At 38.6% G+C, this 70,726-nt stretch overlaps 7 protein-coding genes across 8 annotated transcripts in view; 4 read left to right on the top strand and 3 right to left on the bottom strand.

Moving 5' to 3' along the window:
- Positions 1-2,970, top strand: part of pdha1a (pyruvate dehydrogenase E1 subunit alpha 1a) — a 6,972-nt gene extending 4,002 nt beyond the window's left edge. Inside the window, exons 8-11 of the mRNA XM_053331636.1 lie at positions 58-129; positions 213-280; positions 821-929; positions 1,344-2,970. Coding sequence (XP_053187611.1) covers positions 58-129; positions 213-280; positions 821-929; positions 1,344-1,508 — 414 coding nt within the window. The 3' untranslated portion in view covers positions 1,509-2,970. The remainder of the gene's footprint in view (positions 1-57; positions 130-212; positions 281-820; positions 930-1,343) is intronic.
- Positions 2,971-11,043: 8,073 nt separating this feature from the next.
- On the top strand, positions 11,044-14,771 carry prdx4 (peroxiredoxin 4). Its single transcript, XM_053331584.1, has 7 exons — positions 11,044-11,346; positions 13,031-13,148; positions 13,266-13,382; positions 13,605-13,727; positions 14,022-14,152; positions 14,257-14,291; positions 14,648-14,771. Exons 1-7 carry the CDS (start codon positions 11,136-11,138, stop codon positions 14,696-14,698), a joined length of 786 nt encoding a protein of 261 aa, XP_053187559.1. The 5' UTR covers positions 11,044-11,135; the 3' UTR covers positions 14,699-14,771.
- Positions 14,772-15,965: 1,194 nt separating this feature from the next.
- LOC128371373 (diamine acetyltransferase 1-like) lies at positions 15,966-18,128 on the top strand. The gene is made up of 6 exons (XM_053331681.1): positions 15,966-16,234; positions 16,351-16,402; positions 16,515-16,598; positions 16,695-16,796; positions 16,918-16,958; positions 17,055-18,128. The coding sequence occupies exons 1-6, from the start codon at positions 16,169-16,171 to the stop codon at positions 17,217-17,219; spliced, it is 510 nt and encodes a 169-aa protein (XP_053187656.1). The 5' UTR covers positions 15,966-16,168; the 3' UTR covers positions 17,220-18,128.
- Positions 18,129-19,236: 1,108 nt separating this feature from the next.
- LOC128371388 (zinc finger Y-chromosomal protein 1) lies at positions 19,237-29,403 on the top strand. 2 transcript variants are annotated; one of them, XM_053331701.1, is made up of 8 exons: positions 19,237-19,614; positions 21,905-22,001; positions 22,343-22,657; positions 23,000-23,149; positions 23,413-23,541; positions 23,634-23,768; positions 23,926-24,069; positions 26,528-29,403. In XM_053331701.1, exons 2-8 carry the CDS (start codon positions 21,935-21,937, stop codon positions 27,826-27,828), a joined length of 2,241 nt encoding a protein of 746 aa, XP_053187676.1. In that variant the 5' UTR covers positions 19,237-19,614; positions 21,905-21,934; the 3' UTR covers positions 27,829-29,403. The 2 variants fall into 2 exon arrangements, with proteins under 2 accessions (XP_053187676.1, XP_053187677.1); XM_053331702.1 differs by lacking the exon at positions 23,634-23,768 and having other exon boundaries at positions 19,238-19,614.
- A 141-nt stretch (positions 29,404-29,544) lies between these two features.
- On the bottom strand, positions 29,545-38,599 carry LOC128371331 (palmitoyltransferase ZDHHC23-A-like). Its single transcript, XM_053331631.1, has 9 exons — positions 38,481-38,599; positions 37,488-38,123; positions 36,569-36,736; positions 36,219-36,456; positions 30,352-30,491; positions 30,189-30,268; positions 29,955-30,068; positions 29,758-29,859; positions 29,545-29,660 (listed from the first exon to the last, which is right to left on the bottom strand). The coding sequence occupies exons 1-9, from the start codon at positions 38,597-38,599 to the stop codon at positions 29,641-29,643; spliced, it is 1,617 nt and encodes a 538-aa protein (XP_053187606.1). The 3' UTR covers positions 29,545-29,640.
- A 5,238-nt stretch (positions 38,600-43,837) lies between these two features.
- LOC128371084 (V-type proton ATPase catalytic subunit A-like) lies at positions 43,838-49,938 on the bottom strand. Its single transcript, XM_053331283.1, has 15 exons — positions 49,874-49,938; positions 49,149-49,257; positions 48,307-48,435; positions 47,904-48,118; positions 47,667-47,804; positions 47,424-47,575; positions 47,123-47,285; positions 46,835-46,943; positions 46,507-46,629; positions 46,295-46,409; positions 45,777-45,840; positions 45,484-45,687; positions 45,207-45,301; positions 44,771-44,942; positions 43,838-44,588 (listed from the first exon to the last, which is right to left on the bottom strand). Exons 2-15 carry the CDS (start codon positions 49,228-49,230, stop codon positions 44,496-44,498), a joined length of 1,854 nt encoding a protein of 617 aa, XP_053187258.1. The 5' UTR covers positions 49,231-49,257; positions 49,874-49,938; the 3' UTR covers positions 43,838-44,495.
- A 1,995-nt stretch (positions 49,939-51,933) lies between these two features.
- On the bottom strand, positions 51,934-55,703 carry LOC128371436 (actin-binding protein WASF3-like). Its single transcript, XM_053331755.1, has 8 exons — positions 55,571-55,703; positions 54,396-54,530; positions 54,090-54,243; positions 53,886-54,003; positions 53,588-53,772; positions 52,670-52,891; positions 52,254-52,558; positions 51,934-52,091 (listed from the first exon to the last, which is right to left on the bottom strand). The coding sequence occupies exons 1-8, from the start codon at positions 55,701-55,703 to the stop codon at positions 51,934-51,936; spliced, it is 1,410 nt and encodes a 469-aa protein (XP_053187730.1).
- Positions 55,704-70,726: the final 15,023 nt, after the last annotated feature.

Below are 70,726 nucleotides of genomic sequence, written 5' to 3'. Positions count from 1 at the left end.
ATGAAAAAGAGGCATACATTAGTTCAATGAGAAATGGGATATTGTTATTGTGTGCAGGTGGATGGGATGGATGTCCTCTGTGTTCGGGAAGCAACCAGGGTTGCAGCTGAGCACTGCCGCGCTGGGAAGGTACGTTAAAAAACATTGAATGTCAGGAAATATGTTTCTCATTTTCTGCTTAACTAAGTTATTTTTGTTATGTCTTTCTTCAGGGTCCTGTTCTCATGGAGCTCCAGACCTACCGCTATCATGGACACAGTATGAGTGACCCTGGTGTCAGGTAAATGCTCACTTCATTTATTTTCTAAATGATCTTTTTTCTTTCCGTTAGAATAATCAGTTACAGCAAAAAAAAAATCTTAATAATCATGTTTAACACAGTCACTATGTGATAAGATATTTTTTATAATAATACTCTAACCTCCAAATATTATCCTCCCTGTGCTGCTGCCCCTTGCCTCTGCCATTGTCCCACAGTAGTCTGTTACTCTCCTTCCTGCTGTAGTGGCCCTGATCACAGTCTAGGGATGGACTGAACACAGACACTAATACTGGTGCTGGCTGTAGCCGACTAATGGCAGGCTTGAATTGATACTGGAGGAATTTCTCAAAGTTCTGATGAGAAACGTAAACACATCAGAAATCATGTTATCTTAATGTTAACAGTGGTTAATAAAACTAATGTGATGTTTGTCATCAAGATTTTCAAATACTTAAATTTACTTGGATTTGATTTCAGCTATTATTATAAATTATTTATATATATAAAAAGTATTAGTGCATCCCTACAACATCCCTGCACCAATCTCTCCCCTGTCAGCTACCGCACACGTGAGGAGATCCAGGAGGTCCGCAGCAAGAGTGATCCCATCTCCCTGCTGAAGGACCGCATGCTCAGCAACAACATGGCCAGCATTGAGGAGCTCAAGGTAAGCCTTCAGCTGTTTGGGAACAGTGTTTGTGATTAGGGACTATTATACAACTTTGTGACATTTCTGCATAAAGAAGCTGGAAAATGTAGATTTGTGCTGAACCCTTCTTTTGTGGTTAAGGGTATTGTTACTAAGTGCACACACAAAAATGCAGTTTTTTAACCACAAGAGAATGCAGGTCTCAGTAATGCAGATGACAATCTATACACAGTGACAAATCTGTTACAGCACAACACTTATTTTATGTATTAATGTTTTGTTAAGTGTCCCCCAAAACTTGCATTTGTCCATTTATTTCCTCTTATTCCTTGCTCTTTATCTATTTTTATTTATTTTCTAATTCTATTCATATATATTACTTTACACTGCTTGATTGGATGTACAAATGTGTTTTATGTGTTGTGTCTGTAGGAGATTGACATTGAGGTGAGGAAGGAAATTGAAGAAGCTACTCAGTTTGCCACCAACGATCCTGAACCCCCACTGGAAGAATTGTGCAACCACCTCTTCTTCAACAGCCCACCGGTGGAGGTGCGCGGCACAAACCCATGGTCCAAGCTGAAGTCTGTTAGCTAAAGTTTTTCATGACCTCACACACTCTTTAAAATATAAACCTCCATTGCCACTACACATACACACACACACACACATCATATATTGTGCCTCAGACCCAGAGCTTAAATTTCAGCACTGTACATTTTAACAGCTGGGGCCATGTTCGCAAAGATGTCCAGAAAATAAAACAATTGACAAGAATATTAAATGGATAAACCTTTTTTAAAATTAGTGCTAATTGTTTTGTTAGTTCCCCCTCTTTACATTACTACTATTGACACCAGACAACACAACTCTTTAATCTACCTTCAGAAAGCACTTAACTTTGAACTTCTGAAGGTTTATAGCAAATCCAGCCCCAGGTGAATATATTTGGTAGATGCTAAATTTGAATGTTTGATAGATTTGATTACCTCGGGTCACTTTTGAGGCTTATCCTTGCTCATCTAAAAACAAAAAATGGCTTTGTACTCTTTATACTTAAGTGTACATGATAAATCATTCAGTTGGGGTAATCAGCTCTTGCCATTTTTAAGTTTTATCCCATTTTACAGGCAACACAAAAAGGCAGCAATTTTAAGAGGAACATTCTTGTTACTATTGTTGCCATCAGTATGTCTCTGCATGTGTTGCTTTCAATATACTGTATGTAAGAAAGAAAGAGAGAGAAAAAAATCAACATTTATCTTGCCAAACCAAACATGTGCCTGGCAGATCTGGTTCTGTTTAGAAAAAAGAGTCGCAGCTAATTCAATGCATCTTGATGTTCGGAGATGCCTTCAGACTGTGTTTACATTCAGTTGGTTATATTGCAGGTGCATTTCTGAGTTTCGTGTCACAAACATCGACAATTCATTTATATTTATTTGGAGAAGCTCTTGAATGGTGTTTTTCATACTTGAGGATATTTATTATCCTAAACAGTTGAAAACATTCAAAATGACCACAAGCTCAACCATCTGTTGCCTGCACTGAACATAAACGCAATGCATTCATCAGCAAAGCTTCACTATTCACATTCATATTCCAATCAATGAAAGATGTTGGGTTATCTATTGTTGGGGCAGTAGCTTTATGTGCTACTTATGTTGTATTGCTAAAAAGCTGTTTTGTGATTGTAACATATCAGCAGTGATACATTAACAGTTCAAATGTATAGAGATACAAGGACACTTTAAATTTCAGTCGTTAAATATCTGTCATTGGTTTTCTTTTTTTGTTATTGGTATTCATAAGAAGTGTAACTATGCTTGTAACTCCTTTAAAGGGTACCAGAAGGGAAGGGTCTTTTCTCTGTATGTGAAAAGTATTTAATCAAATAAGAAGACAGACTTAAATTTAAAATGTCATTACCTGTCTTACCATTGCTGAATATACAGTCTGAGTATTTGTAAACTGTTACATTGAAGCAGGCAGATGATGCAAGGAAACACTCCATGGACTTGTTTTATGTGAGCGCCATTGTAATAAAGTCTGTCAGGTACTGTCTTTGTCCTCTTTGTCTGTACAGATGTTGAGAAAATTGTCCATAACAGGACGGTGTAATTCATTGAATAGTGGCCAATGAACATTACATTTTCAGCAAATGAATAGTGGCTGTATAAATAGTACATGGCTTTCAACTTATTTCTCTTTATTTATAGGTCTTTATTTTTATTTTTGTTTTTTATGCTTATGTCAACCACGGTTCTTCTGGTTCAGAGAGGGTATCGACTCTCATGACTATGACTTCAGGAAGTAGGAGAGGAGTAAAATCATTAGTAAACTATTGAGTCTCGTCTAATTAAGTTCTTACACACCCCTGATCAAGCCAGCATTCTTCTTAAAACTGATATTTGGCTGATTTGTCAACTCAGTGATGGAATAAAAATAACATGCCTTTTCTTTTTTACCCTGTAATAATGGACTTGGACAGCTACAGGAAAGACAGTGGTATGTAGCATGTGTGTTTTAGTTTTATTTGCCTGTTTTGAGATATAGGTCTCTAAGACTTCCTGCATAAGCAACTTAAAATGTGAAATTTACTGAGATAAATCTATTAGATGACAACTACTTATCTGCAAAGTATATGGTGTAACCCAACTTATCACTTTGTACAAATGTTTGTCAAAGGCTGTTGCACAATCAACTTCTTTGGTTTTATTTCAGTCCGTTGCAGTTTGTTCAGAGGGTTTATCAGTCTTGCAACAGGTTCTTTCCACATAATTAGACACCATCAGCTTACTTGCATCAAATGAATTTATGTTCTTAATATACTGCTGAGTGTTTATATAGGATGGCCAGGAATTCAGGTGGTTCTTTGTTTGTAACCTCTGTTAAAAATGTATTAGGTGTACTGTATTATTCCAAATGACATGATATAATTTGGTTTTTACAATTACAGCAGATGAAAATGAACTAGTTGAACTGCTTTTTATTTCAGTCGTCTTATTTCACATCCCATATAAGTCCCATATGCACAAATACATTTCTCAAATTGCATGATCAGGCAATTTAGTGCTTTAACAATATATATATATATTTATATAAATTAATATTTGCATATTGCATATTTGCCTAACTTGTATGTTAGGTGTGGGAGGTAACCAGACCAGAAAGACAGCTTTGCTGTAATCAAAAAAGACTTAATGACAGTGTGACATAATGAGCATTAGTTGCGATGTACTTCCAGATGTCGAACATTGTCTCCAACATATTGAGGACATGCGCTCAAAGTGCTCTTGTTCATATGAAATACCAGTTCACATTCATGTTCCAATTGTGTCAGAAGTGTATATTCAACTTTTATGGTCATTTTTTAAGGCTGTAATTTGTGATGTAAAATATTAGTAGTGACAGAAGCTGAAATGTCTTAATCTGATTGTTTTAGCTTATTTTTTAATGTATCTGTAAATGACTGCTAATAGATAACACACAAAAACACTAAACATAATACAACAAAAACAGAACATGAAACAGTATATGAGTATGGATAACAGCCAGTTAACATACTTAACATACTATATGTTAACATACTTTAAGCAAAGAAGGTAAACATGACCTGCTAAACATTAGCATGATGTCATGTCATTGTGAACACGTTACCATTATGGATGTGATTAGCATGCTGGTGGTGTGTAACAAAGCACTTCCAGTCATGCTGAAAAAAACTAGTAGCTAAATGGATTTTTTTTTTTTTACATGTTGGATATTTCCTTACAAATAATAGCTTTAATTAAGACAAAAAATTAGATGAAAGCAAGTTTCTTGTTGGCTTCTGATAGGAACAGGAGATAATTGATCACCGATCTCTTCTCTGGTGTTTGATGCTTCAAAAGTTTAAATACCTACAGTACTTTGTTTTTACTGATCTTGGAATTGGAGAAGTAAAATACATCTGAATAGTTCAGCTCACAGACAGCAACAGTGCTTATCTGCATCTACACTATTTCATTCTACCATTTAATTTAAAGAAAAATATAAGAATCATATGGTAAATGGTAAAGAAAGTACACAGGAAATTAAAAAGATTTTATTTTGCACAAAGCTCAAAGAGAGTAACAGTACTTCTGATGGCAGAAACAGTAGTAATATGAAACCAATTAAAAGCAAACTAATAGTCATTATTGAAAATCTGTCTATTTCAATTTCCCTAATTTGTGGGTCACGCGACATCTCAACAAAGTTAATTTGTACCACGTTTTACACAGCTAAACACACAAAAACATATGATGTGAACAGGTGAGATTAGATCAAGATGCTGTCTTAAATTTGAACCACTTTTTAGAATTAGATTTTTAGCTTCTCAGTGCATGCATTTTTTGCTGACAATAAACCACTGTATATTCCTCTGATCTTTTCATATAAAATCTATTATACATAAAGTAAATCTGATAATGTTGAATATATATTTATATGACACACACAAACACACACACACACACACACACACACACACACACACCAAAGAGAATGTTCTATCGGGACATCACACCTAGTTATGACATTTCAAAGAACATTCTTCATTCTATAACTGTACAATCACTTGTCAGTCAGTTACTTGTTGATCAAACTGAAAGAAAGTACTCATATTGGTATTGTGTTTTTCTTATTCCAATCAATAATCACAAAACATCAAACATGTTCCGTCACTTCTGTAAGCGGATCCAGAAGAAGAACAATGATGATGATGTAAGTAACCAACTTACCAACTTTTCATGGTTGCATACAGAGCAGTGCTCTAAAAATATTGATGAAAGGTATCATCATCTTGTCCAGAATTGAATCAAGCCAGATTAATTCATTTGATTATTTCCAATTCACTCAATTATATCAATTATTCTTTTTTGGGGTTTTTTGCAGCATACTGGGTGCCAAAGTAGACAGGGGAACTCTGATGGCTTCACCAGTGAGTCTAGGGTCCTGGACATACAGAGAGTGTTGCTTCAACATGCAGAAAGGCTATGCACTCTGGAGAAAGCACAAAATGATGCTGTTCTGGAGAGACTCGGACTGTCCGGGCAAGATCACACCCAGCCCTCACCTCAACCACCAGCTTCTTGTAGGAGGAACCCAACATCCTCTCTACAAGGAAGGAGGAGACTCAGCCCTCTTTTAGATGTACCTCCTCTGGACATGGAGCATCTCAACCAGAACCACAGGAGTCCTAAAGGTATGAATGAAGAGGAAGACTCTTTCTGGGAGGAGGTCCCTCATGGCAGAGACAAAAGCCCACCTGCCTCGATCAGCTCACATTTGAGCCCTACTCCTCCTTCTCCTCGAGCAAAACCCCTAACCAGGACAAGAATGTCTCGTCTCCCTGTGTTTTCCTTTGCAGCAAGTAAGTCCTATCAAGACATATTGTTGAATAAGGAAGGCTTTCTCTTATGGGAACTGTTGTGGGAAACCATATCATATGGACATATATATGATGATTTGAATCCAGTAAATTGGTACAAATTTGAGTGATTTGTTTTTTTGTTTTTGTTTTGTTCATTTCAACAGACAAGGAGGTAGCCAATGGATTCAGACTCCAGTCAGCTAAAAAGAAAGTTAAGGCTATAGAGGAAACTCTAGGGCGCCTCCAAAACAGCTCCATCCTTTCACCTCTTCCCCCAGCGGCTGCGAGGAAGATTCCTGCAAAGGTGCTTTTGGCTCAACCACAAGAGTCATCCACAATGGCACCTTTGGCTACAACTCCTCCAAAAGTTCCCCAAAACAAAAACAGAGGTTCTCAACCTGGGAAATCTCTGCACCCTGAAAAGGCTACCAATGGAGCTGGTAAGTTCCTCTATACACATCTTAAATAATTATGAAGTTCTTGTAAAGAGTTACAGTAACTAGAGGAAGTACAATACTTTGAATAAAAACAAAGTTGAGTAAAGTGCATTTATCTGTTTACCAGGCAAGAAGACCACTAGAGACCGCCTCCCAACTGTGAAGGCTGAAAAAGATGAGCTTGAGCCACCGAGTAATCCTGTGGAGAGCCTGTCTCTCTTCTTCCAGCTGCTCTCGTCAGGCGACTGGTAATATGCTGATACAGCCGTCTGTAGTACCATCTCACAGACCGCTGAATCTTATGTCAGGGTATTCCATTGCAGCTAGTTAGTTTGACATGAAACCTGTCTCTGAAGTCTTAATTTCTGGTTTGATATATCAGTTTACCTTGCCGACAGCCATTTTACTGAACTTTAGTGTGTGCAGCCTATAAACATTGTGAGCTGTAAATTGTATCAGTTGTGTAAACCTTAGCATAAAGCATACAGTTGTACTTAATTGTACTTAACTTTCAAAATGAGTTTGCAGTAATATTTTAAACTGCAGGTGTATTAGGGTTATTTTTGTTCTTCTTGAAGTGCCATGTCATGTAAACATACAGGATAAAGAAAATGGAGGGCTTGAAGACACTTCAAGCTCTGGCCAGGTACCAACCAGAGACCCTGAAGACCAAACTCCACGAAGTGTGTCTTGTCCTCATAGAGGAGGTATTGAAGCCACTTGAATTTTTGTGTCATCTTTGGCTTTTTTGTGTTTCATACAGTTGTCATGTGTCTTTGAATGTGCACAATGCTGATAATTTTTATTCTCACTAGGTGAATAACCTGCGCTCTACAGTGTCCTGTGCAGCAATGAACATCTTAGCTGATCTATATCTTCACCTCCAAAAGACAATGGACCCTGAGGTGGAGGGAACAGGCCGAGCCTTGCTGTTGAAACTGGCACAAACTACAAATGCCTTTATTCATCAGCAGGCCAATCTTGCACTGGATGCCATGGTGGAAAACTGCAGCTATGGCCGAATTGTAAGGGCTTTGTTCAACGCAGGGCTGAGGTAAGAGGAGAGAATAAGTACCATTTATTTTATAAGCAGAAGCATACTGATTAATGAAATTATATGAAACCTAGTCACTTGATGTGTCTCATATTCCCCTCTCTGTGCCCTTCTTCAGCCACCGTTGTGTCGCAGTAAGAGCGAGCATGGCACAACACCTGCATCAGCTGGCTGATAGCCATGGAGCGGCTCACGTCATGACAGCAGGGAAATTCTACATAAAGCGATTTTTCATTGCTGTCTCCAAAATGTCTGTGGATGGTGCACCAGAAGTGAGGTGGGTCATCAAGCTTTATATGTGTACTTTACCAAGTTTACTCTTGTTTTGACTATTGCACTAAATAGGAAATACGTATGTTCCCTACAGGCATCATGGACAAATAATCCTCCAGGAACTGGCTCTCCACAATGATTTTCTGAGGCTCTGGACAAATATCGTCCCAGAAAAGGATCGATTAATCCTGAACAAGATCTTGAAGGCAAAGAGGTAAATATGGAAGATATCTCCAATATCTATCTATCTATTATAGGAATGTCTGTCTGTCCGTCTGTCTGTCTCTTATTCGCATATCTCTCGAACCGTTCATCCAAATGATGTCAAACGTGACAGGCGTCTTGCTACGGGCACGTGTAAGTGCAGTGCCAAATTTGACATTGTTTGGATAAAAAATGTAAAAGATATAGATAAATATATCGGTAAAAGAAGCACACATTTGCTGCTGCTGCTCTAGCTGCTGGCCACTGGTCATACAGCACACTGAGCACAGTGCAGGACCAGAGTTAGAGAGGCTATAAGGCAGCGGAGCTTTGGCAGCTAAAATGGGAAATACACTTCAGACCCTCAAAAAAATGAATGGAACTGAAAACACTTGGAATAGCCCAGTGTAGAGCAAGCAAGAGTACGCTGTAGAGAGTGACTGCGTGTGTGTGTGTGTGTGTGTGTTTGTGTGACTATTAATGCAGCGCGTGTGAGAGCAAAATGTCCTGATAGCTAGGTGTTGCAAGACCAATCACCGAATGAAATGTAGACCAATCGCACCCACCGGACTGACACCCCCCCCCCCCCCCCCCCCCCCCCCCCCGGAATGAAGCTCCCTGAAATGACTTTTTGCAGGTTGGGATGTCTGCACACGCAAAAACAGATTTTGCACGGGCACTGCACTAGTATGTATAATATCTCATGGATATGTATGAGTTATTACAACCCAAGTCCAGCATGGCCTGCAATTTTCTGCCCCAGCTGCTAGTTATGCTGCCATAGGCCTCGACTGTAGAGAGACTACCCAAGATGCACTGAACTCCTCTCTCCTCCTCCCCCTCTCCATTATTAGACAGTTATGTGCCATTAATGCATGTTACTAATTTGACCTCTTTCTCATCTCACAGATTGCTGTGAATCCTCGAGTTGGATGCTGGCTTTCATCAGCTGTGGCTGCAGGGATCCCATGGACCTGCTTTACACCCATGTCTGCTGCTATTATTATTTTTGTTACTGTTATTGTTGTGGCCAACACAACATCAGTACACCTAAGATCATAATCTGACCAGAGTCATCTTTGACCCTGAGATTAATAAATTGAACTAGATATGATATAGAAACTGACACGGCCTCTCTTTTGGACAAACAAAACCTACATTAGCATTCCACAAAGACACTCAAAGTGACAGAACTACATACAAAGTAACACAGGACAGATCTTGGTGTCTCCTTCAGACATCAGGACTGATTGAAGAAATGCACTCTCCTTTTTACCATCAAATTGAACTCACACACAGAGTCTTAAAGACAATCTCTCTCCTACAGACCACTGTCATAAATTATGAGACACCCCAAATTCCTTAAGTCTCTTTCTCTCCCTGTGTGTCTTGAAACAACACCACAGAGTTTATGAATAAAAAAATGAATGTTAAAACTTATACATAGACATCTTGGTCAATAATATGGCTTTAAGCACAATATCCATTACTTGTATCAATATCAATTACTTAAGAAACTTACATTATTACAGCCATCACAGATAAATGGGTATTTGACGAACTGTCATTATACTTTTTTTTTCTTAAGAAAAAATGTTGGCATGATTATCTTTACCTAATGCAAGGAAATATTACATTGATGTCATGTTCACATTATGATGAAAATCAATTATCTAACATGAATGGTAGAATAACAATGTATTATGCGTTATCATATTAATTATTTTCAGGTTTTAATGAATGAAGCTTTCACAGTAAAACTAGTGAGATAAAGTAGCTGGGATGATTGTGATTGGTTGACACACAGTTCTCCCCAGGGAGGAAACCAGCCTGCACTGCACCACTAGACTCTCTTCACTCTTGTTCACTCTTACTCTTTTTTTTAGCCTTTTTTGTTATTCTTCTCCTTAATTATTTTGCGCACCAATCTTTATTCTTACTTAGTTTTTGTAATCTTTTGTCACACAGAGAAAAAAAACCCTGAGAGTAAGCAAGTCACATGAAGTTTTTATTCAACTTGTTTTTGACAATTTTCGAAGTTTGACGTGTGGCCAACGCTGGGTTCTCTGAAAAGTTATTAAACAGTGAACAAGTTGAATTTGACTTTTTTCCTCTATCTGTCATCAACCTACAAGACCTTTTCGACAGATACAAACTCTGTCAAACCTATAACACATCAGAATGGAGAGGGACGAAGTCTGCAGGGTGGCTTAACAAAGCTGAGAAGGCAGTCTGACAGGACCAGCCGACCGGACCATCCTCACTCTTCCACTTGGTGTGCTGTGTGGTTCTGAAGGACGGACAGCTGAGGCCCTCCAACCATCGGTGACAGTAGGGTCCAAATATTGCATCAATCATGGGTTTATGTCAGATTGAGTAATTCAAATTTTCTTTAAAATTAAAAGTCAGTAAAAAGTATATGTTTCATAACTTCAACATAATTGTAGATCCTTCATTAAATTCCCCATTTACCATCATCATGCAGCTAGTAACAATCTGTTGAATTCATATTTTTAGTTATTATTAGTTTATAGTTTTGTTTTATTCATTCATTCATTTTTCCTCCTAAGAAGGTGGTGCCACTGACTATCAAGTGCTTATTAATAAAAATCCATATTTGGCTCCATTGTTTTTAGCCATACTGGTATCATTATTGTCATGGGAGAAGAATCTGTTAAATGAAATAGGTATCATTAGCTAATTAGCTCCAGAAGGTGGCAGTAATGCAACAACATACACACAGCTGCTGTAACACTTGAATAAAGAAGAAGAAGGGGAGGAAGACAGCCCCTCAAATCCCTGGCAGAAAGAGTTAAACACATTGTCAGCCAGTGGCTACGTGCTCTCAAAGGGACGGCACTATGGAGATTTTGGTCCACAGTAATGTAAAGAAGGAGCTTTTCTGCGGGTTGTGCGCTGCTCTCCTGCTCCTCTGCTGGGTCACATCTGCAGAGGAAGGCGCTCAAGTGAAAAACTCCCAGTGTCACAACTACGCGGGAGGACACGTCTATCCAGGAGAGGCTTCCCGTGTGCCTGTGTCCGACCATTCCCTGCACCTCAGCAAAGCCAAAAGTGAGTTCATGACCGGATTTAATCCATAAGTGTCAAATAAGCATTTGCAGAGTGAAAATGCGCAGTGATTTTTCTTGTCTTCCGCCTCCTGAAGACGCACCAGCTGCTGCAGCCTCAGCATGGTGCTCCTACTGTCAGGACAATAGAAACACACTGTCCGGCTCTGTCTGCAGTTTGTAGTATAATCTGAGTGGTTGTTTCTCATGGATTAATTCACGTGTGACAGTTTAAGAGGTTGTGGTGATTTACACATTAGGCCTAACTTTTAAACAGATGTTTTTTGTAGGACACGTCATTCTATGAAATTCATTGGATTGTGTACCTCCCTCCGCCCCTTCAGCACATGACGGTGTGAGGCAATAACACTGGTGAATGCACGCATGTTGTCACCTGGTGGTGATACAAAATAACTGAAACACTTGGAAACTATGAGAGGCATTCATTAAACTCCATATAATACAGGCCGTATAATATACAGTCTTGTAAACAAATTGGGGGCTCTGTTCCTCTGCAGTTTTTTTCTGTTTGTCATGTGTCATCATAAGTTTTGAGACTTTACCCATGCCTTTGTGTGCTAGCAGCCACTGGCCCATACTTACAGTGCATTACCCACTGTGTCTGAGACAAACATAGTGCAAAATGATACAAGAGTATCAGACCCAGGAAAACTGCACTGGTGTAGAGGACAATTGAAAATATATCTATTTATCACAATCATACATAATAAACTGTGTAGTGAAATGTTTATACGTTAGTTTCTGCTTCACAAGGACTGGCACCACTGTAAAATGGTCACTTTTTAAAAAGAACAATGTTTCGAGCCATACTAGCTCTTCATCAGGTACAGAGGAACAAAGATGACTCTACCTGATGATAAGGATCTTTTTAAAATACAAAACTTGACAGTGTTGTGTCCTCAGGAAGCCGAAATTAGCCACAAATATTTTGGACTCTGGACAAGACAAGATATAATAATAATAATACATTTTATTTGTATTGCATTTTACATTTCAGCAATCTCAAAGTGCTACAGAGAAGAAAATGTTTTAAAAAGTTAAAAGGAGAACCTATAAAAATACGTTTAACAAAATGCTTTTGTAAAAAGATAGGTTTTTAGGTCTCGAGCCTCAGAGCTGCAGAGGAAAAGGCCCGATCACCCATGTTGTGAAGCTTGGTTTTGGGGGCTTGGAGGGTGTTTATGGTGAACATATATGAAATATTGATCAGCATGATTGATGCAAATAAAAACACTGTAATGGAAAGCAACTAATGTTTCTTTTTAATTTTGATTCATCTATTATTATCTCGATTAATCAAGCAGTTGTTTGGTCTATAAAATGTCAGAAGGTGAAAGGGGGGGGGGGGGACATCCTCAAATGTTGTTTTGTCCCAACCAAATCTCCATAAACCAAAGATTACAGTTAGTGGTGGAAGACTTAAGAATCTCGAAAATATCAATCTTTACGAAGTTGGAACCAGAACAAAATGACTTTTGATTATCAAAAGTTTCAAATGACTTAAGGTTATGAGTCTCGGTATGGCATTTAAAAGGTAAAGCACTAATATAATCTTTCATTTATCCCGTTGACATTTTTTTAATACATACTGTATATTACATTCTGTGATTTGCTTGTAGAATTCCTGGATTGAGAAATCTTTGTATTTTTCTTTCTACTCTGTCCAGTTTCAAAACCGGCACCACCCTTTGAAGGAACCGCAGTCATCAATGGTGAATTCAAGGAGCTGAAGCTGTCCGACTACAAAGGCAAATATTTGGTCTTCTTCTTCTATCCCCTTGACTTGTGAGTAACATCGTAACATCTGACGCACACATTATACAACCACTTCATTTGAGATGTTGGGACTGCTGCACGAAAGAGTATATTCTTCTCTAAGTGTATTTGTTGTGTCGTTTGCAGCACGTTTGTCTGCCCCACTGAGATCATTGCATTCAGCGATCGTGTGCATGAGTTTCAGGCCATCAACACAGAGGTGGTTGCCTGCTCTGTGGACTCCCAGTTCACCCATCTGGCCTGGTAAGACTGCTGTGCCCATTACACCCACATGTCTTAACAACAGACTTCCAATAATCAATACTGAAGTGAAACAATGATTTGGATTTCAGTAAATACATTTTTGGGATTCATGAGGTGTTTTATTTCATTTCTGAAGGCGTGGGTTTTATTTGATTTTGGTCATTCTTGTAAACACAACCCTTACAGAGCTTTGTTTTTCTCACTTTTTCTTATTTTTAACAGGATCAATACACCCAGGAAGCAGGGTGGACTTGGACAAATGAAAATCCCCCTGTTGTCTGACCTCACTCACCAGATCTCAAAGGACTATGGAGTTTACCTGGAGGATCAGGGACACACACTAAGGTACAGCTTCACTTTTAAATTCCTGGACATGATCAAAGTTTTTATTAACTCAATGGAACATGTCTTGTAATAGATTCAGATCAGATTCAGCTTTATTTATCCCCGAGGGGCAACAATATAATAATAATATAATACTAACATCATTGATTTAGCATTTTGATTAATTCATTCAATTCATGTGACTCGCATTTGATTTGTGGGCAAATGTGCTTCATAAATCTTAAGTTACTGTGTATTTTAATAACCACAGTAGCATTAAGTCCTTCTCGTGTTCAACTTGTCTGTCTCGTTCAGGGGACTCTTCATCATTGATGACAAGGGCATTCTGAGGCAGATCACTATGAATGATCTTCCAGTGGGAAGATCTGTGGATGAGACTCTTCGGCTAGTCCAGGCATTCCAGTACACTGACAAACATGGAGAAGGTACAAAAATGTCTTCTGCTTTATTTATGTTTATATATATATATATAGTGTCAGTGAAGTAGTTTTTCTTAAAGTGCTGACTTGAATTATGTCATTTTTCACAGTGTGTCCAGCAGGATGGAAGCCAGGCAGTGACACAGTGAGTATCGGTGGAGCTGTGAATAATCTGGATGCTTTGTCACTAACTAGTGTTGTCCTACTGCAGACAGAAATTCCCATACAGGGTACCATGTATGCATATGCAAATTAGTGAATTATGTATTAAGGTTAAGACAATATCTGTAAATGTACTAATTGTACAGCTAGGAAAATATTGCTCTCTAAACAGATTTAACACTAATAAATTAAGCAATAGTGGACTAGTCTGTTGTCAGGGTTCTACATCAGTTACAGTGTGGTTTAGAGCACATATTTCAATTATCTAGCTCATATAATTTTATCATAAGAAATATTATTATATTATTGTGCACTAATATAATCTATTCTTTCCCACAGATCATCCCAGACCCTTCAGGCAAGCTGAAATATTTTGATAAATTGAACTGATTTGAGTCTCTGTTTTCCCGAGTCTGTGAAATCTGCCACTTACTGAAAGTTCAAATAAAATGTGTTTTCTTAAGATTCTGTCCATCTGTTCCTAACAATGAGTGAATGACAGCACAACATAACGGTTTTAGCTCAGTTTATACCTTTGCTCTCTTAAAAGCTGAAAGGTTCAACACCTGCAGCACACTGAGAAGGACCAGCTGTCACTGATAAAATATTTACCGAGTGGCTGCCAGGTGCTAACAAACTTAGGTTACTATTGAATGTTTTTGAATGTGCTAGAATGCAAATACATGAACACAACATATTGTACATTATGCTCTTATAGCCTCTGGAACTGAGGAAGTATTTACACAAAGGATGAAGTAAGTTTGCTCTAGGAGTAGTTTGAGTGCAAACATTGCAAATTCTAGCAAAGATAACGTTAAGAGTGTATTCTTAATTTAACATCACCTCAAGAGAAACTAAACTGGTAAACGTATCCTTGTTTTGTGCTAAATAATAAAGCAACAGTGGATTGAAATGGCCATAACACTGTGTGAAACGTCTAAGATGACACACCCATGCTGGGGTTCTGCACTTGGAAACTTGTAAAACCTCATGCCTTGAGGTTTTACCTAAATGACACATTAGCGAGGTTATTCAGAGGACAGATAATGAAAACTCAACACTGACTCAAGTCAGTCAAAGACATGCTTTCATAGTCTTTTCACCACACTGTCCTTGAAAACACTGAAAAGATCAGTATGTTTTTAAACTGTGTTGATACTACAGATGGCCTTGCACAGTGCTGAGAACATCACAAAGTCTCAAAACATGTTACCATAAAAATGTTCCTCCGGTGTTCCTGGCTAGCTATCACACCAAAAAGATATCATCACACAAGATCTGCTCATTCCTGACGGACAATAACCGGAAATGTCCCTAATCATTATCCTTCTAATTTTCTTATTGGAGGTTGGACCTTTTTAAAATATATTATATAAAGGAGCCCATCCAATCAAAAAAGTTTTATTTTTCCAATCTTTAATCCAAATGAGTGTAAATGTGACCGAAGAACTGCTGATTAAGCTTTCAACATACGAGAATTATACATTTCACACACATTGGTTACTCCCTCTACTTTATGTGCACTGGTCATGTTGTTCTCCAGGTCTGGTTAATAATTCCCTTTTAAACATTCAAGTGCAGTCATCAACAAAAAGAGCCAACAGGGTGTAAAGATAAAGGCTGTTTGTCCATATATGGGTTAGTGAGCATGTTTACCTCCTCCAGGGGACACATAAAGACAGCAGGAAAGTTACCGAAACTAACACTCTGTGTGACAAGGCCAATGCAGCTCACTACACGCTGGTTTTCTGAATTCTTGGTCGGGGGGTGAACTCCTGGGAAGCGGATGAAGAAACAAATTTTGCTTTTGTTCAACTTTAGAGGACTAGTACGGAAAGGAAAAAAAGGTAAAAAGAGAAAATGGCCAATTTCATATTACGGAAAGCTGAACCCAAGGATGTGTCTGATATCTTGCGACTCATAAAGGTAAGCAGTAAGCAGTTATTTCGGCCATTTGATACAAAATCTGTAATGTGTGATTGTAGTTCCAGTTATAAAGCAAAATTCCTGGTCATACTTTTGTTTTTGTTTTTGCCTTTAAGGAACTGGCTAAATTTGAAGAGATGGAGGAGCAGGTCATACTAACTGAGAAAGGTGCTTCATTTTCCACATTACATTTGACTGTGATTACATTTTAGACGTAAAATATTTAGATTTCAGTAAATATTTTTGAACCTTTGTATAAAGTAACTTGTCGCATTTGTAGAGCTACTTGAAGATGGCTTTGGAGATCATCCATTCTACCACTGCTTGGTTGCTGAAATCCCAAACGAACAGCAGTCCTCAGAAGGTAGAAACACTTCACATTTTTATGATGAAAGAGTTATCTATTAGATAACAGGATGAGCCTTTATATATAACCCTAACTCATGGTTTCTTTTTCTAGGGTACACTGTGATTGCTTTTGCTATGTACTACTTCACTTATGACCCTTGGATTGGGAAGTTGCTATATTTGGAAGACTTCTATGTCATGCAGGAGTTTCGGGGTAAAGTTGTTAACAAGTGCAGTTAAATGAAAGTTGTAAAGGTTAATCAGTTACAGAGGAAAGATTTTACAACATTGAGGCATCTGACTGATTGCATGTTGTACATTTAATCTTTCACCAGGTTTTGGCATTGGTTCACAAATCCTGAAACTTCTGAGTGAGGTACCATAAAAGCTCCTTCTTTAGAGATAGGCCTCAACTGTCATTCAACACGTGTGCACTTGTGTTTTATGCCGTAATGTGTTTTTCTTCCCCTAGACGGCAGTGAAGACTCGCTGCAGCAGCATGCACTTCATTGTAGCAGAAAACAACAAGAAGTCTATTGAGTTCTACAAACGAAGAGGAGCAGCTGACCTCTCCTATGAGGAGGGCTGGCGTCTTTTTGCAATAGAGAAGGAGGGGCTGCTGAAAATGACCAAATGAGTTTACTGTTAATCAGCTTGTACTGACTGTTGGTGATGGCTACAATCCTGTTTTGTTTGGTCAGTGATTTTAAAATACATTATATACAAATATTTTAAATACAAAAAAAAATCAGCTGTTACCTTTGATAAACAATATATGCAAATGTCTGCTGATCTGAAATCTAGAAAGACTTCTGCTCATTTCTAACTACATGCTGTTGATGATTTTACCTAATGATTTTTTTTGTGTGTGTTTTTTGCCATTGTATGATTTAAAGGACATACTTAACCCAAACAAAAGCTCTGTATGTTTTATATCTTCTTTCTACATATGCTAAATATTGTTCTAATTTCTGCTTTGTTTTCCAACATTGTGTGATGTTCAATATATGTGGCTTGTATATGGAACCAAAAAAGTATAAAATTCCTAAAAGATGTTCTAAGTCCAGTCAGCTTTGTTTTACTTGAAGATACATATTCGTACTTTTATGTATACACCCAAAAATGATTCCTGATGTACTGTTTGGCCAGCACTTTGTGAATAATAAGGGCAAAGTTTCCTCATAAAGTACTTCGATGGATAAACACAATGAGTGCCTGTTTTTTTTTTTTAAACTGAGCTTCCAGTGTATAACATGATAAGAGCATGACTTGTTGTATGACTTACATAACTTGATTATCAAGAATTTTGACATCTAACAAATGATTATACAACTTTTATTTATTTCCTGGTTTCTTATAACTTTTTGGCTTCTCACTCTTTATAGCTGCAAAGTGTCCTTGTGACCCCCTCATTGATGCTTTCATGACCTACATGAGCTGTTTCATTTGAATCATTTTTAACTTTTTGTATATTAGAAATGTTTTGTTGTTGTTGTTTTTCCTCTTCTTCGTCCTACTTATTAATCATTTTGTGACCCATCACATTCATTTTGTGATCTGATGGGAGATATTTGATAAATTAATCAGTCATTTTGAAATAATGTCTGAATTAAGTGAACACTGAGCTGTGTTATTACAAACCATTTTACAATAAAATGTTAATCCTCATGTGCAAGTAAGATTAGAATAAGTGGTGAAAGTTTTCAAATCCCTTACTTGGATAAAAGTAGCAATGCACAAACTACTCCATTACAAATAAAAGTCCTGATTTCAAATGTTGTAAAAAGTAAAAATCACCAGCAAAATGTAATTATCTATCAAAAGTAAAAAGTACATATTGTATAGACTGTATTATCGCAACAGTTCAATCTTGCATCTGGTTGCAGTGGAACTTATTCTAACAATTTTATACTGATGGGTGGGTTAATTTTAAACATATGTACATTGCATATAGTAATTTGAGAACTATCTACAAACTTCTCTGTCAGATAAATGTAGAGTAAAAAGTACAATATTATTATTTATATCAATTAGTCAGCTTTCATCAAACTTGCACTAGAACTAGAGCCCAACTGACAAGGATGTCTGGGGCTGATACTGAGATTAGAGAGAGAACATTTTTTTGATATTGATATATTTGCTGATACATAAGCACTTTTTTTTGTTTTGGCAATGATCCAGCAAACAATAAATTAAAAAACACAGAAGAAAAAAGTATATGCATATATTAAACTAAACTGACCATTATATTGGCTAGACTCTAACTGTAAGAGTACTTTCTGCTACCACTACTCAAAACTGTACTTCAAATGCTGTAGATAGCTATGTGGAATATGATGCTAGTTTTCTAAAACAAGAGTTTTCAAACAATAGCCTACCTCACTTTTGTAATAATTCAAGTCTTCCTTTTTTATATGAAAAATGGAGAGACTCACTCCCTAAAGTTAAACATTTTTAAAGAAACAAACAGACTAATGAAAGTGATACTAATACAGTAATTACTGTCAATAGAAACCATTCAGCGGCTTGTTTAAATGCTCTTCATCCATTTGGAGGTCAGAGTTTAACTACCTTTGTATTTTGCACCTCAGTGCTGCTGCAGTTTGGAGAAGTGAAGCTGTGCACTGTCTGAATAGTGCAACCTCGGGGTACAGACTAATTAAAGTTGCCACTACACTGCACGGTTTGAGCAGCGGGGCTTCAGATTATGGCCTGTTTGGTGCCTGCCGGTATGATTTCCACCACAACCCTTCCGCATTTTCCTGCTGCTCTCGGGCTGTGACGTGTCGTGCTGACGGCGGCCTCGGAGCTGGAGGAGCGGGGGGCTGCAGCGGGACAAGATCTGGCTCCAGACGTCCTGCTTTGCTTTCAGCGGAGCTCCAGAAACAACCACATAACCCCTCCTTCTCTGCTCCTCTCCGGCCCGCCCAAATAACACACTATTCCCGACTGAATCGTGCCCGAGTCTGGGGGAACCAGGCGGCCTGGGAAGCCGAGGAGAGGACGGAGGCCATCCCTGCAGCAAACATCTGGTACGCGGGTCGTACTTGCCCGTTTGCAGAGCTATGTTTGCATTTGTGTGTGTGCGCGACTGTTTGTTTTTGCATGCATGTGGTATTTTAATTTATTTCTTTATTATCAGTGAGAGGCCGTGAGGGGCTGGGCCTTTTCTTCTCGGGCCGGGGCCTCAATAGAGGCCATAATTGGTAATTCAGGCCTAACCGGTTAGCTAGCCTGCTTCTGTAATGGAGGGTTTTATTCGCTTGTCGTTCGCGTTGGCCAACGTCGTTGAAAGCGTCGTTGTACACTTTGGTAATTTGCGGCAGTGTAATTCACATTATATACTCGCTGTGGAGTGTTTTCTATTAAGTGTTAAAATTAGCATTCTTGCAGATATTAAGCTAACAAAATGGCGGACGCTAGTGTGGTGAAAATCAGTTGTGGAGGAGGTGTGTTTGTGTGTGTGTGTGTGTGTGTGTGTTTAGCTCTTCTCCCGCTAGCTGGCTGCTACATAAAGCACAGCAGTGTCGTTTCTTTTATAGTAACGCTATCATCTTCCTCAAAATGTGTGTGTGTATCGGTGCAGTCAGCTGTTAATTTAAAGTGTATTTTGGTGGAGACAGTCGGGACTTTGTGTGTGTAAATCTGCGCTACTCTGGCGGTCAATTGAAGACATGAATCATCTTCATGGGGCTTTACACTGTGTGTTAAGTGGTGCATGAATAAGTAGCTTAGCAAGTCCCCTACGACACCGGAGTTTGTATTATTGTGTTTGCAGCATCTTCCTGCACATTGACGCACTGTGTTGTGCGCCACATGTCCACACATCATTTTCCACCTGGAGGTGGGGGATGGTACATGCAGTGGAAATTCAATGGCACCCTGGCTGCATCGTCCACACCACTGTTTACATCTCTGCATCCCTCTGTGTATGTCTGTGTGTGCGTCTGAGAGAGAGAGAGATTTTTGTCGCACATTGTTTCACCGTCATCTCCTCGATGAAGGTGGTGCCAACTGAGCTGCAAGGATTGTGTTTTGTGAAATATTTGCTTAATATTGGTGGTAGAAGTGGTGATGCAGTCCAGTCACTTGCTTTCCCCTGCTGCAGACATAAGCCAAGACTGCAAAAAAAAAATCTTAATTATTGTTTAATCCATTATTAAGATTTATTGAAATCTGTAAAATTTGCACATGATACCGGCCTTTTTTTCTGTGCCAAGTGACCTTATCTTATTTGTGTGTACATCTATGTGACTAAAAGGTTGAAATAGATGATCTCCACAGCACAGAGAAACCCTCTATGGCACCAGCTCAAACAGGATACAACAAAGCACAATGGGCTATAAATCACAGCAGTTGTATAGCTTAAGAATAATAAAGCTGACAATCTAATACATTTTATTAGGGTAGGGTATTGTTTGAAAAGTTTCTATACATAGTTGTACCAAAAAAGGGTTGAGGATTGTTACCTGCCCTTATTTCTAACACAATCTACACACTGTTTATATGATCAAACACACAGAAATCAATACACACAGTATATACTGTAAAATGACCCGACAACAGCCCTGTTAAGATGGATATGTGTAAGCTGTGAAGGCTTTGTTCAGGTTGCAGTTGTCCAGTTGTGCAGTACAAGGCCAGTGGTCTCTATCATGTGAATCACATTTTAATTTTAAATTAACAACACACACGCTGAGTTTTACCTCAACTAGCAAGCAATAACAAGCTCATTGTGGCTTTCTCTGTGTGCCTCTGGAAGAAGAAATGACATGAGTCTGTGTATGTTAACACACCATGTTTGATTTTTTGAATCATCTGTTCTGTTATATAATATATATTTTTTTAAATACAGCTTTAATCACCATGAAAACACATGAATATTACTTGTGTGGGTGCTGATTCAATCACATGAGTTTAATAGATGGCCATATACATATTATTTATTATGCAGTTGATATATTATGTAAGAAAATGGACTTGGGTGACCTGCAATGCATTATTCCAGTCTGTAGTGTAGACTAGAGCTGCAATAATTACACAGAAAATTAATCACTAACTGTTTTGACAATTCAGTCATATGAGTCATGGTTGTGGACTGTTAAAGCAAAGATTTGACTTAACATTTGGGGGTTTTTGGAGACACTTTTTGACAATGACAATGATCCACAGATTATTCAATAATGAAAATAATTGTAACTATGTGATGACTGATAACTGATCTTTCAGTCACTTTTATAGTCGCGATTGTTGGATATTGGTCCGTTTTATTCTGTCACTTTTGGTCACCAAAGATCTAAACCGTTTATCATTTGCTTTCAGCTCTACAGTAACAAATGCAGTGCGAGGACAATGGATGAGGATGTCACCAGACTTGCAATACATTCTGAAGAGCCTAAAATAATCTTACACGGATCGGGTAATTATATTCATGTTTGTAAAAATGTACTACTTTGTGTGAGTTCTGATAAACATGGTCGTATTGTGGTATATCAAGAAGTAGTATTCATTGGTTAGCCAGATAAATATTTAAATGACACAAATATTGTTCATAATATAATATTGTTTTATGTTGGACCCCCTTGAAATCGAGATGGTTCATCTCAAGGGGCTATCCATTAATAAAATGTATTATTGTGACTGTTCATGTTATGGCTGCATGATGTTGAACACATAACACACCATTTAAAACACCTCATACACAGTAAACAGTTGCTCTTGCCTGTCATCTGGTTAATTGGGTAAAACTGCTTCTTCCAGATGAGGGTGGTGCTGGCGGACAGGAGTTTGTTGTGGAGCTTCAAGAGACTGTGTTGGTGTCAGAAGGTGAGGGGGAAGCCATGGCGGTTCACAGGTTCACCCCGGACGAGCTAGTCATCCAGGATGCTGTTGAGGACGTGGTTTCAGAGTATGTACACTGTGATGAAGATGAAGACGTTGCTGTAGAAACCTGTGTAATGGCCCTGGAGGGCGAGGAGGAAGGTGTTGCCATGGGAGACATCCCTGAAGATGGGCTGGACCCAGAGCAACAGGACGACGACCAAGATGGCTGTGGAGATTATCTAATGATATCCTGTAAGTTTACTGCTCTGCTGTGCTGGGACTGAAATGAAATGTGTCATTGCTCCTGTGGAAACAATGTTTACATGTAAATAAAGGGTGTACAGTGCTTTAACTACATAATTCATTTTGAGTTGTTTCATGTGATTATAGCTGTACAGAAATATTGAAATTAAATCTAAGATACACCTTCGGTAAGCGTAAAGTACTTAAGCATTGATATTGACACACAAAATGGTAATAAAATATTAAAACGGCAACAATAACGTGTGTCATCACGATTAACATTGTCACCAGTTCATGGCCATCAGATCCCACATATTTGTAGACCTTTAATTTGTGTGTTTCCCTCACTAGTGGACGAAGCTGGTAAAATGGTGTCTGAGGATGGGACCGAGGTAACTGTGGAGGGGGCTGTGGAGGACCAGGAAGTGGAGAAGGATGAGGATGGACAGGAGGTGATAAAGGTGTACATCTTCAAGGCGGATTCAGGAGAGGATGACATGGGTGAGTAACAATTAACCGTCAGCCTCTTTTAAGGAATTATGTCGGATCAGATTTTAGTACCAGTAATTGACACCCAGGTTTGCACAGGTTAAAACAAATAATTGAATGAAATATTGCTTGTGAAACCTGTGAATATGAATTCTTGATTAGAATAAATTGTTCCGTGTGGAAGGGAATGTAACTTTTTCTGTCCTTGACCTGAAAAAGTTTGCATCCTGTGTTGTGTGACTGGAGGATTTCAAAGATGTTTTTTTATTCTTCAGGAGAATCAGTTGACATCAGCGATGGAGACACAGAGAGTGTGGCGTTAACGGAGTCTGGAGGCCAAACGCTCAGAGAGAAGATGGTTTACATGTCTGTCGGGGATTCTCATCACAATCAAGGAAACCATGGTAAGTCATTTGGATCCAATGAGCGGGGATGTCTGTCATGAAAGTAAACGTTCCTCGTTTTTTGGTTTTGTACATGTTGGGCTCATCTACAGGTGGGTCCAAGGTGACTGATGAGGTTTATATGGAGGTGGTGGTAGGAGGTGAAGAGCCAGTAACTCACGACCGCTCGTATGACAGCGTGTCGCTAAGCAAGGACTTCATGCCTGTGGCCTGGGCAGCTGCTTATGGTCAGCACCCCTGTCTATTAAATTGCTATTATTGAAAAAAAACCACAACACTGGAAACCTGTGCATCAGCCACGTCTCTGAGTGTCTTGGCTTAAGCTTTACAGATGCTGGTTTTGTGTATTTTTGTCTATTTAAAGACCCTCTGTTGCTCCCACAGGTGCAGACGACAGCGAGAGTTGTGAAAACCGAAACGGTGCAGCCAGTGCACTCCTGCACATCGATGAATCGGATGGGGTTGATGACATCAGTAGACAGCGCAACAAGAGCAAGAGACGGTCGGAGCCTCGTCAGGTCCAGACAGGTAAGAGCAGCACAAACTTATTGGATGTTGCTGTTCCAGGCTGGTTTTTAATGCTCATTCTCTGATCACACCATGAAGAAGACCTGTAGATCATTACAGATTAAAGCTGCAACCACAATTGTCAATTGATCTATAACATATTCATTTTATGTGAACGTAAACCTAAAGAGATTTTAATTAGCAGTCTAACCAGCAGTTACAACTCCAACAAATTACATGTATATTAGGAAAAAGAACAGAAGGCGATTGTTTTGAATGGCAATTGACTTAACACAACTTGTTTAACCAACAGATTTAATACATTGATCTTTTAAGAAAGAGCCTGAATCAGAGCGTCAATATTGTCCATTAATTCATCATTTACCAGACTTGCATTTACTTATTGGATGATAAAGTGCAATCTCTCTCTTTCTCTCTCTATAAATCATAGACAAATGGTTTAATTATTGTGAGTTCTAAGTCTGAACCAGTATCAATGTGTTTGATTTGCACTTGAAAAGATGTCATGGGTTAAAATACAATAGTGTTTATCATTTTAGACTTCTTATTTGTATGTTGGCTCAGCAGCATTCAGTGATGTGGCCTGATCATGTCTGCTCAGAAATACTAACTCATAATTTTCCAATATAATAGCATTTATCTTACATCGGTGTGACTACCGTAAATTCCGGACTATAAGCCGCTACTTTTTTCCCACACTGAACACTGCGGCTTCTACTGCGGTGCGACTAATGCATGTTTTGTTTTTTTTTTCATGGGGCCAAAAACATTTTGTTGTTACGTACTTTATTATTTTTTCACTTTGCTTCATGTTTGATACACGTTGTTGTCCGCCTCGCTCATAGGAGAGAACGGGAGAGTTTGCTCAGTAGGCAAAGTAGGTAAATTTTAATTCAAAGTTTTCCAATACAAGATGTAATGACAGGTGCGAACGAGGTAGATTACTCTAGTAAAAGTAAGACTTAGTTTAATGACTTAGAAGTCGCCAAATGACTTACTTTAATGAATTTCGTTAGTTTATATAATGCAGATTTGTAAAATATTACTTTTATGAGGCAATCGCGATGGCTGTCAGGCATCGCCGGACCAACCCTAGGTAATATCTCATATTACAACATGGGACACCTACGGCTTAAAATCCGGTGCGGCTTGTACAAGTACAAAATTGATTTTCTTTCTAAAATTAGAGCATGCGGCTTTTAATCAGGTGCGCTCTGTAGTCCGGAATTTACGGTAATTATATAATGAGTGATGGAGATAATTCATTGATCTAACCTTGTGTCTAAATCTTCATACCAATCCTTTAAATTTAAACTGAGATTAAACATGTGCAATAAATATTTCAGTGCAGATCTGCTCTAACAAAGTGACAGCTGTCGCAGTGTTGTAACAGAGGCACATGCAGAGGTTTTATTCTGAGGGTGAATTCACGCTGTGTAATAGTTGAATGTGAGAGCAAAAATCACTGTTCAAAGAAATAACTGATGCATATGAAACTGGTAACTTTAGAAAGTCTTAGAGAAACAAACAGATACCTAACTCGGACTTCATTGTGACAGACAGTAACCCTCCACTATTTAATGCACTTTGATATGCATCTTGATTCAGGTTGAATGAATGAGGGAATGAAACTGCATGTCTGGCTCTTGAAGATGAAGGAGACAGAGAGAAACTCTGTTTGTTAAAGAAAACCTGCTTGTGAGCACATAATCAGGTGCTATGGTAACTGACCCACAGGTTTTGAGGTATCTCTGTGGTCTAAACTTTTCTGGTACTGAAAACCCAGAGCTTCCCACATCTAAGACTTGAAAAAGTTTTCACTAAACCCACTTTCTGAAGTACCACCCAGGGTTGTGTATTAGTGGCACAACATCTTACCCAGTTTCTTTCCAACGCCCTGCCCTTGGCTCCCCGTGGAGTGTCCTTTGCACAGGTTTATCAACAGTTTACAGTGTGTTGCGCTCTGATTGTTACATTAGCTTTGGACTTGTGGATAAGTAGTTTATAACTACTTTTTTACCTGTATGATGGCCCTCAACATGTTTAGGTCTACTCCCATAACAAAACATTCCCTAAAACTTGTTTTCAAATCGCCATTCAAGAGTTAATGAAAGAACTCTGCTAGCAAATAAAACACCAGGACTGTGTTAAACACTTTTTTAAAGAATAGGTTCACATTTTTTCGAGTATATCTTAAAAAGCTATACTATCATGCCCATATGTACATGGAGAGTTGCTAGTTGCTGTAATTGTTCCCATATTCCCTGATTCCAGATTGTGTTGATCTTGTACACGCTGAAGATATCTGCAGTCCTATTTATCGGAATTATCTCCTCAGTGTAGTGTCACACTTTTAATCTGTTATCTTACATCTGAACAGTGTTTATCTGTTTCCTTATCAAACATGTTTATGAACATGATTTCATTCAAATTTCCCTCTTGTAATTTTTCTCTCCAGCTATCATCATCGGTCCATATGGTCAACCCCTGACAGTTTACCCCTGCATGCTCTGTGGTAAAAAGTTCAAATCAAGAGGCTTCCTGAAACGCCACACGAAGAATCATCACCAGGATGTCCTGACAAGGAAAAAGTACCAATGTACAGACTGTGACTTCACCACCAACAAGAAAGCCAGCCTCCACAACCACATGGAGGTGCACGCTCTGAGCAGCAAGGCCCCCTTCGAGTGTGAAATGTGTGGCAAGGAGTTCCACCAGCAGGCTGCGCTGTTCTCTCACAGACTGCAGCACCACCACAGAGAGCCCAAGAGCCAGCCGCCGCCTACTCCCACCAAGATGCATAAATGCAAGTTCTGTGACTATGAAACTGCTGAGCAAGGACTGCTCAATCGTCACTTGTTGGCTGTTCACAGTAAAAGCTTCCCTCACATCTGTGTGGAATGTGGAAAAGGCTTCCGACACCCCTCGGAGTTGAAGAAACACATGCGCACACACACGGGCGAGAAGCCTTACTCCTGCTTGTACTGCGATTACAAGTCAGCCGATTCCTCTAATCTCAAGACGCACATCAAGACGAAGCATAGCAAAGAAATGCCATACAAATGTGAGCGCTGTTTCCAGACCTTTGCAGAGGAGGAGGAGTTAATGCAGCACGGACTGACACACGAGGAGAATAAGACCCACCATTGTGCCCACTGTGATCACAAAAGTTCCAACTCCAGTGACCTGAAACGCCATATCATATCCGTTCACACCAAGGACTACCCACACAAATGCGCTGTCTGTGGTAAAGGATTCCACCGGCCGTCTGAACTGAAGAAGCACTCAGTATCCCACCGCACCAAGAAACTCCATCAGTGCCGGCACTGCAACTTCAAAATTGCAGACCCTTTTGTTCTCAGTCGCCATATCTTGTCTGTCCACACGAAGGAGCAACAGGCCTCTCCTGAAAAGAGTGAGGCCAAGAGGACAGAGACGCATACTCCTGTTGTCACACCTAAAAAGTCTGCACCTAGTGGGTCCAGCAGCTCCGGCCCACCCGCTAGAGTGAGTGCAGCCAGCTTAGCCAGCAGTGTGACTGTAGTTATTGGTAAAGGACAAAAAGAGAGGAGAATTTATCAGTGCCAGTACTGTGACTACAGCACTGGGGACGCGTCAGGGTTCAAGCGGCACGTGATTTCCATTCACACAAAAGACTATCCTCACCGCTGCGAAATCTGTTCGAAAGGCTTCCGACGACCCTCGGAGAAGAACCAGCATATCATGCGCCACCACAAGGACGTGGTGCAGGCAGAGTGACTCTGACCGAGCCAAATACTGTGCCACAACCAAGAACAATGTTGAAACAACCATCACACCCCAATCACTGCACCCTCAGCACAACACCAGTCACATTTCAGCAATGTGGTGTGTGTGTGTGTGCTGCACTTAGTCTGTTCTGTTGTTTTGCTCTTTTTTTGGTCCTCAGCCTGTTTGTTCAGAAATGTATACACATGTACATAACATTAATGCTCTGTCAGAGTTGGCAAACAGAACCCTCCGTAGACTTGCACTTTTAACTGCATGTCCCTTGCTGGTGACAGTGTGCATGGCAGATTGTGCAGACGTCTCTTTGTAGATACACATTTTTTAATTTTGCAGGCAGCAATCACAATGGTCCTAATTATTTGTCTCGAAACAAAGTGTAATTTGCTGAAACGTTTGTGTCATTTTGTTAAAAAAATGTACTTAACACAGCAGTATGGATTAGCAACCTGTTCCCAGTAGCACTTGCCAACTTGGTAAAGATCATGATGAATGCAGTAATCAAGTCATGTATGGTAATTGTGTGTGAGAGTGAGTGTGAAAGAGAGAGAGAGAGAGAGAGAGAGTGTGAGTGTGTGAGAGTGTGACAAAAAAGCATCTGTTGTGCTTCCTGGTGCTCTGACCCCACCACTCTGTAACATAATGCTTTTTGTTGTGTCAACAAAACACAAGGCTGGCTGTGTACAGCACCCAGAGAAAAGAAACAATCATTCTTAGCTTTGTCCACATGCATCTACAATGATGAAATTAACACACAACACACAGTACAATAGTGGATGTGTCATGGTAGAGAGTTAAAGAACAGAAATGCACCCATACAGCGATGTGATCATTACCCCACATCAATCCATTATCACACACCTGTCTGATGTTTGTTTCAAGTCAGTAACTGTACTGTAGATTGTTCAGAATGAGCCCTGACTGACAGTATTTTTAACCCATTAATGCTACCTGGGGAGTGAAACCCTGCTCATCGTTCATTCAAATGTTTCTCATTTTCAACACTATCACTGATAACAAGCAGTTCACACAGATGGCTTCTTTGTTCATGATCAAACTGGTTTTTCATATGAATTGACATAATAGATAAATCACAGAAAAAGTATAATTATAATTGAGTATGAAACCAATATTAGTCTGGGTTTAAAAAAACAAACCTCCACATCAGTGTCCAAATATGACTGTCTGGCCTAAACAGGAATCATACAGTCTATCTGGTGCTGCTGTTATGAAGCTATGGATGAACACTTCGTTTTCTCTAACACAGATGTACTTTTGTCAGTAGAAAGGGAAAACGTATGTCTTTTTTTTCTTTCTTTTAGATGCAACTTCAGAAGACAGGTGCTGGTGGTGTACTTGTACTATGGCTTTTTACTCTTTTTTTTCACCTGTGATTATTTCTGTTTTTATATTTATTTCATTTACAAGTTGTTGTATAGTTAAGTGTAACTAGACTTCTATGGGACGTAAATTATTGTTTTGTATACAAATCTGTACAAAGCGTGTAGATGTAAACACTTGATAAAAAGGAAAATGTGTTGTTATGGATGTACTTCAGCGTATTTGTTAAAAAAGATAATAAAAGCAAAGTATTTTAGCCGTTTGTGTTTTATTTGCCCACATGAATAAAAATGGCTCTTGGTTACAACTGCAGGTAGATAAAAAGGAAAGTTCTGTATAATGGAAACATTTGAAAGAGCAGAGTTGGTTAAAAAAAAAAATCCATGCATAGAAGTGAACCCTTGATGGATGTAAAATGTTCACAAAGGACACTCAAGGTCTTCAAACGGCATAGCTGGCAGAGAATTAGGCAGCTGGGCACTCAGCTAAAGAAGGAAAAAACAAAAAGTTGATTGGTGTATAATGTCCCTCTTAATCATGAATTAGTTTACATAAAACCTCTACATATGATTGATAACATACCATTTTTGGGAAGGAAAGCAATATTTTCTGGCAGGATGCCCATCTCCAAGGAGAACTGTCTGAACTTCTCCAGCAGATCAGCGCTCAGGTCCACTGTTCTGCCTGTGAAACCACATGAACATTAATCTCAGCTCTACTCAACATTTTAACACACTTTTATGTATTAAATAGTGTAGAATGATGGTTAATGATGTTACCATATAGTTTGTTGACAACAGTAGGATCACCCCCCTTGGTCTTGATGGTGTGAGTCAGGGCATACTCATTGTACTTGACTTCGACCATGCGCATGTCATTCTCATTCCCCCAGCCTGACAGAGGGAGGACATTAAAATCATGTGAAAGCAGAAGTATGTGTATATTTACATTGTGAATGTCTCATGCTTCTATGTGTTTGTGCACTATGTGTGTGTGTGATTATCTGCACTCACGCTCACTTGTGTATGTGAACTTTCCAGGCATATCAGACTTCTTGGCCAGGTTGTTCATTCTCCAACAGGAGCCGTCGGAGCTGAAGAAAGAAAGAAACTAATACACGATTAGCACTGTCACCATTAATGCCCCCTTTTTTAATCTCCAGTCTGTCACACTTACTTGAGGCTGGAATATGACATGTCCAAGTCCCCGTCAGCAGTTGGGGTGAGCATGGCTGTGCCCATTTTCATGCTGGCTTTGCGGCTAACAAACCATTGGGCGTTAGTGGCAAATCCAACCAGGTACCACTTCCCTCCCATCTGTGGACGCACAAAACAGCAGAAATGAAACAAAAGCACAAATAATAAAGTATTAAACACTTGGGTGTGATTTATTTTAAAACTGCGTTTTAAGTAATAATCAGGTTCTTGTACTATGGAAGATTTGAAACAATAGAAAATGAGCCCAATCTCTAAAATAGAACTGGATCTTTCTAGTAATTGATATGATTAAAACACTATCAAACTGATTTAATAGAACAGGAAACATCTACAAAAACTCTTTAATGCCTTTAACCAAAGTTAAAATGTGAGCTTTGGTCTGTTCATCCACAATGTATTTTAAAATGTCATAGTAGGTTTGGAAAAGTTGATTGCTCACATTTTCTTAAATGTCACCTTACTCTTAGGAATGTGCCAAACACAGTTAATTCAGTTACACAGCTGTTTAAATGCAAAACATACATGGAATCAGTCTACAATATTTCATATCATACTTATTTTAGCAAACATCGTGCATGCCATTAAACACTACACCTTGATCAATAAAAGAATAAGTCATATTTGACACAGTTATGTGTCCTACCCCTTGTACATTGAAGTCACTTTGAGGTATGACTTCAGAAGAAACCGTCAAGGAGCAGAGCATGGCTCCCAGCACTGTCAGCAGTAAGGTCATAGCTTCTGAGGAGCACGATCAGTCCCAGGAATGATGATGGAGGAGAGCGTGGCTGAATATCTGCACATCTGTTGTTGAAGTTCTGCCTGTCACCCCTTTATATAGTGGAGGGTGAGACTACCCTTTCCCTCCCAGCAAGCACAAAAACACAGACACACACATACACACACACACAAACACGCAAGCCCTGGAGCTGGGATGGGTTCAAACACGTGAAGTTTCAGAACAGCCACAAGGTAACCTTTTAGCACTGCCAGTGCAGCATTCAATGAACCGTGTGAGAGCAACAGTGGACAGAAATATGCAGAGAAACAACATACATACCTTACATAACAAGTGGGTAGAGATTATATCCTGTGTTTCACATAGTTGAAGATAAAAAGCATGGTGTTTTTTAGGACCATTTTGCAGTTACCGAGTTGTGAGCATGAGCTTTAAAAAACAAAATAGCAAACAACCAACCAAAAGTGGTAAACAAAGCAGTAGCTGCCCTCCAGTGCTTTCTGTGGCAAAGACCACAGAATCAAAATCATCTGTCAGCAGTTGCAATAGTAAAACACACAGACCACACAAATGCCCTTGCAGATTGGATACCTAATCATGCACTGGCATGTAGTGAATTGAAATGCTTCCCTGTGTCTCTTGTAGGGGTTTATACAATTCTGTAAATGCTTTCTGCTCCTCATCCTTCCTCAAATTGTGAACTAAAACAATAATTGTTTCAATATGCAGCGTGTTGCTCTTTCACAGTAAACAAGAAAAATACTTGCACATTAAATTTTAAAATTCACTCTTTAACTTGAAAGCAGCAGTTTGCAAATAGTCTCACCTTTAGTAACTCTTCTGGAGCTTTTCATCCTATCACATGATCTTCATCAGTAGATTGACAGTATCACTGTATCAGTTTAGAAGACTGGAAGTAAAAATCCTTTCCAGCTGCTTATGAAAAAAAAACATATAATAATGATTGAAAACTCCAGAGCAGCTACTAAATGAACCCTGAGGTGAGATTGTTCCATCAACTGCTTTCATGTTGTTTGACATGCAGTAGCTGCAACATTATACAGTCAAATGATGATGTACTTATAGACTATTTAAATTGACTGTACCACAATAGTTTAGAGGTATGTATTGTATTTTTCACTTCACTATATTTATATTTTACTATATTTATTGACTTGTGCTAATATAGTAATACATATATAAAGTTTGTAAAATTAGCTCTACATGAATACATTGCATTTTTACTTTTGATACATTAAGTACATTTTGCTGATATTACTTCTGTACTTTACCTGTAATGGAGTATTTCTACAGTACAGTGTTGCTACTTTAATTTGACATGTTAAAACTTTGTTCATGATTGGGTACTAATTAACCTTATCACCACTTCAATACACTTTAACATACATTATTACTAATTGTTATTATACTAATCCTGTCTTGTGAAAATGTAAACATTAAAGGAAAGTTTGTTGGTTTTAAAATCTTTTAATTATTTACTACCTCTAGCTCTGTGGCTCGTGCCTAGCTCCTGTTTCTGCCGGCTGTCCTAGACCAGAACCATCGCTGATGAACTGCTGCAAAACAACAACTGAAACAAAAGGTGATGCTATCCATGATTCAAACACTGATATACTATTTCTGCCAGAACCCACACTAAACAGTGAATGTTGAGTCATTCAACTAATAACAGGAATACTGGGACTAAAGACTATAACTATATATTAACTAGGAGTTGTTTGTGGAAATTTACAAACGCATACAGCTCCATACAAAGAAAAAGGATCTTAATTTAATTGTACTGTTGGAGACCTTTCCAATACAATGCAATGTGTCTATAATTCTGATTTCATTGTCACTTTTAGTAGACTGGTCACAGGGCTGAGTGCTTGCATTTCTGCAGGATATTTTCTTCATATTTAAATATGAATCCAGGAGTGATGATTAGGAGATGAATTATTGTAATGAGTCTAAACTGTGATCCGGTGCAGGCAGATACAAGCCACTGTATGACTATTCCTTCAACCTACATACCTCACCAGTTTGAACAGGTACACCATTTGCCCAGAGAAAAGAAATAATTAAAGTGATGTGCCAGAAAAGTATTAGATTTATGAAGACAGTCTCACAGGTGCAGAAATCTATTTAGTAAAACATTATGTTACATAAGATAAAATTAACTGTGAAGGTCTGTGTTAGGTCTGTTAGTTATGAAAGTTGTAATGCTGCTTCTAGCCCTGCAATTACAATACACTCCATAAATCACCTAAATATGCAATTATGTCACATATTTGCAAAAGTTTTTCCCACTCTTGTTTGTGCCAACGTTGGCTTGACATTAATCTTGATCTGTGTAACTTTGGCTCAGCACCCAGAAATTAGGATTCATGAATTGCCTTTTCAACTTTTAAGGAATCACTGACACTCCCTATTGAACCACTTCAATATTAATTAAAGCTGCAAGCAGCAATAATCAGACCCTCACATCTTCTTGCATGTACGGGCATGCCGTAGTTGAGGTGGTGTTAATGCAGAGAAACTTGATGCAGTTATACATTTAAAGCATTGAAAAGAAATGATATCCAGGACGATGACAGCAATGATCCCAATTAATTTCATAAACATCAAAACAACTTTGTTCCACAGTGGTCCTGCATTTGGGGTGCTGCTGGCAATGCCTGAACTGAACCACTATACAACATATAATTTCACCTTACTTCTGACTCATGTACAATTTTTTGTAAGTTTTTGAGTACCTTTAGCTTTTTGCAGAAGAATGCAGAAGAATTCCTTCAGATACATTATCTCCATGCCGAGATCTCTCTTGTGTTGGCATGAATACACACACACACACACACACACATTGTATAGAACCACAGTTTATACTGTACATGCTTTGAGGGCAAGAGAAAATTTAAAAAATGATAGTAGTAGTTTAACAGAAATAAAGTTTATGGGATGATTAGCACAATGGCATAGAGATAGAAGATTGTGAAACATTTGTGAGGCATGATGAAGAGGATGAGCAGAATTCACTCTGTGTCTTTGCCATGCAATGTTTAGATCAATTATAAATCTTCATAAGGCACAAAACCTTTCCACAAGCATCATATACATATGCCAAAACAATGACAGCAATGTTGGCCAGACTTAAGGCCTTTGACTACAACCCAAGACAGCTGTGTGTTTGTATTCGGAGGACGATTTAATAACACAGTGAAGCAATGTAATATTCATTTCAACCCCCTAAATGATTAAAGTTGGCCTCAGGGTGGCAATAAATGAAAAGGCATGGAATAATTAAAGTAAAAAGAGTTCATTGTTTTGGTAGCATTATCTGTTTAGCTCATGAAATTTCTTGGTGATTTAAAACTTAGCATCATATATTATCGAAAGACAGTTTGCTGCTCTTATCGTAGCACCCTCAGCACTGTATGTGTTAAGAGAAAAGACATGCAAAGATTGGCCTCAGGGTGGCACCACAGGAGAGACCATTCATACAGTTCATCCAGACCAGCTCACTCCAGAGCCATCAGCATGGAAAGAAAGGTGGAACATAGACGCCTGATAAACCTTTCAGTTAATAGACTCAGTGATTAAATGCAAGAAATGTATTGATTTACACAATTTGATCGAATTCTCCATCCAAGATGTGCATTATGAGAACTGATAATGGGAAATAATGGGAGTGAATGAAATTATAACACTGAAGTCAAGACACTTTGCTTTGTTTATAAAATTAAATAAGAATGAAATGAACTACATCAAATTTTATACATTACAGTGGTGGGTGTGATAGTGGCCTTCATCTTAATATAAATGATGCGATATTTGCTGACTACAAACAATGAAAAAATTGAGGCACCAGCTACATTAAAAAATCAATAATTCAGAGTGCTTTTAGAAGAATATTTACTAAATACTGGAGAAACTATATGGCATCAGTCATAACAGTAAAAATGACTGAGGATGCTCCGGGAAGTTGTACGTCTCCCACTGACTGACTTTCTGGGGTCATATTTCAGTGCTCTATTATCTGCACCAGTTTGTTCATGCCTGTTTTGTTAATGTCTAGTGCAAAATGAACAGTCTAATAGGATGATTTATATAAGTGGTTGAACAGGATATATAATCTCTCCAGCATGTGCATGGGTCATCTCCCAGTTTAATGTAACCAGAATACACAGGGAGTGCCCTGGCATCGGATACCTGAACCAGCGATGGAACCAGCTGGCTCCATCATTTCAAACATGAATTAAAAGTATTTCAGTCAGAGTGAGCAGGAGACATAACAGTGTAAGAAACCTTAATATGCAGAATGGTGTTGTATGATCATAAACCCTAGGATACTGGGCTAAGAGCTGAGCTTGACAAGCTGAGTATTGAATTGTTATTGAAGAGAGGAACCCATCAGGATTGCTGTCACAATATGGTCTTTCCTCTGGCACCACCATCAGGCCAAACTCTGTGCACAAAAGAACAGCAAAGTTGTCTTTTCATGTTTGCATCCAATAATAACAATGTAATGACCATTACTTTCTCACAGAGCTTTAAGTGTGGTTGTTGTTCTTCTCTTACAGTGTCACCTCTCTTTTATTGCCAGGTTTAGATTTTTATTATGACATTAAGTCAAAAAACATTTGGATTTCAATCAGACAGCATACATTATTTTCACTTTCTGCAGGTATAGAAAATATGTACAGCATATGGCAGTGCCTGCAGCTTATTTCCATGCATACATCCATTTTTTAAAGCAGTCAACACTAGCACCTTGATATTGCCCTGAAAAGTATTTTTTAAATGTAAGTGTTGATATACTATAAATAAAGAGGCTGGAATGCAATAAGCATGGCAAGTCATCATTTGATAGATATCCATATGCAAAATTAAGTTTCAAAAAAAGAAAAGAATCTACCTGTAATCGATAAGAATAATTACAGCTGAAATACAGATGAAAGCTCTGCTGTTCTGTGTTCTGCTAGGAAACAAATGAGTAGTGATTCTTAAAACATGTACATACTGTTGATGTTATCAGAATGTATAAAGTGAAACTAGACCAAGTCAGTAATGCTAGAGCGAGGAGAAACAGAGGCATCTGCCATGGTGAGAAACTCAACCCAATTCTGGTAGAAGCCACGTGAATACTCTCCAGTGTGGATGGCAAGTCCACACAGGCGGCTCTGGCCTGTTTTGTTCCTCAGAGCCAGCTGAACCTCCCGCTCCGTCACATTGAAGCTGATATTCAGAACTTGTACCACCAACAGGTAAAGCAATCCCCCTGTGACGATGCTGCTGTACCAAGCACAGGTGAAGCAAAGTGCTGTGCTGTAAAATAGATTTTAAAAAATGGAAAATATTTTACAATGTTGATTTCACTTGTAATGTACATTTAGTTTTACAGTCACCTATGGAGACTGAATACAAAACAGTGCTGTACCTAGACTGACTGTAGACGCCAGGGCAGTAGAAGAGAGCCGTCATTAGATACGGTCGAGGACAGAGGCTGCACAGCACCAAACTGATCCCATACAGAGAGGTCAACACGAACACAGAAAGGGTCAGCACGAAACTCCGATGGTTTGCCAGTCCAACACAGCTGTTTATCCTACAACACCTCACAAAACACACACACAGACACAGACACAGACACAGGCACACATACACACACACACACACAACAATGTAACAGTCACACACAGCTTGATATTCTGACTCTGTACTCCTACTGTTCCTTATGTATGTGAGATAATGCAATATCAAGACCTAAAACATGTTTTCAACCACTGATGCTCGGACCCATTTTCATTTTTTTTTTTACCTTTGGAAGAAAATACTTCCAAATTAATACCCTAACCCTAAGATTAGTTGATTATCCTCAACAACTAGGACATTGTTTCTGTAAAGACACACTGCTTTGAAGAATTTCTAATGTAATTTCTCAGTGTTTTGGGGACAACAAGCTTAATTCCATTCACCTCTTTTGTTTCAGGCTGACAGCAGAAATTGCATCAGAAATTATCTCAATATCTGGCCAAATAAAACCAAAGATATCCGCATGATGTTAAAGTCCTGATAAATTCAGGGAGAATCAGCAGGCTCAGATTTAATATTAAATGTATGAACCTTACAAAGCAGCTACTTAATTGGCTAATGTGTGTGTGATGTAATGGTCAAATGGTAAATTTCAACTTTTCAAGTTTTTCTAGTGGAAGAAAACAGGAGGAGTTTTTGGTGAAGATATAATTATTGCTGTATAAGTCCACGACAGTTATCTAACTGTGAATGCCAAAGACTGAAATGTGTGTGACTCAGTTCCCACAAGAAATGTATAAATATTTTTGTTAAATCTGACCCACCAGATGCAGTGATGGTCCAGACGATGGACACAGGATCTACAGGTACGACAGTGTCCTGCCCGCGGGGGTCGCATTATTTTGCACACAGGACACCTGCTCCATTTAGCTGTCAGGGCCTCTTTTACTGTCTGTGATTCAGCCTCTGGTCCTGAAGAGAACACTGCTGATTGGATAGATCCATTAAGCTTTGGGGAGTCCTTGTTGGGCTTCTGACTGTCACTATGTGCTTTATGCTGGGTGGTCGTCACAAATCCGGGGCCCCTTTTGGTGTGAATAAGAGAGACAACAGTAAGAATCACTCCGGCTGTCACAGTGCACACCTGCAGCTGGCTGGTGTCCCCACGAGGTATAATCTCTGTGATGAAGATGTAATACATGTAGGCCAGAGAGTAGAGAGAAAGGGTGAGGAAGAAGAGGGTGCGCTTCTTTTTTCGGTGAGTGGCGTAGTAATACCAGAGCACCAGGCTGGGCATGGCTGTCAGGATGATGACACCCAGAGTGTAGTGCAGCGCTGCAATCCGCAGCAGGAGAGGCAGCAGCACCAGTGCCGGGATCATGGAGATCTCCAAGTTGTCAATCATGGCCCCAAGCACAGGAGACCGACATGCACTTTTAGGTGGTTTGTCTTTCAGCCACCTGTAGAGGACAGTGAACATCAAGTCACAATTACAAAAAAACTAATTTTCATGTACTTGAATACATAAAATCAGTGAGTCTGGTTTCACTTAATTAGATTTTTAATGACATTCTGCTTTTGCAAATTCAACAATAATACAATTCATACAGTTAGGAAATTATTCGGAAGATATTTGATTTAGATTCTCTTTTTTTACTTTGTGTGACAAAAGCTGTCTTATAAAGAAAAGATGGTAGATGGCAATGTTGCTTCTATGCAAATAACATTTGAGTCAAGTCAACGCTAGGCTTCTTCTACTTTCCAGTACTTCAATATACTCTAAGAGTACCCAGTACTTTTCCTCAAGCCCTCCATACCTGTTAAAGGCTTCATCCAGATCTTCACAGTCACAGCAACATCCGCACTGGTAGCAATCACACTCACAGCAACACATAGGATCATCTGGCTCTGGAGGCTTTAACTTCTCCCATTTCATAATGGCTTGCTAAAGATGGCTTTGATGTTTACAAGCTGTCATTTCAACACAAAAGGCCATTATTTTAAAACTTTGTATTCTTGAGCTATAAATGACACAATTCTAGTACAGTGAGATAAATATCTGAAATATGTACCTTAACATCTGTGTAATCAACAATTGATCTCCAAGTATTCTTAAATGGAAGCTCAATATCCTGCTATTAGTGTGTGAACATGCACTCATGTATGCTACAGCACACAACTACACAGCCATGACACACATGACAAAAACACACACTTATGACTAGAATGGTGAGTGGAAGCAGTGGCAGCAATAATGTACTAATACTTTTATTATTTTTAATCTCCTCCTCTAAAAACTGGTAGCAGATGTATACAGTATCATAGGGTTTACAGGATGATCGGTTAACTGTAAGATCTTCTGTTTGTGTTTTAAATAATCATTTAAAAAAAATGTCTATAATGAGAGGTCCTCACTCCTGTTACATCCCCAGGAGCTTCAAATGTGATTTGTTGAAACAAGGCCACAGTGTCTACAGGGACAAAGTATCTGGGCCACTGAACTTAAGTCCTCAACACTCAGAGATGTTCTTGAGTTATTGTCAAGTGTATGTTATTATTTTATTCCGACTTATGACTTGGGTTAAAGACTTGTAGCACAGTGCATAGATCCTGACCCTTTTTGATTAGTGCTCCCTAATTACCTTATTAACAGTATGAGTTTATGTCAAACTGCATTATCTTATAATCATCGCAATTATTCATCAACAGCTTATTAAACTCTTAATCAAAATTTCTAGTTGTGTTAATAGGTAAACCCACATTGACAAAGCCTAGATAAAGCTTTTCTATATTAACTTACCTTTTGTCTAAATAAAACAATCAAAATCAATACAGGCGGGCTGAGATGTCATATTTATGATTTCCAGGCAAAAGTTATGCAATCATCAGAAAATAATGAATAATAATAATGAAATGAATAATAATGAAAAGTAATTAAGAAAATGACCCCCTGTCACCAATTTCCTTCTATTAATGACTAAGAAGAAGAAAAAAGGAAAACAGCAGCCTAATTTCTCATCAGTCATTTGTATTGAAAAAGAAAATTGGCGTGTCCCTGCTCTGCTGGTTCTGCAGCGACCCCGTACCAGTGCAGTGAAATGGTTTTCATCTCTTGGATTCCCTCGGTGGAAGTGTCGCAATAGAAGATAACTTGGACTACTCTTGACAAGTGGTTTACGGCCCTAACCCTAACCCTTGATATTGTGTTGCATCTTCCAGCTCACTTTTCCAAAGACTCACAAGTTGTTCTCTTGCCTACTTTCTATCACTTTCCATTTTAGGGTTTAATACTGCCGTGCTGGGTAAATATAGGAGCCAGGAGTCTTTCATACCTCTGTCCACAGCTGAGGGGCTATGTTGAGGTATTCACTAACTGCAACAGTAGCCCTGATTATCCAGACTGATCTCCACAAAGGTGCACATGAGAAACATGACAAGCACTCATGAATGAATGACTGAGGGATGGTCCACAGGGCAGCCCTACCCTCTGGGATCATATTTCCTCCAACAGGCAACCTGACCCCACTGCTCACACATAGAAAACTCTGGAAGAGTGTGTGTGTGTATGTGATAAGAGGTAAATCCTCCAGTGTTGCTGTTAATAGGAGTCAGTTTCTACATTACACTCTGCATGACATGACTGACAACAATGGATTTGGATTTAGATTCTTGCCCAAGGACACATCAGGAGAGAGCCAGAGCCAAGACAGGAGGTTGAAACCAGTCTTTATGTGCTGCTATATTCAGTATGTCCAGTAAGCCCTTCATACCTGTTAAAGGCTTCATCCAGATCTTCAAAGTCACACAGTGGCACATATGAGGATATGAAGTCAAAATTTAAAATATGCAACTTAACTGCTGTGTAAAAATGTAACACAACCACCAGTAACAATCAACAAATCAACAATCGATCTCCAAGTATTCTTAAATGAACAGTCAATATCCTGCTATTAGTATCTTAACATGCACTCACTTCTTGCTGCAGCATAGACACACACATACACACACATACACATACACATACACGTACACACACACACACACACACACACACACACACACACACACACAAAGGTCCGACCCTACTTTAATCTATGATAACAAATTTGAAATTGAGAACCTGACTATTTTAATTCCAAGTGTAAGTTTGTATGTGCTCTTTTATCGGAGCAATGATCATCATCACAGAAGACTGAACATGCAAAAAAACACACATGAATGACTGTAATGGTGAGTGGAAACACTGGCAGTAATAATGTACTAATACTTTTACTACTTTTAAATGTATATTTTCTTTGTAATCCTCCTCTAAAACCTATAATAGGGGTTATGATGAGCAGAAATACTGTATAATTTTCTAGTGTCTATAGGATGACCAGCTAACTGTCAGATATTCTGTTTGTTTTTATTCATTTAAAAAAATCTACAATGAGAGGTCCTCACTCCTGTTACATCCCCAGGAGCTTCAAATGTGATTTGTTGAAACAAGGCCACAGTGTCTACAGGGACAAAGTATCTGGGCCACTGAACTCAAGTCCTCAACACTCGGAGATGTTCTTGAGTTATTGTCAAGTGTATGTTATTATTTTATTCCGACTTCTGACTTGGGTTTAAGACTTGTTGCACTGGTGTAGGAATTAACAGAAAAGAAATGTTTAAAAAAACAAAAAACAAACATACATTTTAGTATGTTTAGAAATAGAAAACACAACATGCATTAACATCAGTTATTGATTACAGGTATCTCCTCATTTCATGATTACCAGCATGCATTAGCTCATAATCATCACTATTATTTCCCAACAACTTATTAAACTCTACTAAAATGTTCTGATTGTGTTAATAGTTAAACCCACATTCATAAAGCTTTTCTATATTCACTTACCTTTTATCAAAAAAAAACCAAAAACACAGATTTAGGCTTTCCAGGCAAAAGTTATGCGATCTTCAGAACATTATGAAGAAGAAAATGATTAAGAAAATGACCCCTTGTCACCAAACTCCTTCTATGAATGACTAAGAATTTAAAAAGAGGAAACAGCAGCTTAGTTTCTCATCAGTCATTTGTGTTGAAAAAGAAAATTGGCGTGTCCCTGCTCTGCTGGTTCTGCAGCGACACCGTACCAGTGCAGTGAAATGGTTTTCATCTCTTGGATTCCCTCGGTGGAAGTGTCGCAATAGAAGATAACTTGGACTACTCTTGACAAGTGGTTTACGCCGCCTTGATATTGTGTTGCATCTGCCAGCTCACTTTTCCAAAGACTATCATCCTCATTAAATAGTTCACAAGTCGTTCTCTTGCATACTCAGCCTACTTTTGCGTTACAGCTTCTATCACTTTCCATTTTAGGGTTTAATACTGCCGTGCTGGGTAAATATAGGAGCCAGGAGTCTTTCATACCTCTGTCCACAGCTGAGGGGCTATGTTGAGGTATTCAAAAACTGCAACAGCAGCCCTGATTATCCAGACTGAGCTACAGTACACAAGGGTGCACATGAGAAACATGACAGGCACTCATGAATGAGAAACTGAGGGATGATCCACAGGGCAGCCCCACCCTCTGGGATCATATTTCCTCTAACAGTCAACCTGATCTCACTGCTCACACACAGAGAACTCTAGAAGAGTGTGTGTGTGTTAATGATCAGAGGTAAATCCTCCAGTGTTGCTGTTAATGAGTTAGTCTCTTCATTACACTGTGACAACAGCGGATTTGGATTCAGATTCTTGCAGTCAGTCTTAACCTTGCTGCTATATTTAGTAGGTCAATGTGTTGCTGTTGACCACAAGTGGGAGCTGAATTCACTTTTAATAACAGATGAACTTCAGCAAAACCTCCACAACAGATCAAACAACTTAGGTACAGTGTTATTGTGCTTTTGCAGGCGGACGTGAATCTTTAAAAAGATGGAACCTGCTCTCCTCCACTTTCACTTTGACATGTAAGCCTTATATACGGTTTCATTCATTTGTTCTTTGCACACACATACACATACACACACTGCCCATCAGTCATTACAAATCGAAGGATAAAAGAGAAGCAAGTGCATTATAAGCTACAGGCTGGGAGACCGCTTAAACCTTTTAACGTCCACACCAGTGTGAGTTTGGATGGACTGAATCAGTGGGGAGAAAAGATGCTGCTCTTGCTGCTGTGGGTTGTGCTTCCATTAGTCTTGATGGAGCCCGGAACCTGAGATACCGTCTCCATAATCTATTTTGGAGGAATGTTATGCTGCGCGTCCTCAACAGGCTGAACCAACAGCATGTGCTGTAGATTGCACTTCAGCAAATTGCAAAGATGCTGTAGTTGCACTATGTGATTATAGTGAAGAAGAGAAACTGTTTTTTGGTTGTCATGTTTCTGTGTCACCACTGAGGGGCCTCAGACACTATAATCTGTGTCTCAGCTGCAGGTTTTGAGCCAATCATACACATTACACACCATTCATAAGTGAACCAGTAGCCTATTACTCAAACTAACAAAACTTTATTTTAAACTCTAGATTTCAAAATGATCTGTCATGCTCAATTGTAGGGAAATAGACTTTAAAATTGATGACATTTAGAATATTTGCATCTGATGTAACAATAAAAATGTGGTTTATTGACACCTCAGTCAAGCAAGGAGGTGTTGAAGAAGACAAATACATAAATACTTGTTATATTGCGTATTCAGTATTTGCTGTTGCAATTTTCTGTGAGTCTGACAGCCCTGCCAGACCTACCTTAAATGCACTGATGTATACTGAGCCAGGAAACCAAAGCAAGCTGTTGGACAAGGCAGAGAGAGGGATGTAAAAATGACTTTGTCTCCATACGTTAAAACTACTTGAACAGCCTGCAGTATTAAAGCTATGTGTGTGCGCCATCTACAGTTGAGTCCTTTACTGAGTATACTGTGTTCATGAAGTTGCAACAGTGTATGGCAAATTTTACTCCCATGTAAAGCACTTTCAAATGGATGAGTCATAGAAAAAGAATGTTTTTTTTTGTTTTTCTTTTACATCATCTTCTTCCCCTTCTCCTTAAACCATGTAATGTGATTTAAGTAAATTATATTAAAAGGTAAATATGTGATGTAGGGGTGAGAAACACTTATTGAGCTTACTCACCATGAATTAAATACAAAAGCACATGACAATTCAATATTATTGACACAATGAATTTGAGTAATTTCTTTACATTTATTTCAGGAGACAGTTACATTACATGAATATAATAATGAGACATCTGTTACATCACAACTCTAACAGACTCATTCATTCACATTTTACACATAATATCAAGTATATATTCCACAACATCACTATCATCACACTTTAAGAGGTAAGAGGTGGAAGAATGCCTTAACCCCGCCCCCCTGATACAACACTGCATATGTCCCTTTATCCATGTGCATGTTCCCATTTGATTAATAATCTGTATTGATCACTCACATCAGAGAGAAAGAAACCCTGTCCACCCTTTGTTGCAGCTAGTAGTGAAGTGCATGTGCAGCATCTGATTGGGGCCCACTGATTTTCACCACAACATGATGGCGTAGTGATCAACAAGTGCTGCTGAGTGTTGAGTGAAGGTGTTGCTACATTGCCAGAGCGATCCGTTTTTTCAGGTGTCGTAAGGGATTCCAGCATGAGTTGTCCAAAATCAACAAAATGAAATGCAAATGTGTGCAGCCCATGGAATGTTTAAAGGGGATGTAAACACGGAGGAATAAAAGAGTTCACATGACTGAGGAAGACATTCAGAACACGGGCCATTCAATCCGCACTATGTTGCACTGCACTGGGGTTAGGATATTTGAGAAAGGGGCTTAGAGGTAAGAAACTCATTCCTCCAGGGTCCGGAAGGCGTTCTGCATGTCCTCCAGAAGCTGGGCGTTGTCTGCTTTGATCTTAGCTTCACCATCCTTAACAGGGTCCTGAATAATCCATCATAAGAGTTATTAAAAGAAATTATTAGACCAACTACAGAACAAAATGTCATAAATGAAGGCAGATAGAACTACAAGCCTGTTTAGTTATTTATCCTGAAGTCAGACAAAAAAAACCCAGATGAACCAACTGATCCCACTAAATATGATAACATGGAACAATCTTGTACCTTGAACTTCATTGAGCTGATCTTATACAGGATCTCTCCCAAGTGCTCTCTGATCATGGCCCAGGTGACTTTGTTGTCAGTCTGAGCTGTGGACTCTACCGCATGACGGGCCAAGTCGTAAAAAGCGATCATGTTTGAGAGGATGCCAACAGTTTTGTAGAAGGGGCAGAACCTGTGTGTGTGTGTATGTATGGACAGAAGAGACATTAAGACATCTGCAGTTTCTATCCACTTATGACTTGCTTTAGGTCAAACTAATGTAGCATAATAGATTTTCTGTTGTTACCACAAATATGATGGCCTAAAATTAATCACTAAACTGTATAGTGTCCAGACAGTTCCTCTAAATAGCACTAACTGGCTACTAAGATGATAACAAGATTGAATTTGTTCATTTTGTATTTAAAAAAGAAGAAGATAAAATGATTGTTTTCACCTGTCGTAGGGGGTGTAACCGTTCTGCTGCAGGAAGTCATCTTTGATGAGTTTAGCAACTTCTAGAGTTATCTTATCAGTCTCAGCAAGAGATGCCTGTGGAGAAATGAAGACGATGAAGACTGCTTTATTTTTTCAGAGTAGTAGATTAACCAGGTTAGCATGCTTACAATTGGATGATTAATTCACCAAACATTTTTTGCAATTCACAGGTATTGACTGAACATTAATTACTTTTGAGGAAATAGTTTGTTTTATATCATCTTAAGTGTCCTCACCTTGCCTACAAGCTGCACAATTTCAGCCAGGTCCTCCTCCTCCTGCAGAATCTCTTTGGCCTTTGTACGTAGAGGAACGAACTCAGGGAAATGTTTGTCATAATATTCATCCAGAGCTCGCGTGTACTTGCTGTAACTAATAAGCCAATTTACAGAAGGGAAATGCTTTCTCTGAGCCAGCTTCTTGTCCAATCCCCAGAACACCTGCAAATAAGAAAAAAAAACAAAACAAATTGACTTCAAGGTGAACTAAATCAAGAACAACTGCTGAGAGCTCACTTGCCATCACTTGCCTGAACAATGCCCAATGTGGCTGAAGTGACAGGATCTGAGAAGTCTCCACCAGGGGGCGACACACTGAAAGGAATTATTAAAGGAAAAGTCTGTTTAATAATTGATCATGTACTGTGCATGCCAGTGTTTATTTTGTTGGCCTTCTTTTCTCACTCTGATGAAAAAAGTTCATAGGAGAGAAAGCTAATCATGAAGCCGTCGGAGACCTTAATCAAGCTTAAAAAAAAAAATCATACAGAAATAAAAATACAACTTAGAAGAGGTAGCGATAGTAATCTCAACACAAAAAGGCAACTTCAGTACAAAATAGTATGTTGTTTGCATGGATTTGATTTCCAAACATCCATCAGTTTCTGTTGAGCATTTATAGTACTAGTAATTGTAGTAACAGGAATTCATAGGACAGGTATAGGGCTAAAACATGAAAAAACCACCAGTGTAGAGTTTTAATGTATTCACCCACCAAAAAACAAAGAGTTTGACATTAATCACTCTCCTTATATGAAAGCCAACTCACGCTCCTACGATGCTGACGCTGCCTTCTCTCTCTGGATTTCCCAGGCACTTCACACGTCCTGCACGCTCATAGAAGGAGGCGAGCCTGGCGCCCAGATAAGCAGGATATCCACTGTCTACACACAGCAACATATAGTACACAACACCTTGTTTACTGTCCGACACCATCTTTAGAAATACATATATAAACACCACATTGCAACATGAACTCACCAGCAGGCATTTCAGCCAATCTTCCAGAGATTTCTCTCAGAGCTTCGGCCCATCGAGAAGTCGAGTCGGCCATCATGCTCACATTATAACCCATATCTCTGAAGTATTCAGACAGTGTGATCCCTGCAGAGGCAAGAACATTTAATTTTCAACCTTTACTTTAACACAATCAACAGGCGGAGTCTGTCCCTGCTTTGCAACATGCAGTTGGATTTTTCCATGTATCCAGAATGGATTTTAGGATGTTATAAGTTTTCCCATTTTTTGTAAGAGACACTGATTTGTTTAGTTTTGAAATTTGAAATTAACAGGTGAAATGTTTAGGTACCTGTATAAATGGAAGCCTCTCGGGCAGCCACAGGCATGTTGGACGTATTAGCAACCAGTGCTGTTCTCTTCATGATGCTCTCAACTTTGCCGTCGACTTCCATAGTAAGCTGTTGGGCAAGAACAGTGCTAACATTAAATAATATGAAGACTGTACTGAACAGTTTTTTGCTCTAAACATTCATGCATCCCTCTCTTGCCTTTACTTATTGATTATGTTTAAAGTTACAATATATTTTGCAGAAATGACAGATATGACAAATCAAAAGCTTGATCTTCTTTCACTAACCTCGGGGAAATCTCGCAGTACTTCAGACATTTCATTTCCACGCTCTCCACAGCCGACATAGATAATGACATCACTGTTGGAGTACTTGGACAACGACTGAGAGATCACCGTCTTCCCGCATCCAAAGGCGCCTGGAATAGCAGTGGTGCCGCCCTGCACGCAACTATACAGAAGAGAGATTATGTAGTTTGATTAACATTTTACAGATTTTAGGGGAAAAAAGAGTAGTAAAATATCTAAAATACACAAATGAACAGTTCAAGACGATGTAAATTGTTTAGCTCAAATTAGGATTACTCACGGGAACAGGGCATCCAGGACTCTTTGACCAGTGAGCAGTGGAAAATTGGCAGGTAGCTTCTCTGTGACTGGTCGGATTTGTCGTACTGGCCACACCTGCACCATGGTGAACTTCTCCTTTACACCTTCAAAGTCAAGCTCCAGAACCACATCCTGAATGCAACACGACCAGAGAAGCACAGTCCGTCACAATCAAAGAAACACTGATTAAACAGAAGAACGGTTCTTCAGGTCAAACACTCACAGAAATGTCGTAGTTTCCGGGTGGAGCCACGTAGGAGACGGTGCCTCTGCTGCGAGGCGGAAGCATCAGCTTGTGCTTTATTAGGGAGTTTTCAAACACATTGCCATAGATATCTCCACCTGTAATGTGACTGCCAACCTGGAGAAAGGATCACTTATAATTAGTCAGAGCAGTTGGAGGGGAAAGACTGAGTTCACTTCCACAGTCAACACCTAAAATAAAATGTATTTTTCTTACCCGAAGACTCTGAACAGGAGTAAATTCCCATTTGAGGTCTCTGTTAAGGGCACCGATGTTTACTCCTCTTGGGATGTATATGCTCTGAGTGAGGTCATTGATGTCTTTAAGTGGACGCTGGATACCGTCAAAGATGGAGCCCATGACTCCTGGGCCCAACTCTACAGAGAGGGGTTTACCTGTGCGAAGGACAGGGTCACCGACAGACACACCAGCTGTGGCATCAAGTTAGGGAAATTGCAGGCACTTCGACACACTAAACAAACCTTAAAAGTCAGCGTCTTATATACTGACTCTCGACAAATGCTGAAATGTCAGAATTGAACATGAATTGTTTTATTTGAATTTAATCATAAGGTGACACAGTTTGTTAAATATTTGAATGTGGCAGCAACAAGGATACAAGTCTCCTCGTAGACCTGGATAGTTGCCATGTCTCCCTCTAAACGGATGATTTCTCCGACCAGCTCACTGTGGCCTACACGGACCAGCTCGTACATGGCGGCTCCAGCCATCGCTGTAGCTGTCACCACTGTTGATTAGACAAATTTGAAAAAAAAGGGAAAACATATAAAATTGATACGATGAACAAATCTGGTGTACAAGGAATGTGCTGAAAATCTTTTCTGGGGGTTATGATGTTTTATCTTGTTTACATTTTGAAATGTATATACTGTGTGTTTTTATCTATGTGACTATTGCAGTATAAGTAGACATATTTGTGATAGGGAATTTAGGCTACTTAATTTTGTGTATAATTTTGAACTTTATGCATCAAACACAAAGGTAAATTCCTATGTGCAAACAAATAATTCTGTTGCTGATTCTGAATGAATATCTTACTACAATTGTTTGAAAGGTGCTGGTTGCTTTTTTGCCTTGGTGCAGCGAGTCGTCCACTTATAGGAAGGTCAGCAGTTGGATCCTCTAGCCCACATGTCAAGACACTCAACTCCAAATTGCCATCAGTGTGTGTGTGTGTGTGTGAATGGTTAGAACCGCCTCCTGGTGAGCAGGTTGGCAAGGGGCATGACAGCCTCTGCCATCAGTGTATAAGTGTGTATGTGTGAATGTGACAGAGTAAAAGCATTTTTAGCGGTCAGAAGACTAAAGAGGCACTACATAAATGCAGTCCATTTAACATTTGTTGATCCTAGTTACAAAAACAACTGGTACATGTGAATTTTGCTACACAATGCAATCTATCCATTCAGTCCATTGAACGAAAAGGCTTAAAAACCAGACCTGGTCCAGAAACTCCATGAACATATCCAAACTGGCTTTCTCGGTCTTCATCCTGGATCTTAGGAAGTTTTGAGGTATCCATCTTGACAGTTCCTACCCTGAAAAATCCCTTGAGGAATGAATATGAGACATAGTTGCTGTCAAGTAATGTAAATTGTTATACAGCTAAGAAAACGTCAACACACACACATCATGCACAACCTATTCTTCAATAATGACAGCTAAGCTAAAGATACAGAGCAAAGGTGTCTTTTTTTCTCTATACTGTTTATACACACTACAGTGAGATGCACCAAACCACATAACAGATTACTGTCACTGTATGCATGCGATGCTGTGAAATGAATGGCCAATCCTCACAGCTTAAGGTCACTACTAGCTAACTCAGCTGAAGCTACTAAACCTTTCATGTATTCAGTCAGGGTCGAAGAAATGTTAACGTAAACTGGTTGCTACTGTTCATTGACGAATACACGTTTGCAAGTCATATAGTAACAATATGTTTGTTACTACACACTCAGTGTACAGGAGCAAAGCTGATTTGTGCGTGTGCACGTAGTAGTCAGGTGACTAGCTAGCAAACACAAGCTACCTTGATCATCATCACAGATAGGTTAAAGCTGAATTAACGATCATTCGTGTAGTATATAGGCCAAGACTGGCGAGAAATGGCAGTTTTCTACTACTAAAATCACCAAAAAATACATAAACAGCAAATGCGTTACCTTGTCCTGAGATGGAGATTTCCAGGTCTGTCTGTAACTTAGGAGGCTGAGGAGGAGCTTCACTGTGCTAATCACCTGCCAGGCACCGGACTGTCACGGGAAGAAAACATTTCCATTGTGGCTCAAGCGGCTTCCTCAGTCGGTTCATGTTGAGCTATCTGTGGAGCCAACATGGCGTCTGCTGCTCGCCAGTTTCCTAGTGAATGAGCTGTTCCGCTTGTCAACACACAGCCACCGGGCGCATTACTGACCTCTGCTGGGTGTAAGTAATATATCACCTGCAACAAAACAAATGTATGATTATGAAATGTATTCAAATTCTAGAGAGTGAAAAGAGTGAAAGAATCAGGAGGATCAGAATTGTTGCCAAGTAAGTTATCAGATTACATACAAGGAATGTGTCTCTGTGTTCTGTTGTTTTTTATTTGAGATATTATTAGTACAATGTACTTACATTTACTTCACATGTTCAAAGTGAAGGTTGTAATTCTTAAATAAATCTGGATAATTTAATCAGTAATAATGCATCATATTTTATTGGTTATTTTTTTGTAAGTAAAATCTGAATCTGCAACATAATCAGTAACATTATCAGTCAGGTAAATGCAATGGTACAGTGTTTTCCTCTGAAGTAGAATTAGAAGTGTACATTTGCATATTTTGGGGGCCTTTTGTAAATTATTTCAAGGTAAAATTACTTAAATTAGTAACACTATTTAATATTTGTCATATCTAAACATCATAATAAATCCATAGCTTTTTGGGGCCCTTTTAGTTGAGGGCCCCAGGTAGTTTCCTACCATGGCAGATTTTACTTAATGGTGTGTCGGACTCCTATGTGGTAATACTGCAGTATACTTCTGTACCAATAATGACTCATACTTATGTAGTACTTACATACCTAATAACATGAACTGTATAATAAATTGTTTAATACATTGTCTGAAATAACTAACTGAAAAATTCACAAGAGCTACACTTACAAGATAACGGTGTTTTCTGTAAGAAGGGGATTTACATGTCTCAAAATACCTTGTTGTTGTCATGTACATACTCACCCAATGAAAAGCCTCTGCACATGAACTAAAATACAAACACTGCATTATAGTTTTTAAAAATCTAAGAGAGTTTACGTTGCAGAAGAAAGGGTGAAGAGGAAGAAAGACAATGAGGTGTATATACAGGAGACTATCATAACATGATTTTCTGGATAATACTGAAGAATTTACTGACATGTCAGCATTTTCAGAGACACAAATAATGATTTATTTGCAGAAAAAAACAGTGCTCAGACTGCTCATGACACCTTATACACCACAGGACACACAGTGAGGTAGCGATTACATTTTGTAAAACATATAATGGAATCAAACACTGACATAACACAGGTAGGGCACATTTAGTTACAACATAAGGAATATACTCATATTTAATTCCATTAAACAATAAAAATAAATACTTAAACCTTTTCAGTATTTAAGATTGTAGTGCTGAACTCATTAATAAACAATAGAGCTTTTTCACAGCAGACATTTGTCATGGTAGGAAAAGCAAAGGTCTTATTAATAACAACAATGACTCGTTACATTCAAGTGTCCCAGACAGTTTGACAGTGAGCTATCATGTACAATAGCAGGATCCTAATACCAGAGCAGCTAAATGGATTTCAGCCATCATTCATTTTACTATTTACACTTGTGTTTTTCTTACTATGACATGTTAAAATGAAAAAAGGAACATATCTTCTAAAGACATTTCAGCTTCAAAAAACCAATGGCTTACAACACATCAGTGGTATAAAACTAAACATGTATTCATCATAAAAATAATCACTTTTTAAAAATCTGTATAGCACATCTGTTTCGGAGGAGTGGTGCTCACTCATGTAACTTCCTCATGAGAAATGTGGCAGCACAGTATTAATATAAGAGCAACTGAAGGTACTCAGTGGGTTGACATCCATTAGGTCGAGCCAAAGAGAGTGATTCACACTTTGGGTTTATTTTCACTGAAGAACCAGTGAAACAAATGTTCAGGCAGGAGCTACACTTTGTGTTTGGTCAGTCTGACCAATCATTTTCATCCAGCTCAGAGTCGTCTTCAGAGTCGCTGTACTCCACCGCAATACGCCGGGACAGGATGGTGGCCACATCGTTCCCCACCGGCTCACGCTTACTCTGCTGCTCTTGCTGCTCTTGGACTTTCTTCAGCTGGATGCCTAATGAGGCACATGTATATTTAACAATGAGATCAATCAAATATTGTACATTTGTCCGGGTCTTGTAAAGTGGAAGATCATTCTAAAACAGTTGTGTCTACTTTTATCTGACCAGCAGAAAACTATAATACATAATACATGTCTGACCGTGCTGATACTCACCCATACGGATGGCAGACAGCAAATCACTTCTCGCATCTCTCACAGTTTTAGTGTCAGCTCTGCTGCCTTCACTGTGTCCTGATAGGTGTGATGCTGCAGCTTGGGGAGGGGGAGGTGGAGGCGGGGGACCTGGGGGAGGAGGAACCATGCAAGGCCCCACAGGAGGCACAGGTGGGAGTGCATAACCAGGGCCTACATGCAAAACTCCATTATGAGGCGTTGGTGGTAGTGCGCCCAGAGGAAAACCAAAGGCTGTCTGTGCTGAGGGGATGGCTGGACCCAGGGCAGGAGGAGGAGGGACAGGGCTGGTGGACAATGAAAAAGAGAGGATTATGTTGCAGTTGCTGGAAAAGTGATATTTAATTCTTGATGTTGATTATGCAACAGTTGAGACTCAGTTTTTGAAACAAACATACTTGTAATCTGCAGGTGGACGAATTGAACTGTTCATTCGATCTGCAGCACGAGGCTCTGCCATGGAGTAGGTTACTCTCTTGTAGTTGACATCAATGCTGTGGTATTCATGCTCCACAGGTGGTGAGGGCTGTGCATTCCCAAGCACATAATCATGAGACTTGGCATAGTTACAAACAGCGTGGACAGGCACTGGAGGGATGGGGTAGTCTGGGATGTCGGGCCTGGATAAACAATGAAAGACAGAGAACTTCTCATGCAGATGCCTTCACATATCCAGATGGTGAGGCTTTACACAACAGACATATGGTGATTTGAGATGCAAGGTCTGAATCATGAAAATAGAATCTTACCCTATAATACCCCCAAATTTTGTTTTTCTTCACATCTGTCACTGACTTTTCTTCACCAACATTCCCTGAAATCTACCTTTAGTCTTGCTATCATGTTTTTGTATATAATACATGATCTTTTTAAAGGTTTAACTGTTAATTTTCTTGGATATTTAAAAGTAGAAAGTGACAGTAAATATGGATAGGGAATTAGAGGACATTTTTTGCCACCAGTCATGACTTTTCAGCGAAGATTAAATCTAGATCCAAACATTTTATGTAATCTTACTGCTACATTTCATGTGTAGCAGTAGGATTAGATGCTACATCAGGCATCATGGTGTCACGTGAACATGCAAACATTCACATACATGCGGAGAACTAAAATTGCACACAGATGCTTTAAAATTTAAATGCTTGGTGTTTGAATATGCTTAAAAGAACAAGCATCACTGCAGTTTCTCCAAAGCTGTGCCGTTCGAGGTGTCGATTCCATTTGAAAACACAAATTCCTTGATTCCAATCCTACCTTCTTTCAAAAAACACAAAAACAAACAAAAAACCAAGCGTGTGTGTGAAAGCACAAACCTGCCATCAGGGGAGAGCGAGCCTTCAGACGATGCCCTTCGCCGCAGTGTTTGCGGATGGCGATGATCTGGGCGAAGCTCTTTATCAAATGCCATCATGTTCCACTCTTGTCTGCGGTTTCGAGCCTTTCTCACCTTCTTCACTTCACGCTGAAGGGTGCTGCTTTCCACACATCGCTTCTGTTCCTGGGAAATGTGGATGGAGGGACAGAAAATTAGATGAAAACTCATATTATAAATACATATGTAAAAAATACAGAGAAAAGAAACATCAGCAGTTATTGGAGGTGTGCTCTCACCCTTTGCCTCCTCCTCTCTTTCCTCTTTTCCTCTGTGTCCTGAAGCATCTTCTCCTTCCACAAGTCGAAGAAGTATGACGGGTCAGAATAGTATTTCATGGCGTCAGTGGAATCCTCTCTGCATTAAAAAAAACAAGTTACAATATGAAATGACACAGTTAACTCAGAATCGAAGCTCATCTGATGTTACAACACATGCAGTACCTGTAGGCAGTGAGGGTGCTCAGAGGAGGAGGCCTGTCGCTGCTGTTGTACAGGTCAGACACAGAGTTTGGAGTGCTGCGTTTGGACAAAACCTGCTGGTTCTGGATGGTAGAGCTTTTAAAAGCCTTCCTCATGTTTATATCCTGAAGTGAGACTGCAAAACAGCAAGACAAGTTTCAGATTTAATGTAACACTTGTAAGAACGAGTTGAAAGTTAGGAATAAAATATCATCTGTTAATCCTATTGAGTGTTTTTGCAAAAAAAAATATGCAGGTCAACCTCAGCACAGTTAGATTGTCACTAACCCTCCTCCACACTGGAGTCCAGCTGGGTGACCTTGTCGGCCAAACGGTCGATACGGTCCTGGAGACCGTTGGCACGCACATAAAACGTATTGGCTTCATTAAAAAGTTCTCCAAACACATTTTCTGCATGTTTACCTGCAAAAACACCAAATTGAGAAGAGAAGGGGGTGGGGGTGGGGGGGGGGGTGTAAGATTTATTAAAGAAAGAATCACAACATTCAAAAACTAATAAACAGATATACATGCATTTCTGAATCCATAACATTTCTCTGGATTATGCACTGAGTGAGTGGTCCCTGCACATCACAGCATGAATGGAACACGCTGGACAGCTAAGATCCACTTAATGTGGATGCTATCATTAGACTGCCTCTGTTTATGCCTCCACCCACTCACTCACACTGTCTTATCTGCCTGTGATACAAAGCTTTACGGTAAGCTCTAAGCTCCTGTAACTTCACTAAATCCCAATGCGCGTGCACACACACACTATAATCAGAGCATCCATGGGCCAGATGTCCATGAGTAAATTTCCTCTTTCGCTCTACATTTTTCTTTCCTGTATATCTCTGTGACCCACACACAAAAACATACAGTTTATATAGACTTTGCAATACTTACATTTACCATTAAAACCACTCTTCTTCTGTACAAATTGGTTGATTACTCTGTATAGTAAAAAGATGTCACTATTGACTACCTCAAACAGTTTGCTTTGCTTTTAAAGTGACATTTGTGTTGTTTTATGTTTTGCTAACAGCCCCACAATCAAGTGACAATGAGGTATTCATTTTTAAAAACTATATAGCCTAGTAAAATACTGCCTGCTTTTTGTGCCAGTAATAGTTTCAATCTTTGTCCAAACAGATGGGGATGAAAGATTATTTTAAATGACACTGTATGATAAATAAATCATTTCTCCCAGTGAAAACCATTAAGTAATTTGGTGCTTTTGCTGTCATCATCTACCTGTCAATGTCTTTTAAAGACTTGTTTAAAGCTAATACAGGTGATGATTTTGCTCAAATGTTACTGCAGCTGAACTTGTGATTTACATGTTTTGATAGCAGTGATGACACTTGACCCTGACCTCACTTTGCCTCTGTGATGATCTCAGATGCATCTGAATAAGTTATGGTACAAACTTTTCTAAATGTGAGTAACTGTGATCTTACTCAGGCTACTGAGCTGGCGGATGATAGCAGACAGCGTGTTGTTGGTTACACATTCCAGCTCATTGTTGATTCCATCGGGTACAGCACTGTGGCACAGGTGACGAGGCTCAATGTTTCTCTTGACCAGAGGCATGACCCCTCCTCACATCTCGGCTGCACCGTCTGCTAGGAGACAGAGGACAGCATTGAGAGCTCAGCAGATAAGATCTGCAGAGTAAAACTGTCAATATTATTCATAAATATTTATTCATAAAGGGTGTTCAATGGGAATCAAGCGTGGTGTCTCCTCAAATGTCATATTTGTACAGCAACATGATCTTATACCACCTACACCTGTAATTCCTACCTCTGTTCATGGCAAAATTACTACTAAATATATCTATTTGCATAGCCTACATTAATGCATGGAACTGTGCAATTGATTTTCTCACTATTAAGTAGTATAATAATGATTCCCTAGGCACTATAGATATTATTATTTCTTCCAAATCTGTCGTAATTTTTCATTTTTATCTAATCTGAATTTTAGCAGTTGAAAAAACCTTAAAGTTTTCAATTTGTTGGCCTACTTTCCTTTTTTATTTTTATTATATTGTTTTAAAAAGAGTGTTAAAAAAGTATAATAGACAGCATCAACATCTAAATGAAAGTTTTTATGATTTTGTTATATTTGTTGTGTTGTGCATTGGGCAACTTGCTGTTGAATGTTAAATCTATCACCACCTCTCAAAGCGGTGTACCTATTGTGTGTTATTTGGCAGTTATTTAAAGGATTAAACATGCATAGCAATTGAATGTGATAAAAAGAGATGTGAAGACAACAGATGAGGCCATTTCTAAGTGAATTTGCAAGTCACTTTGCACTTTATTTTTATGAACTTGAGGGATGATTGCCAGTAATAACAGGTTGGAGGTGAGCCAGGGCTGTTGTAACAATAAGAGTATCAATTTACCATTATTAACATAATTATCGTATTCTGTGCACCACTGCAAACAAAGGTCACATTCTAGCATTTTAACATGTATGGAACAAAATATGAAGTCATATATCCAAAAGGTCACTTTTAGTTTTTTTCTTCTGTGCAATAATGTACGTTTATCTGAAGCTAATATGAAGCTTTAGCCATCCAAATGAGACAAATCCAGTAGATATTATTTGACATTACAGTATTTTTAGTGCTAAAGTCTCCTTTTTTGTTACTATACTTTCTACCGCAGCTCAACAGGGAACCACAAAGAGGGAATTTCATACTAAAAGGAACTAACTCAGAATGCTGAAGCCTCGTATAAGCTTAAGATCAACTTTTTAATTTATTTTTGAGTGATTGTGTGGACACATTGTGGATTTTGAACCCCTCACTTACATAGAAAGCACATTTGATTTAATAACCTCTATGAACAGCAGGAATGATTAAAGTGAGGAAAAGTCCCCGACTGTTGTTTTAAAACTGACTTAAAAAAATGTGAACCTATCGTTTATGATTGACTTGTCCTTTTACCTGAGGATGTTAGTACAAGAATAGAAGAAATATATAATACAAGAATGCTAAATCCAACATCTAACATGCAATTTCCATCAATATTTACCAGCAGCACCAGAGAACACTTAACAACACACCTATTTCACCATAGAGCAGCTGTGGGTTGACTCGGTTCAGCGTACGTTTGTTTTTCTCCACGTCAGCACGCTGAGACGGAGCAGTGAAGGTCGGGTCCAAGCTGTCTCATCCAAGTGAAACAAACTCTCTGATGGCCTGCTGTAGTTGTCTGCCGGACTGTGGCAGTAGTCATCTCTGCAGGCTGCAGTTCACTCTGAAAACAAATCTCTGGTCCAAATCACAGCTTGAGCCATGAGGGGATTTGGTCAGCAGATTTACTCCTGTCATCCAATCACAGTCGCCTTGCTAACCATTCCACACACAGTGTTGGTTTGACTTCAGGATGTATTAGTCCTATTTTTATGGATTCAAAGTCATAGCTGCCTTCTATGAATTTGATATTTATATGGTTTTATTATTAGGCTTACAAGTTGCAGACCTAATTTTGGCTTTATGGTGTATTATAATTAAGGCTGCACCTATTGTCATTATTGATGGATTGTTTATTAGGCCCTATTTTTCATAATTAATTGATTAACCATCAAGTTTAGTCAGAAGATAGTAAAAATACACATCACAAATTTTCCAGATCCCAAGGTGAGGTGAGAAGTGGTAAACAGCAAACGTTTGGCATTTTTCTTTCAAAATGACAATTATGAAAAAATGTGATAATTAATTTTCTGTTTACTGACTATTTGAGTAATCAGCTAATCGTTTTGGCACTAAAACCAAATGCTCTATAAATTTGTAAATTGTTCTCACTTTGTTAAGAAATATATGTACTCTCATCATTGTTTCTCATGTAATGCAACTGATCAGAAGTGTTTATTTTTACTTAACCTTCATCTTTTCTCAATCCTCTCTGATTATTGTTTCAAACCACCCACTCAGCATAAACAGCAGCATGTCAGTCCCAGTGGATCTATTTACATGTCAGTGGAGACAACCTGGATTAATAATGAAATGAGACACTCAGTACACACACACACACACACACACACACACACACACCCACGCTATGCTCTTTTTTCACAGATGGCATCATCTGGATCGTGGGTGGGGGCGATGTAACCCAGATATCAGGGCTTAAATCTTTGTAAGTAGTGCACCATAAAACTATAACCCACAGTTATTTAAACCAGCTATCTTGATGTAATCTGTGTCCGCGATGGGCTTAAAGGGCAAGTTAACTCATCAATTGTTTTTTCATGGGTGGCAAGAGTGAATTTTAATCAATTAAGGAAGCTTTTGTCACCTTTAGTTTTTAGCCTATAACCCTCCATAAAATCAGTGCTTCTTGTTTTTGCTTTTTTTGTCTGGATTAAACAAACAGGATATAATGTATTAATTATAGAGCTTTGGACGTCCTGGAATGCAGATTTACCTTTTAATTTTGGACTAAACTAACCATATCCTGGTTCTAACTTTATATTTAGCATACAGACATGAGAGTCATATCAAACTTCTTATCTCACACTCACACAAACAAACAGCAAGTGAAGTTCCCAAAAAGACAAACTATTCCTTTAAGTAAAGAGTTGACTGACTATGTTAAGTATGTCAGTATGCTTCCTCGCCATTGGTTCCCTGTCCAAAATGTGATGCTAAGCAAGCTAAACATGGAGCTTGACGACTTTCCGTTTTTATCTTGTGTGATTTATGTGCTCATCACATCCTATACTTATTATATTAGATTACTTATATATTAGATTACAAAATGCCAACATCATACAAGAACCAATAGACCCCACTGTCCAGAGTAGTTATGGGAGGAAAAATCCCAAATACTGGATGATACTTCATTAAATTAAAACATCCAGAAACCAGAAAATAACAATTCAAAACGTGTTGGAAAATGACTTTTAGGAAGAGAGGTTAATAAGAACTGCTTAATATCAAACATTTTGGAAATAAATACAGAAATGTTATCATATTTCATATCATATCATATCTTGTAGTACTTGTAGTCTACTCCTAATAGTGTCATGTTAAGCCTGGGAGGAGTTCACTTGGGGGTCTTCTGTATTTTAGACATTGCCATAATCTCTTGGCCAGCTCAGAAGTATTAACCCCAATACAGTACTTACCCTCCCCATTATCACCATAATTGACCCTGCTGGTCTCACCAACCACCAGCTTAGCCACTTACTGCACATACCAGCCCAAAACCCTAACACCTCTATCATCCATTACACACTGCCACACAAACTGCCTCTCCTCTGATATTTGTCCTCCTATTATGGCTTTCTAGTCCTACTCTATTGATCACTGCCAATGCCTTGCCACTTATTACCCAGAGTGAGAGCCACACACCTCTAACACTGAGCTGTGACATCATGAGCATCATTTTATAAACCTCACCATTCAGTTTACCCCTTTTGTTTTTGTATAGCTTTCACAGCAGGATAATAATCTTATTCCATGCTGTCTTTAATAAGTATATCTACTATCTAAAAGTAGCTTCCATCAAATTTAAATTCTAGATCTTGTGAATCATTTCCCAAGTGGAAGAGTGGAGAGGATGCTGGTGTTGTTTGTTCACTGCTTCTCCATCTAAGTTGTAACAGTTTACAATAGTATATTATTATATATTTTTTTATAATTTCTTTATTATATATAAAGTCAACTATATTATTGTAATCGCTTGCCAGTAACCTTTTGGATATTTTTTTTTTTTTTTTTTTTTTTTTTTTGCTGCTTTTATGCTCTTATTTTTATGATGGTTTATGTTCATTTGAAAAAACGTAAATCTGTCTTTTATATTGATGCTTTTACCTTTCAGCACTTTGAAATTTGCGTCAAATGTAAAGTGCGTTACAAATAAATGTATTATCGTTATTTATTTTTACTATTATTATTAGTTCTGTGTCTGAAAAGAGAAGCAAACCCGGAAGTGCCGTAAACCTACATTCTCTGTAATGGCCACCAGGGGGCGGTTCCACTGACTCCAGAACAGAACGAAGTCCGATTGCATGAAAGTCTATGAGAAAATTACTGTAGGCCTACTTCTCACTTGATTTAGTATCTCAGTAATCAGCTTCCTAATGATATTATGGTCTCAATCGCTGGTTACAAGTCTTCTTCAATACAGAATGATTTTCATTTTTTAAATTATGGTTTAATTTCATTTAAATTTGAGGATAAAGCAGAGTATGCCTTAGGGCGTGGCTACATTGTGATTGACAAGTCTCTATCACGGCGACGACAGTAAACATGGCGTAACCTCACCAGACTACAGGCCATTTCAGTATGCTTCCAGTTTATTAACCTATGTGCAGGATTTTTGTCGTCTTAAAAAAGTTATGTTCAGCATTTGGTTACACTGAAGCCATTCTAATAAGGATGTTCAGTTTTCCCCAGTAAGTACATTTTTAATGGTTTTAAAGGCGTTTTCTTTAGCGGTAATTAGCACCAGCAGTAGCATAATTACTTTTCACCATACACTGTAAGTACACCGTGTTAACCAAGCTAGCATGTAGCTAGCGGGTCGTTCAAATAGCTCACCTCTCATCACCCGTTTCTTCTGGCTCCAAATATCCATGATGGCGACGGTGAAAATGCCAAACTTGAAGCTTCGCAACGTGAGTCCATAAACATATTTTCACAATTGATGACATATCCCCCAAACTCAGTCTGACATACCTTTGGAAACAAAACTAGAGCATGACTTTATAAAACAGCCTTGTTGTTATGCAGTGTTTTTGTTATATAATAAATAATAATAATATTTACATTATTTTGGTTCAAGGTTCAGTGCTTTAAAAAATAAATAAACAAATTGGACCTCGGGTATTGTAGTTAACTCCTCTCCCAATTTTGTACATACACAGGCTTCCACCTTCAAGTTTTATTTAAATCAAAGAAGGCATCTTTTGTAGCTACTGATGATTCAATGAACCACAAGTGCTCCAACCAACACATGGAATACTGTCTACGTAAAAAAAAATAATGGGACATTTATTCTACTGGAACTTCGGATGCCCGAAATAGATGGAAGAAGATAGAAATAGCTTCCAGCAATTTTGAAGATTTACCCATACCAGAGTATTAAAGTAAGCCTATCTCTGACTATGCAGCTTCAATGTTGACGTCAAACAGAGCAGTCTCTCATGAGGAGTCCCTTAGCTTTATGTACTGCACATTCAATACTAAATCACTTGAGTACCCCATTGAAGTTAATTGAATAAGGAACTGCAATCAAAAATGACATAGGACTTTAGTGTTTGACATGCTGCTTCATCTCTAACTTGTTGAGTGCCAGTTTATAATGGCAGCTTGTTCTTTTTCATAAAATGTTTAACAGCCTTAAGTTTCCCAACAGTAACACGTTTAAGAAATGAATTCAATCTGCTTTTTGTTATGCATTTTTGGCAAAATACAGTGAAGTCCTGTGATGCTCATTCCCTCATCCTCACTTTTCATTTGGTGCCATCTGTTGGTTATTGTTGGTAGTGAATGAACAGTTAATCTATAGATCTAGTGTCTTTTTCTAAAATGTTAATTCTTGATGACTTTAAGAATTTCTTAATGTATTATTTAAGACAGCAGTATACAATTGCAGTCTAACAGGATTAATATTTTTCTAAATATTTTCTTTGAATAGATCCTGCTGCATGAGCAATGAATATGGTGTTAATAAGAAGAAGCAATGCGTAACTGTTGAGACCTCCTCCTTCTGAGTTGAAGCATTTCTCAGACAACCAGGAATCCCAGATGAGAGACCAACTTTCAAAAGAGAATAATCTATAGATGAACACGTGTAGATATATCATTACATCAATATGATGGAATTAAAAAACAAATTTTCCTTCAGTATGACCTATTGTATTTTGGGGGGTATGAAAAAACAATGACAAATCAAGGTGTATTTACTTGTCTTTTCAGAGCTTTCAACGATATCTTGTGGTCTTCATCGGAAGATGGACTCTTCTCAGTTGTCATGGAAATGCATTTGTTGACATGTAAGTTCATTAACTATAATATTTTAATACATAGGCCTTTCAGAATTTACCAACAAAGATCATTCTTGACCTTGTGTAAAATACAAATTGTAGTTTGTCAGATCAGTGCCATCTTAAGGTCCACTTAGAAACCTTTTTGAGAACTTTCAACCATATCAGATGTATTATTTTGGTGTTTGTATAAACTTAACTTATAAAAAACAATTCAAACTATTAGCCACACCTACTGCTGTTAGAATAGTTATTGCCTATATCTAATTTTGAGATTATAATTATAGTGTATGGTGATTGTTAATTTAACAGTACCAATTCTCTTTGGCATCAGCAAATTATTAAAATTCACCATACCTTATCATTTTAAAGCTATCATCAAGTAATTATCCAACAGTTTTCTTCTCATCTTGTTTACAATGGGCCTTTACAAAACACAAAACCTTAAATTTTCCCATAGCAAAGCGCAGCACATCACACGACAGTGGGAAAAATAATCAGCCAGAGCTTAAGGCTGAATCAAAAGCTTCACAGTTCCTGAGCAGCCGCCTTTAGAGGGGGTGACTCTTAGAATGCCTCAGCTTGTTTGTCTCATGGTTTAAGTGGTGCACATAGCCATGGAAAGATCATTAAATCACTGTTTTACCACTTGGCTTAATCCCCACAACAAAAGGGAAGATACAAAAAAAGAGAAAACGGAGAGAAAAAATGGTGGGTGAGATTAACTAGAAACTTGATGGATTTAAACTGACGGCTCTGTTTCCCAGCGTTGCTAAGGGGAGTTAAGAATCTTGATTCCACATCTCCCAGGCTGAAGACTGGCTGCTGATCGGACGTTCCCTATTACCCCAGCAGTGGCCAGCCGCACTCGTAGTGTCCGCTGCTGTGACCATCTGCCGGATTACCCAGCAGGATATATTTTTATAGAGAGCATCCTATTCATATCCTGCCTGCAAAGGTTTACATTAAGGTTGAACTCGGGTGCACTTACAATGGCAGATGAAGTAAGCTCTATCCTTCTTACAGCACCCCTCCCCATCTTCTCACTGTTTGGGAGACTGATAGCACTGGGTTGAAAGGGGCTGCTTTGCTGTGGCATGAAAGAGGATCTCATGCAATGCCACTGTCTGCTGCTGATTTTTTTTCAGGCGCTGACAATAAAGTGGTGCCCAGCATGAAAAAAAACATTTGTATGTGCCAAGTGCAATTGTTTCTTCTAATAGGCATCAATAGGCCAACTTCTCTGTGTTACCATACAGGTGAACTCATTCCTGGGAAAATGTTTTTTTCTTTCTCAGCCTCGTAGGCGCGATGGCGTCCCCCTTTTTCCTCGGCCTAAAGGGATTAGTCGTGCCAGTGCTACCCCGGCTGTCACGGTACTGTCTACTTCCCATCTCTCTTCTGGGCCTCTAATGTGATTAACCCATTCCCTGTGGTCCAAATGGTTCTGGAGGGTGGGTAGTTGGGGGGTGAGGAGGAGGGGGGCACCTCCTTGGCATGTTCCTCCCCATGCTTCACTCACTATCATTGGCAGGAAGGACCGAGGTCAAAGATCTTTCAAGATGCGGAGATGAGTCCAAGTGGCTGGACAAAGAATTAATACAATCTGACACTTAAAATTTGATTTTTTTTAAAAAGTCATCAGCTATTTTAACATTAGATTGATACATGTCTTGAAATCAATAATATGAATCCACATATCGTTTAGTTCATTGAAATTTTACGTCTCATTTTACCAGTCTGCTGTGTCTGCTCACAATCTATTCAAACACCTCAATCATTAATGACAATGTGTTCAGGCTGATTTGTATTATGGCATTTGCTTTCACAGACATCAGCACTGAATATTTACTGCTTGGTTAAGTGGAGACAATAATGATTGCCGACGCCCATCATCTTGTCAAATGTCAGTGTTGTGGGGCCTTGCCTGTTTAACACATGTCACGCTCATTTTCAACTCATCTGTCGCAAGTCGTCTTCAGGGCATCTGTTGCGTACAGAGGACCACATATGCCCTTTGCCACCACTCGAAGGGAGAAGCCTCTGAGCCACAGGGCTGCGTACAAAACCCAGAATTGAAATCACCTTTACAGTGGCAAACACTTGTCACTTCATGTTTTTATCTCTGTGGTGATGTGCAGTGCAACTGCAGCTTCTCTGTATAATGGGGGAAATTCATTAAAATGTGTATGTTAACTATTAATGTGTTAACAAGCCAGCCTCCTGGATCCTGTTCGCTGAAGGCAAAAGATGTTTTTAAATTCAATATTTTCTTGAAAAGCGAAAAAAAACATTTTTGCATAACCCTGAAACATCCTTTTGGATGAAAAGTTTGTAGAAACAAACTCCATATCACATAATGTGACATAATCTTGGTACCATTAGTACTAAATATCCTAAATAGTCACATATCTTATACAGCCAATAATATATTAGCTTAACTCATCTAAACCCTGTTTTGTTTTTGATGATTTCAGTTAAATTTTCTTCGCACCCTGCCGTGTGAAAGCCAGGAAAACCTATACAACAACTTCTACTGTCATGCTGTGTTCAGCAGCATTTCACGTGAGTGCACAGCATTGGTCAGGCGACGGCACGGAGAATTAGGAGTCTTAATTAAGATTTTTTACAACTCTGCATGTGCTGTTCATATGCGAGACAACGGGCTTGAATAGGGTGGGGTGTGGTGGATCCTTAAACAGCTGCCCGCTCTGAAACAAATGCCAAAGTTAACAAGAAGATCCACACGATGAAGCAGTGTGTGTCACTTTAGTTATTACTTCAAAGATCTGTTAATAAGATGGGTTGTATATCAGTGAAAACTTTCATAATGTTCATATATCTGTGTTAGCTTTATATATTTATATTTTAGGCATTAGTGAAAGAGCAAAGAGAAAACAATTCAACATTGTGGCTGAAAGACAATACCGTGCATGAGGGGGTAGCACCCCTTGTGTGGAGATTTGGTGGGTTTCCAATCCTGATATCCAACCCTGCACCATGTAATGGAAGGTGACACTTATTGTATTAGTATGGGCTAATGAGTGTCTAAAAGCCTGTGTGACTGTGTGCGCCAAGGAATCTCATCGTGTGTGTTGGGTGGTAAGAAGAAAGGACAATATCTCAGCAATGTAGACGAGGCCATGAAGTGCAGCCTAAAGGGGAAAAAAAGAGCATCCACACCATCACTGCAGATCTCATGAGGCACGTGAGGCCTTGGAGAGTTTCAAGCAATTCTAATAGACATATAAAGAGCAGAAAACAAGTAAGCAACATTATTTGATGTCCAATGCCTCAGCCTTTTGTCAAAGGGTCATTAAACAATTAAGTGTTTCTCCCCACTGAAGCAACACCAATTGGCTTTTTACAGCCAAAGACAATAGTAATCACAACATTTATAGGTGTCAGTAAAAGCAGCACCATAACCAACGTTACAAATAATTGACCAGTGTACATAAAACAAAAAAAAAAGAGATTGTTTCCTTTTAGCTAATTTTTTTGTATCTTTTCTTCTAATAAGAGAAATCCTTGCAGCGTTTTTATTTCAGATAGTTGCATGTGTTTCTGCTTCTTTGATGTGTAAAATCCACAAAATTTACATGTTGGACAAAAAAGTGTATAAAATCAGAAACAGGAGCCACCTCTTCGTCTTTATGTATGCCGCTCATGTTCATTTAATTTAAAATCTTCCTTATTAAATTGGGTATTTGGATTCATAGACCACAATATACAGACCACTGTTAAAAATGAGTGTTGGTATCAAAAGTGATTTTGACATTATTTTATTGGAAATATGCCTCTGAGTTTGTTGTAGTGATGGAGTTTTATAAAACTGATCAACATCAGCTGACTTATACATGCAGCTTAATAAAAAACAGTATAGATGTAGTACCACATACTAACCACAAGGTGGATATCTAACTAAATGAATTGGGTTTCATTTGGGGAATATATCCTTATTGTACAATTAGTTCTTGGCATCTTGTAATAGCTTTTGATCTGACTCAATGTTTTATCATTAAGAGTCAATACAATCCTCTTTTCTTTTTACAAGATACCCAAATTAATTGTGACACGTTCTTAAATTATTTTAGATTTGTGAGTACTGTTAATATCCTGCTTAAAGAATACACACATTTATTTAAGAGTCATACCCCAACGCTCTCTCTTAATCTTTTGTCATTTAAGATCATCTTTCTGTTTATGTGAGCCTCTACTGCGGGACACAGGAATTGAAATCGTCTGCAGTCATTCTGTAGTTTATGTGTTAAGGCTTAAAGTATGAACATGTGAACCATCATAATTATGTGTCTCCTACACCAGAGCAGTTTGGGGTTTAAGTGCATCACTGCAAAAGCAATGAGATGATATTTGTCACAGGTGTCCGCATTCCTCTCGTGTAAGGGACATGAACAGTGCCTGAAACTCAACTCTTACTGTTCATAGAATAGAATAGAATAGAAAGTCTTTATTGTTATTGTACAAAGTACAACAAAATTGAGATGCCATCCTTAAAGTGCAGAAACAAAATAAATAATTACTTATTTAAAAAAACCCCCAACCTATTATTTAATGCAGTTTAGTCCATTTATGGCTTTAGCGTAAAAGCTGTTTTGTAATCTATTTGGGCGTACTCTCAATGTCCTGTAGTGAGGGCAGCAGCTCAAAGAGCAAGTGTCCTGGGTGAGATAGGTAACTGATTGGTAACAGTGGCAACAGAATCATGAGGGAAAAGTCAAAATATGTTCTTATATACAGTCTATGGGTAGAAGTGTCAAATACATATGGGACTGTAATTATATCCGTTGTCTCACAACTTTGGTTACATTTTTGTTATTAGCATATAGTCTCATAGTGTGTGATGCCTAAATGCTGGTTATACAGGAAGTAGGACAGAGGTATTCTTGCCCATAACACCAAAACATTACAATTTTTACTCTTTATGTCACATTTTTCTTGACAGACGCTTTAGTAATGTTTGATAATGTGGTCACCACAAACTATTTTGAATGGGTAGTCGTGGCAGTATCAGGTAATATATTATAAAATATATATTTAAAAGGTGGCTTTAAAGTTATACATTAATATTAGGTCAAAAATAAAATAGATTTTAGATACTGCATGACATCATCTTTAAAAGCTGAGTTGCTGCAGCCCTGCAGTAGTAGTCATGAAATTAAGTTTGAACTCAATGTTCTGACGTTGAACTTTTAAATACTTTTTCGGTATTGTTCAACATTTTGAGAAAACCTATTATTTGATTTCTTGCGTTTTTTTTCTCTTTCTTGTGGATTTAGTTTTAGTTACAGATTTAGTTACAGTTTTGTTGTGTTTTTGTTACCTTTTTAGAATGAGCACTTTATATCTACGTAGGAATAGGTCCTCTTCCACTGAGCCAGCCTTGTTGCACTGCCGGGTTTCTACAGTAGCCCAGGGTGGACAAGTATAATACTGGCTGTAGAGAGGGCCTTTTAGCATTGGGGGTGAGGTATTCATTTGGTTGCAATCCTCACTGCTAGATGTCACTAAATCATACACATTGGTCCTTTTTAATGTATGTATTTCTAAAAATGTTGAACTTTTCCTTTAACTTGTATACATTTGATAGTAAGTTAAAATCTTTACTTATATTGTGCATGTGTGTTTTTTTATCCATTTTTAACTAATAATTTTGCTATCTTTCACTTAAAACATATCTGCCATCTCTTAAGATCAATAAATGATGCATCTCTGCCACAGAGCGCCCTGCCAAATATTCCAGGCAAATGGCCCTCATCTCCTCAGCTGAGTGTGTTTTTTATACATGCCACAGAATAATGAGATGTCAACAGTTTAATTATCTCATGTACAACCCCTGTCTGCAAGCCAGTGCTTTCAGTATACTTGGTATCTGTCATTTCACAGGTGTTTCTTTTATTTTTTCCAGCTGGATGTATTTTTAGTTAAAAACTGTTGTTTTAATATAGTTTTCTAACACATGAGAACCTTATTACATAATATTTTGATGTATGGTCTGACTGCAGTTAGACATACTGACAGACTGCAAGCACTAGTATAATTGGGAGGATGTGCTATTGGTGCATAAGATGTTTGTTTCAAGAAAAAAACATGAGTTTAAAATGCCTCTATTGTGGAATTAGTCATTTGAATTTCATTTTATTCTCTGCTGATATTAAAGATCTGTACTGATTGACCATTCAGTTTGAACTGCAACTTCAGTTGCACAATCCTTTTTCAGAAATTCAGTAAACTTTTATACAAAATATTGAAGTAACAAACTAAACAATTTCAAATCTTGTCTACATAAAGATGACAGTCTTTTGTGCCTTTGCTCCTTCACATAAACACACTAGTGAAAATTAAACACTGAATACTGGAATTCATGACATTGTTCTGAATTTATGAATGGTCTAATTTGTTGCCAGATCACAAATGTGCCCTTTCACAAATGCAGCCAATTTCTGAACACTTTCACTGATGGCTGGCTTTGAAAAAATAATGTCGTCAAACCAGGAGGCTGTCAACTATAAGCACATGGCCCACTGGAGATATAATGACATCAAGGAACTGAAACGAAAGCGGGCTTTTTAAACAGGCCGGTGCAGGCTTACACTTGGTACACAGGTCAACTTCAGTGCGCTCATCTGAACGTAACTCAGGTTGACACAATTTGACCTCCCTTGATACCCCCACTCTGCCAGCCTTTGTTTTCACTTTCTCTCCTGGGAATTTCAGTTAATACTATCCATACAGATTCTATCAAATTTTTTAGTCTTCTAAGCTCTCATTTCTCAACATTTGCTTTTCTATTATTTCTCAGAACTCCTTGTCTTTTCAGAAATAGTCCTTTGTAGGCGTTTACTGAGGCTGGGGGTCTGACAGAATTGTTTCTCTCAGCCTGGCCTTCAAAGGAAAGTCTCTTTAGAGGCTTGAATGAAGAGGCTATTGTTGTTAGTTTGAATTAGATGTTTCAAAATAACACAAGTTTAAAAACTATATCTCATTTAATCATTTAAAGATTACTGTAAAACACCAGATTGAGATTTTTGTCATGTCATATTGAATTCTGAATGTCTGTAAACTTCCCATGAAGGGGGTTAAATGATAAGCTCCTCTCATCTGTCTTTAGAACCAGTGATTCCAAAGATTTCACAGTCAGATGATCAGCAAAAGGTAAATATGTTTAATGCTGCTCGGCACAAAGAGAGACTAATCTTTTCTTTCTTCTGTGGGTTTAACCACCGCGTCAGTTACTTAGGAGTATAGTGTTTTAAATAACTGCGTTAAATAAAGCACCATCACCTGCTTCACACAGGTGTACACACAGTTTTCTCATAACGTTGTCCTCGTTTCTTTGCTTAATTTCTTTGTATAAAAAAGCAGGTTTGAGCAAGTTTGATTTTAAGCTTTGTTTACATGATGCACTCTGGCTTTTTTAAAAACTTAATTCCAATTTCCAGATATCTTTTTAAGTGGTGACTTGCGAGTATTGTTTAGTAACTGGAGGCTCTTTAATCTCAGAACACACTCTTGTTCCACGTTCACTATCAGTACTAAATAGTCTAGGTTTGTTAAGGTTAAAGTGACTTGAATTAAGAAGACACACTGTTTATTTTTTATACTGCCATGTTTCTGTGGCCCTCCAATTGTAACAGTCCAGCACCCCCGTGGCCTGGCTGTGCTTTCACTTCTTGCCAAGCACAAAGTGCATATGTTAGAAAACCCATTTAAATTCTTTTAGGAAGAATCTGAACAAAAACGTCCATCATTTAGAGGTAGCAGGTGGATGATTGTGCATGGTTGACTGATCAGAAATAAAAAGATGCCCGAAAGAACATTCAAGACGGGAAAGGCAATGTTCTTCATTTCCTAATTAGCCTTTGGATTCTGCTTCCTTGTGCAGTATCCAACATTGTTGCAGCAAACCAACAAAAAAGTTGAGTTAAGCCACAAAACCTTCTGTATCTTTTCAGAGGAAACGGTTCCTTTTTGGGAGCCAGCACAGCCGTGTTTATTTTCCAACAGTGAATGGGTGTGAGGTGTGAAGCTATGAATACTGCGAGGTCAATGCTCCGTGATGCTGTAAATACTAACAGGGCCTGTTGGTAATGAGTGAGGCCACAGCCCAGCTTTCTATTCAACCCTTTAATCAAAGAAATTAAACAGTGAACAGGATTGTTGCTGAACAAAGATGGCCATAAAAAAAGAAACTGTACATTTATAAGACACAAAATGAGACACTAATTGTCATTGATCTCACATTAATTTTCTCTGTTACCTCAAATGTTGGCCTTTCAAGGGAGGATTTTAAAAGTTTTTTGTTTTTTTTAGATACAGCAACGACAAACAGATGAACCCATCTAGATGAATTGAATAATTTAAAATATTCACAGCTAGTAAGACTACATTTTCAATAATAGATGTTGATGTAGCCCATAATCTCACCAAATAACTACATCTATCATTATATTTTGTGATAAAAAAATTTAAAAATATAGCTTATATTCAATAATTAGGCATTAAATCCATGCCTAATTAATTTCATTGAAATGTTTTTGTTTTTTTGAGGGTAGTAAATCTAGTAGACACTGACAACGCTTGGTCTT

The sequence above is a fragment of the Scomber japonicus genome, chromosome 13 (genome assembly GCF_027409825.1).
Source record: "Scomber japonicus isolate fScoJap1 chromosome 13, fScoJap1.pri, whole genome shotgun sequence".
In the NCBI taxonomy this organism is placed as follows: domain Eukaryota; kingdom Metazoa; phylum Chordata; class Actinopteri; order Scombriformes; family Scombridae; genus Scomber; species Scomber japonicus.
The sequence above is the reverse complement of the archived record's forward strand: the minus strand, read 5'-3'. Positions and strand labels throughout refer to the sequence as shown.

Bases quoted from the DNA above. Each gene is read 5' to 3' on its own strand.
- prdx4 (XM_053331584.1), top strand. From the start codon at position 11,136: ATGGAGATTTTGGTCCACAGTAATGTAAAGAAGGAGCTTTTCTGCGGG. The intron at 11,347-13,030 runs GTGAGTTCATGA...TACTCTGTCCAG, and splicing joins GCACCTCAGCAAAGCCAAAA to TTTCAAAACCGGCACCACCC. The intron at 14,292-14,647 runs GTGAGTATCGGT...TCTTTCCCACAG, and splicing joins GGAAGCCAGGCAGTGACACA to ATCATCCCAGACCCTTCAGG.
- LOC128371373 (XM_053331681.1), top strand. From the start codon at position 16,169: ATGGCCAATTTCATATTACGGAAAGCTGAACCCAAGGATGTGTCTGAT. The intron at 16,403-16,514 runs GTGCTTCATTTT...TCGCATTTGTAG, and splicing joins GGTCATACTAACTGAGAAAG to AGCTACTTGAAGATGGCTTT. The intron at 16,599-16,694 runs GTAGAAACACTT...TTCTTTTTCTAG, and splicing joins CGAACAGCAGTCCTCAGAAG to GGTACACTGTGATTGCTTTT.
- LOC128371388 (XM_053331701.1), top strand. From the start codon at position 21,935: ATGGATGAGGATGTCACCAGACTTGCAATACATTCTGAAGAGCCTAAA. The intron at 23,542-23,633 runs GTAAGTCATTTG...GCTCATCTACAG, and splicing joins TCACAATCAAGGAAACCATG to GTGGGTCCAAGGTGACTGAT. The intron at 23,769-23,925 runs GTCAGCACCCCT...TTGCTCCCACAG, and splicing joins GGCCTGGGCAGCTGCTTATG to GTGCAGACGACAGCGAGAGT.
- LOC128371331 (XM_053331631.1), bottom strand. From the start codon at position 38,599: ATGAAATGGGAGAAGTTAAAGCCTCCAGAGCCAGATGATCCTATGTGT. The intron at 36,737-37,487 runs GTGGGTCAGATT...GAGGTGTTGTAG, and splicing joins CTGGACCATCACTGCATCTG to GATAAACAGCTGTGTTGGAC. The intron at 30,269-30,351 runs GTAAGTGTGACA...TTCTTTCTTCAG, and splicing joins ATGTCATATTCCAGCCTCAA to CTCCGACGGCTCCTGTTGGA.
- LOC128371084 (XM_053331283.1), bottom strand. From the start codon at position 49,230: ATGGATACCTCAAAACTTCCTAAGATCCAGGATGAAGACCGAGAAAGC. The intron at 47,286-47,423 runs GTGAGTAATCCT...TCTTCTGTATAG, and splicing joins GTCCTGGATGCCCTGTTCCC to TTGCGTGCAGGGCGGCACCA. The intron at 45,688-45,776 runs GCAAGTGATGGC...TCTTATTTGCAG, and splicing joins CCACATTGGGCATTGTTCAG to GTGTTCTGGGGATTGGACAA.
- LOC128371436 (XM_053331755.1), bottom strand. From the start codon at position 55,703: ATGCCTCTGGTCAAGAGAAACATTGAGCCTCGTCACCTGTGCCACAGT. The intron at 54,531-55,570 runs GTAAGATCACAG...GTGTTTTTGCAG, and splicing joins CCGCCAGCTCAGTAGCCTGA to GTAAACATGCAGAAAATGTG. The intron at 52,559-52,669 runs GTATGTTTGTTT...ATTGTCCACCAG, and splicing joins CGTCCACCTGCAGATTACAA to CCCTGTCCCTCCTCCTCCTG.